Here is a 70,675-nt window from a genome sequence, read left to right as displayed (position 1 = left end):
TTGCGCTCGCTCTCTCTCTCTCTCTCTCTCTCCTAACCTTTCAAATACAATGAAAATTCATAAATAAGAAACAAAGAAGAGAACAAATCTCAGGTACATCTGTTAAAAAAAAAGAAAAATACAATGGTCAAATTAACTATTCAATGGTCCCTGGAAAGAATACATTAAAGTGATGAGCATAAACATGATGTAGATGGGCTGGTGTTGCGGCACAGCAGGTGACACCACCACCTGTCATGCCGGCATCCCATATGGGCGCTGATTCAAGTCCTGGCTGCTCTACTTCCTGTCAAGCTCCCTGCGAATGCACTGGAAAAGCAATGGAGCATGGCCTAAGTGCCTGGACTCCTGCACCCATGTGGGAGACAGGGATGAAGTTTTAGGCTCCAGGCTTTAGCTTGTCCCACCTTGGCTGTTTGGGCCATTTGCATCAGCAGATTCAAGATTCTCTGTCCCCCATCTCTCTTTGTAAATGTCTTTCAAATAAATCTTTTTAAAAAACTGATATGGAAACTCTATACCTGCTGTAAATTTAAGTGGAAAAAACAAAGGGAAGCAGATTGTTAACGTATTTTGTGATGACCATTTAACAAGTGCAAAAAGAAGAAGAAAAAACACTCAAAGCCTCACAGTAATTGAATTAAAGTATTAAGTTACAAAAATGTCACTTTTTCTGTTAACAAAAAATTTATAGTTCCTATTATTTTAAAAGTGAAAAAGAGGGGCTGGTGCTGTAGCATAGTAGGTTAAGCCTCCACCTGCAGTGCCGGCTCCTATATGGGCACTGGTTCGAGTCCTGGCTGCTCCACTTCCCATCCAGTTTCTGCTATGGCCTGGGAAAGCAGTAGAAGATGGTCCAAGTGCTTGGGCCCCTGCACCCAAGTGGGAGACCTGGAGGAAGCTCCTGGCTTCAGATCAGCACAGATCCAGCCATTACAGTCATTTGGGGAGTGAACCAGTAGCTGGAAGACCTTTCTCTCTTTCTCTCTCTGTAGCTCTACCTCTGTAAAAATATATAAAATCTTTAAAAAATGAAAAAGAAATGCTTCTATTCAGTGATTTTGAAATAAATGAATGTGGAGAGTTATTCTCTGGCCACTTCCTCCGGCAGTGCTGAAATGCCCAGATTGGGTTCAGCCTGGTGAGGTGTTGGATTTCCCAAGCGTCAAGTGCGTTGCTTGCCTCCCTGTGTCTGTTTATGCCTGGGACCTTTGTCATCTCGTTGGGCATAGGCTGGAGCAGGACCAGTGGGGAGAGCCAGGTAGGACCCCAGGATTGTGGGCCAGGTGGCTTGTACTGCTTCCCAGTGCCCAGTTTCTTCATCTATAAAATGCACAATGTAATATCCAGCTTTCATGGGGGCTTACATGAGTTGATTTAGAAGAGTACCACTGCATATCGCCATGGCTTAGGTCTCGGAACTCCTGCCAGATTAGAGTGTATCCTACTTGTGTTGCCTACATCCATTCCATAAACACAGTAGGATTTCAAGAAATATTTCTGCTGCAATCATCAGATTACCCAGGACAGAGTCTAAAGTTCTCAAAAACCTAAGGGAGTCCCTGAGAGCTCTGCTAGACAAGGAGAGACGCTGGGAATTCAAGGACATGAGCAGCCCGGGAGCAGGCAGAGGCAGCGTGCGGCTGCCCTAGAATCATAGCTCCCAAGTCTCGCCCAGCTCAGGCTGGGAAACCAGGAGCGGTTGGAGATGTGACACTGACTCTGGCTGCCCTGGGAACCAAGGGCAATTTGCAGCTCTTTTGTGAGAGGCAGCTGATTAGGAAGAAAGAGTTGTTTCATCAAAGGCCAAGGGGGCCTGGCCATTGGCTCGATTTCTAAAATGAACGCCCTGCCAGTGCCTCAGTATCCCTGTCTGGAACAGCCCAGCCTCCAACTGGTGGCCTCCAGCTCGTCCTAACCCATGGCTGCAGGAGTGTTTGCATTAGGGGTCATTTTGGAACGTCTGGTCCCTTTGTCTTATTCTCCCCCAATCTGTGATCTCCAGCACCAATGTCACACTCTTTGAAAACAGACTCGGTGAACTCAACTTCAAAGCTTGGCAACGGCAGGCTCCGTGCAGAAGTGCTGGAGGCAACAATGGCTGGAGCCAGGGCTGGGTAGGGGCTGCCCAGTGGGCACTGGCAAGTATTGTGTTCAAAGTCACTGCTGCAGTCCCCGGGGAACAATGCGTTTGGCACCCCAACAAACTCTGCTGTCATCGCAAGGCTGCTGTTGCTGGAGGGGCCAAGCTCAGGACCCTGAGTGTGAAAAATTCCACAATAGTAAATAAAAATGACACTCTCTTTTCCTTTATATAAAAGTTACATTTAGTTATTTATTTTGTACGTAATTTTATTTGAGAGGGAAATAGAAAGCGAGAGAGAGAGAGAGAGAGAGAGAAGAGAGAGCAAGTGAGAGAGTGAGAGAGAGATCTAGAGAGAGAGAGACAGAGAGAGAGAGAGAGAGAGAGAGAGAGACTCTATCCACTGGTTCACTCCCTGAATGTCCACAATGGTTGGGGCTGGGTTGGATTGAGCCAGGGACAAAGCCAGGAACTGGGAATTTGACTCAGGTCTCTTATGTGGCTGGTGAGAACCCAATTACTTGAGTCATCACGGCTGTCTCGCAGAGTCTGCTTTAGTGGGAAGCTGGAGTCAGGTACTAGAGCTGGGACTTAGTCCAGGAATTCCTGTATGAGATGCAGTCATCTTAAATTCTAGGATAAAATGCTTCCTCCCTCCCTCCCCTCTCCCCCCTCCTTTCCTTCCTTCCTTTTCTTTCTCTCTCTCTTTCTTCTTTCTAAAACATAATCTACAAGAAAGAAAGCAAAAGCCTTCCAATAATTCCAGCCTCCTGATCTCACCACCATGAACTTTTGGGATGCGTGTCTTTCTCTTCTCCATTCTATTAAACTGAGCTGCAATCAGTACAGAAAAATCTTCCTGTCTTTTGCTTGTTTTAGCTTTATAATAAGCATAAGGCTCCTATATCATCTTCCACCTACTGCTTTAATGAACATGACCTCTAGGTTATGTGCCATAACAAATGAGAGCATTTTTCTTTCTTTTTACTTGGTGGGGGGGAAGAATGATGTGTCATCAATAATATTGGAAAGAATATTCCTAAACTATAAAGAATTTTATTAGATGCATATTTTTGTTTCTTTTATTTTTGTTTTTGCATTTTAATAATGCTACACTTATTTATATTTTCTAAGATAGAAACTTTATTATTTTTTTAAAGATCTATCTTATTTATTTGAAAGACAGAGTTACAGAGAGAGAGAGAGAGAGAGAGAGAGAGAGATGAGAGATGAGAGTCATCTTCCATCCTCTGGTTCACTCCCCAAATGGTTGCAATGACTGGGCTGGTCCAGGTCAAAGCCAGGAGCCAGGAGCTTCTTCCAGGTCTCCCACGTGGGTGCAAGGGCCCAAGCACTTGGGCCATCCTTCACCGCTTTCCCAGGTAGCAGGGAGCTGGATCGGAAGGGGAACAGCTGGGGCTTTAATCAGTGCACATATGGGATGCTGGCACTGCAGGTGGCAGCTTAACCCCCTACATCACAAAGCTGGCCCCAAGATAGAGACTGTAAATTCATCGTCTCTAGACTTGTACAAGTATTGTTTTCAGTGCGGGACAGATCTTCTCTCCTAATATTTTATCTTGACAATTCTCAACCCTACAGACAGCTGAAAGTATTTTTAAAAAAGATTTATTTATTTGCTTGAAAGGCAGAGTTACAGAGAGACAGAGGCAGAGAGACAGGTCTTCTATCCACTGGTTCACTCCCCAGATGGCTGCAATGGCCGGAGCTGGGCAGATCCAAAGCCAGGACCCAGGAGCTTCTTCTGGGTCTCCCACATGGGTGCAGGGGCCCAAGGACTTGGGCCATCTTCTACGGCTTTGCCAGGCCATAGCAGAGAGCTGGATCGGAAGTGGAGCAGCCAGGTCTTGAACTGGCACCCATATGGGATGCCGGCACTGCAGGTAGCGGCTTTACCAGCTGTGCCACAGTGCTGGCCCCATCTGAAAGTATTTTATAATGTACACCCATAAGCACAAACCTATGTCTTTGACATGTAGAGCAGACTCGTGCTCCTTGGGATCGCAAACATGGCAATTTATTATAATATTTTGTAGCCCCTGGTATTTTTCAAAATGTCTTCAGGTCTAGTTTCTGGCTTTGTCTTTGAGATACGCCATTGGAGACCATAGACGTGATTTGTATATTTATCAGTGAGGACACGCATGATCAGAGCGGCGGGAGACCTGCTGCTCACACTGCCAGAGACGTGGCACCTCAGCAACCAGGTGAAGTCCTCAAGCTGAGCCATACTTCCCCCAGAAATGTCTCCCTTCTTCTTTCTCCGTAACAAGTCCCACTGTCTTGAGAGCCGACCGCCCCTGCCTCCCACTTCTCAGTTCATTGCAGTTTTCCCATAGACTTTCAGCTCCGTGACTCTAGGCCTGAGTGGTTTGCACCAAGCACAAGGGCAAGTGCACGTGGCGTAGCTGGTTCAGCCACCTCTTGTGCACACGAAGACAAGCTACAGAAAGAACTCTTTTCTAAAGACACTACTTCATCTTTAGAAAAGTAGGACTAATAAGGACAGCAATTAGACCTCCCAAGTAAGTCTAAGAAGGTGTTGAGTTATTTCTCCGGAGAAAGAATCCAGGATGGGGGCCAGCACTGTGGCGCAGTGGGTTAATGCCCTGACTAGAAGCGGTGGCATCCCATATGGGCGCTGGTTTGAGACCCGGCTGCTCCACTTCTGATTCAGCTCTCTGCTATTGCCTGGGAAAGCAGTAGAAGATGGCCCAAGTGTTTGGGCCCCTGCACCCATGTGGGAGACCTGGAAGAAACTCCTGACTCCTGGCTTTGAATCAGCTCAGCTCCGGCCACTGCAGCCAACTGGGGAGTGAACCAGCAGAAGGAAGACCTCTCTGTCTCTCTCTCTGTCTCTGTCTCTCTCTCTGTCTCTTTCTCTGTCTCTCTCTCTGTCTCTTTCTCTGTCTCTGTCTCTGTCTCTCTCTCTCTCTGTGGAACTCTGACTTTCAAATAAATAAATAAATCTTTAAAAAAAAAAAAAAGAATCCAGGTCCGGCGCCGCGGCTCAATAGGCTAATCCTCCGCCTGCAGTGCCGGCACACCGGGTTCTAGTCCCGCTTGGGGCACCGGATTCTGTCCCGGTTGCCCCTCTTCCAGGCCAGCTCTCTGCTGTGGCCCTGGAGTGCAGTGGAGGAAGGCCCAAGTGCTTGGGCCCTGCACCCCACGGGAGACCAGGAGAAGCACCTGGCTCCTGGCTTCGGATCAGCGCAGTGCGCCGGCCACAGCGCGCCAGCCGTGGCAGCCATTGGAGGGTGAACCAACGGCAAAAGGAAGACCTTTCTCTCTGTCTCTCTCTCTCTCTCTATCCACTCTGTAAAAAAAAAAAAAAAAGAATCCAGGATGGATCCGGATGGCATCAGAGCCATGGCTCTGGAGGGCTGGGGAGGAGATTGAGGTTTATCCTGGGAATGTAACTACCAGCGCCACCCTCAAGTCCCAATGCCTGGGACCACCAAGGGCAGAGCAGCTCACAGGACAGTGTGAGTTTCAGCCTTGGTGGCGGTTTCTCCGGAGCCGGCCTGGGGACACAGGGTGCAGGGCTGGGGCATGCAGAGTGGGGGCCTGATGCTGGGAAGAGCTCTGGTGTTGGAGGAAGGAGTCTCCATCAATCCCACACCTGCAGTTGCCCGGTTCCTTTCCGTTCTTCTTCCATAAGAGCAAGAAACAATCTCCATCCGTGCTCCAGTAACTGCCTGCAATGGCATCCTCACTCTTACAGATGAGAGACTGAGTCTCCACGGCATGTTTTAAAAGACTTAATTGATTAATTAATGTATTTGAAAGACAGAGTGATGGGGCTTTTATGATGGCCCAGCAGGTTAAGCCACTGCTTGTGAAGCACTGGTTCGAGTCCCGGCTGCTCCACTTCAGATCCAGCTCCCCATTAATGTGGCTGGGAAAGCAGTAGAAGATGGCCCAAGTCCCTGGGCGCCTGCATCCACATGGGAGACCCAAATGGAGTTCCAGGCTCCTGGTTTCAGCTTGGCCAAGTTCTGGCTGTTGCAGCCACTTGGTGAATGAACTGGTGAGTGGATGATATCTCTCCCTTTCTCTCTGTCTCTCTCTTTCAAATAAATAAATAAGTTTCTGTGTGGGGGTCTTTTTTTTTTTGAAAGGCAGAGTGACAGAGAAATGGGTCAGAGCCCCAGGGTCCCCAGAATCAAGCTCTGGGGACGGCTGTGCTCAGGGTGTGAGGCTTCTGCAGGAAGCACCCTCGGCATGGTGCACCACAGGCATTCTCAGCTCTCGTTCCTTCTTTCTCCTTCAGCTCCCAGAAGAGCAGCTGTTCCACTCCTGGAGAGCTGCAGGGAGACTCCCCTACCGGGGCCATCTGCTTGTGCCTTGCCCTTTGGAAAAATCAATGAATTTGATTTTTGGGCACTTGGTTCCTTAAGCTTGAAACTACTCTTTGGAATATCATGGGTGAACGAAGTTCATCCTCCCAGCCCTCATTGATTTCCCTGAGTTTGGCCAGATGTTGTCACCATGTTCCCATCACCAGTCCGGGACATTCTGTAGTAAGAAAATAGCACCCAGGAGCTTGTGTGAGCTGCAGCGCGTGGTTTTTGATGGGACAGTGCTTACAGAAGTGACTGCTTCGAGAGAGAGACAGGGACAGAGACAGAGACAGATCTTCCACCTGCTGGTTCACTCCCCAAAGGGTGACAACAGCCAGGTCTGGGTAGGCCAAAGCTGGGAGCCAGGAACTCCATTCGGGTCTCTCACGTGGGTGGCAAGTGCCCAGGTACTTGGGCCATCATCCATCGCTTTCCTAGGTGCACTAGCAGAATCAGAAGCTGAGCAGCCAGGACTCGAACCAGGGGCTCTGAGGTAGGATACCGGTGTCCTAAGTGGTGGATTAACCTGCTTGTACTCTAACACTGGCCCCTAATTATTTTATTTTTTCCCTGACAAATAGTAAGCCCACAGATCGATGGGGTTCAGTGCGATGTTTGAACACATGAATAGCTGATGATTGAGTAGATCCGCCCCCTGATTTACTGCTTCTTCCTGGGAAGCACATTAAGACTCCCTCCTCTTGTTACTCTGAATTGGGTAGCCAATGATCGCTAACTCTCATCATGCTGACACAGACACTGGAACCTCTTCCTCCTGCCTGGCTGGACTTTGGTGCCCACTGGCCCTCCCTGCCCCCTCTACTGGTAACCCCCACCCTACCCCTTCCCTCCAGGAATTTGCCTTGTTTGGATTGCACATATAATGGAGATCCTACAATACCTGCCTTTCTGGGCCTGGCTCACTCATTTAACACAGTGTCTCTGAAGTTTCTTTATGATGTCAAAAATACAGAATTTCTTTTTTTTTTAAAGATTTATTTATTGATTTGAAAGGCAGAGTTACAGACAGATTTATCTTCTATCTACTTTTTTGCTCCTCAAGTGGCCACAACAGTCAGGATTGGGTGTCCCATATGGGTGGCAGGGGTCCAAGCACTTGGGCCATCTTCCACTGCTTTCCCAGGCACGTTAGCAGGGAGTTGGATTGGCAGTGGCTCAGCCAGGACTCCAAATGGCGCTCATATGTGACGCCGGTGCTGTAGGTGGCAGCTTGACCCACTGTACCACAACACCAGCCCCAGGAACTGGTTTGATTTCCTTTGCTTATACACCCAGGGGTTGGATTCAGGAACATAGGGTGGTTCTGTTAATAGGGTTTTCAAGGAACCTCTGTATGATTTTCCCTAATGCCTGTATTAATATATATTCCTACCAGCGGTGTTCATGAATCCCTTTTCTCCACATCTTCACCAACATTTGCTGTCTTTAACCTTTTTGATAATAACCATTTGAACAGGTGTGAGGTGCTACCTTGTTGTTGTTTTTTTTTTTTTTTAATTTTTTTTTTTGACAGGCAGAGTGGACAGTGAGAGAGAGAGACAGAGAGAAAGGTCTTCCTTTACCGTTGGTTCACCCTCCAATGGCCGCCGTGGCCAGCGCACCGCGCTGATCCGATGGCAGGAACCAGGTGCTTCCTCCTGGTCTCCCATGGGGTGCAGGGCCCAAACACTTGGGCCATCCTCCACTGCACTCCCGGGCCACAGCAGAGAGCTGGCCTGGAAGGGGGTCAACCAGGACAGAATCTGGCGCCCTGACCGGGACTAGAACCCAGTATGCCGGCGCCGCAAGGCAGAGGATTAGCCTAATGAGCAGCGGCGCCGGCCCTTCTTGCTGTTTTAATTTGCATTTCCCTGATGAATAGAGAAGTTGAGCTCTTTTTTTTTGGTATATCTGTTGAACAGAGGCTTTTTCTTTTTACTGATTTATTTGAGAGGCATAAGGTAAGAGAGAGAGAGACAGAGAGATCTCCCATCTGCTGGTTCACTTCCCAAATGCCTTGCACCAGTTGGGATTGGACCAGAGAGAAGCCAGGAGCCAGCAACTCAATTCAGATCTTTCACATGGGTGGTGGGGAGCCAGCTCCCTGAGCCATCAACACTGCTTCCCAGCAGAGAACTGAAATCCAGAGCGGAGCCAGAACTTGAACTCACCCCCTCTGATGTGGGACAAGAGAGCCCCCAAGCTGAGTGGTGACCATGGCACCAAACTTGTCCTTTCCTTTCTTTGAAGGCATGTAATTTTTTTTTTTTTTTTAGAAACAAATAGAAGTCCTATTCCAGAACCCGTTAGCCCAGTGGAAATTCAATCACGACCCTGCCATAACTTGCAACTTCGCAACTAGTGACTTCCTGTCTGGGAATGCTGGAAGAGCTCCGTGCGTGGGATCTGTTACAGAAGCCGTGCTGGTGCAGAGTCCTTTTGGGGCTGGCGGGCTAGGAGTGGGGCCTCGTGCCTCAGATGGTCCCTAGGGATGGACCTAAAATGCTACAGACTCAGGGGGACTTTGTCCAGAACACAGGTTTTGCAGGCCTACAAAAGTCCACTAGTTCCCAGGGGAAAGTTCCAGTGTTCATGGCAAACAATCTGGGCTTCTCAAGGGCCAGTCTGGCTCTCTCTCTCCATCCAGTAGCCTCAACTCCATTGTAATCATGCCATTATTTCTGAGGTCCAGACCTGCTGATGGGACATCAGATGACCGTGGTTCGTCATTGAGGATCACAGCAAATGACACCTTGCCCTCCGAGGACTCTCGGGCAGAAGGGACTAAAACCAGATAGTCCCGGGCAAGGGTGAAGGGAATGCACTTTTATTGCGCGCCCCCTAAATCCAGGTGCTTTAAGCAGATGGTCTAATAGATAAGTTAATCCCAGGCAACACCCATGGGAGCGCTGTCATTTCGCAAAGAAAGGGAGCTTTAGGGAGGTAGAAGAAGTTACCCAAGACCTCAGGACCAGAGCAGAAAAGCAAGCAGATACGGGGCCAAAGTCCACGAGCTTTCCACGTAGGAAGCACTAGCAGTAAAACGCAGAATGCCAACGACTTAGGCTTGCTGGTGAGCTGGGAGGGAGGTGGCAGCTACTTACCTGGGGCTCAGAATATCTGCATAGGAGTGTGTGTGGGGGGGCACTACGGAACCCCAGCCACACCCCGAATAATTGCTGGTGAGCTGGGAGGGAGGTGGCAGCTACTTACCTGGGGCAAGGGAGTGTGTAGGGGGGCACTACAGAACCCCAGCCACACCCCGAATAATCTAGAACCTCAGCAGAGGGTTGGCCCCCTTCTCCCGGCCCCACCCCTGCCACATGACCGCGCGTGCACCTTCAGCAGCGCCTGTGGCCGGGAACTTCCGCTCTCTCTTGAGGATGGTGGTCCTCACCCAGCCATGGATGGATGTGGGGCTGACTTTTCACCCCCAACCTGCACCCAGGAATGGCCAGATGGCATCCAGGCTGCGGCAGTGCCTCTGGCTGACTAATCTTCCCCAGGTACAAGAGTAAATATAGGGCTTGGGGACACCATATGTCCCTGACTCATAGTGCTCGCTGGGATCACCCTCGTCCCACTTAGCATATGTTCTCCTGGTCAAAGGCGGAGGTAGGTTAATGCAGGAGAGAAAGCATGTCTTAAAGTTGAAGGCAGGGGCATGCAAAGCATCAGAAGAGTGTGCCTCTGGGCGGTCCTGTCCTAAGTGACATTTGATGTTTTTAAAAAATTTTTTTTCTTAAAGATTTGTTTATTTGTTTGAGAGACAGAGTTAAAGAGAGAGAGAGAGAGAGAGAGAGAGAGAGAGAGAGAGAGAGGTCTTCCATCTGCTGGTTCACTCTCCAAATGGCCGCAACCGCCGAAGCTGGGTCGATCTGAAGCCAGGAGTCAGCAGCTTATTCTGGGTCTCCCACATGGGTGCAGGGGCCCAAGTACTTGGGTCATCTTTTGCTGCTTTCCCAGGCACATAAGCAGGGAACTGGATCTGAAGTGGAGCAGCCAGGCCTCGAACCGGCACCCATGTGGAATGCCAGCGCCACAGGTGGAAGCTTAGCCTGCTACGCCACAGCACTGGACCTGACATTTGTTTTGAAAGTCTGCTGTTTTCCCAGACTATCCCCATTTATTCACTCCTTTTTGTAGCCAGCATGGGGCTGGCCACTCCAGGTGCTCGGGACTATGAATTGAATTTAGAAGGTATGTTCCTCATTTTCTTTTCTTTGTTCAGTGGTCTGGAGGTTGGTAGACAGATGAGAATGAAGCAGTCCCTGGTGTGGATCAAGGGGTCACCTGTTGGAATTGGTCAGTAGCATCCCCATAGGATGCCCAAATATTTCTTCTGCCCCCTTGAGAACTCTACAACAGGAGAACCCGAAGGGGAAGGTGTTAAGCAGCTGTTCTGGGGTGAGGATGCTGAGATGGCTTTGGGGATGGACATTTAGCCCTCCTTGAGAAGATAATGGTGTCAGAGTTAAGTTAAAATTAGCCCCACATCCCATATGGGAGCCGGTTTGAGTCCCAGCTGCTCCACTTCTGATCCAGCTCTCTGCTATGGCCTGAGAAAGCAGCAGAAGACGGCCCAAGTGCTAGGGTCCCTGCACCCACCTGGGAGACCTGAAAGAAGCTCCTGGCTCCTGGATTCAGATTGGCGCAGCTCTGGCCATTGTGGCCATTTGGGGAGTGAACCAGCGGATGGAAGACCTCTCTCTCTCTGTCTCTCTCTTTCTGTATGTGTAACTCTGCCTTTCAAATAAAATAAATAAAATTTAAAAAAGAAGATAATGTTGTAGGAGGGTTCTAGCTCCTTTGATCATTGGTTAACCCAGGTAATGGGAGCGTGGGTTAGGTAAGTCCAGAGTCTTAAGTTTAGGATCACAGAAGTATTGAGCTAGAGGAGTTAAGCCCATCTATACCACTCCTTTCCTGGCTGCAATGACCAGTGACCAAATCCAGTGGGGTCTCTGGCATTTCTGAGTCACTCTGAGACACATGTCGCAAGATCCGGGGGTGGACCAACCACATCTCATGCTGAGGTCTGAGATCATCACCTTCACACAGCAACCAGATAGAGGGAGGTTAAGAATGACCCAGAGCTGGGTCTGCTGTGAAAGGCAACCCGGTGCCCTATCCCATCTAACCTTGAGGGCTGTGAGAAGTGGGTCTTATCACCACCTAATAGATAAGGCCGTTAGGATCGGGTAGCCGAAATGATCCATCCGAGGGCACAGTGTTAACCACGGGGAGGTGGAATTTGAACTTAGCCCAGGATCTAAGCCATTTCCAAGGCTCTACTCATAGTCTTGAGAAGATAATTCTCAGATATGGAGACTTTTACGGATATGGAGGGAAGGGTGAGCATTTACTGTGTTTGCTTACCATATTAGCAAACTTCCTGTCCTGGGACCCCAGCTGATAGGTGGAGCTGGACAGAGATGTCCCCAGAGGAAGCACGGTGGGCTTACCTCCACTCAACCCTCCATTTCCAGACAACCTGTCCTACGGTTGCCACAAAGGGTGAAGGATTTTCCTAGCTTTCTTTATTCTTTGTTTTTCCTATACTCATGTCCCTGGTGCTTTGCTCCTAATGCAAACATTCCTACTCAAATTCAAGAATGCTTACAACGATGGTCCATAATGGGATTTATTCTTTCCTCCTTTTAAAAAGCTGAACTCACCCACTGGAACAATAGAATTGGATTGCATTTAAGAAATGAAATCTTAGGAAAACGATTCTCACAGAAGAGGCAGGAATAAAATCCTATGGTTTCTTACCCATCAGAGTGGGATTTTACTGAGGAAGGAGCAAATTACTGCTATTGGGCAGAGGCGGGTGGGCACATATGAGCTCTGTGACAAACGGTGGTATCTCCACTGCATAGAAAATTTGGAAAAGAAACTACTTTGAAAAGGCTGATGCTAATATTAGCTAAACATGTTAGAGGTCCCACATCACTGTCTCCTGCTTGTCTTCCCACTGCAACGTCACATAGGAATTATCTATTGCTAATATCAGCATCTCCATGTGCAGATCCATCCCAACAGGCATCTTTGTCACATGTCCTCTTGGCTTTTGCCTTTCCACTCACATGCACACTGTTCCAGCTTCCTAATGGCAGCACCAACCTTTGTGCCTGGGGCTGTCCCAGGTCTCCAGCATCAGAAGAAAATCAGAAGTCTGTGAGGTCGGTGTAGTGGCACAGTGGGTTAAGCCACCACCCACAACACTGGCATCTCACATCAGAGCCCTAGTTTGAGTCCCGGCTGCTCTGCTTCCCACTCACCTCCCTGCTAATGCACCTGGAAAAGCAGCGGAAAATGACTCTAATGTTTGGGTCCCTGCCACCCACATGGGAGACCTGTATAGAGCTCCAAGTTCCTTGCATCAGCCTGGCCCAGGCCTGGCCATCTATTATGAACCAGTGGGTGGACGCTCTCGATCTCTCTCTCTCTCTCACTGTCACTCTATCATTCAAATAATTAAGGTCAGTGCCTTTCTGAGAGTCGGTGAATAAAATAGCCCGGCACCCTCTGTCCTTGGCAGAGCAGTTTCAATGAGCAATGCGTTCTTATCTTCCAGAGAGCCCCAGCAGGCCTGGTCCCAAAGTGGCCATCGTGGTGACCTACAAAGGCTACATTCCAAATCAATTACTTACAAGTGGATTCTTCAGGCTCTGTCCACTTTGGGCCCCAGTAACAAAATATTATAGTATATATGGTATATAGTATATATAATACTATAGTATTATATTAGTATTATATAGCATTATGTTAGACTGTGTAATTGACAATGAGTAGAAACTTATTTGACCATTTTAGGGTCTGGGAAGTCCAGGATGAAGGTGCTGGCCTCTGGCTAATGTCCTGTCGCATCCTCACATGGGCAGAAGGGCAAAGAGAGAGCAGGAGAGAGAGGAGGGGGCCGAGCTCATCGTTTTGTGAGGAGCTCACTGCCACACTCAGGAACCTGTCCCAGGACAACCGTGTTCATCTGTTCTTGACCCAGACACCTCCCATGCTGTCCTTTCTCCCAACACCACTGCACTGGGGATCAAGTTTGCAACACATGGACTTCACGGGACACATCCAAACCATCATACCTGGTTTTCCAGGTGTGTTTCTGGAGGAATGCAAACTGGCACCCTCCAACCTCTGCATGCCTGAAGGGTAGAAGACTTAGCAAGCCCTCTCAGATTCTGACTTCTAGTTTCCCGAGTTGAGCTCAAAATCATGGTGAGATAGTAATGATACTTAATAGAGAGTTGAACCTTTCTACCAACACTTTCATATGCATTTTATTTTATTTTTCTACAAGATTTATTTATTTGAAAAGCAGAACAGCACACAAAGAGAAAGAGATGATTGATAGATAGATAGATAGACAGACAGATAGATGATAGAGATCTTCCATCTGCTAGTTGCCTCCCAAAATGGCCACAATAGCCAGGTCTGGGTCAGGCTGAAGCCAGGAGCCAGGACTCCATCTGGGTCTCCCACTGGGTAGCAGAGACCCTATTGCTTGGACCATTTTCTGCTGCCTTCCCAGGAGAACTAGCATGAAGCCATATCTCAAGTGGAGCATCCAGGATTTGCACCAGTGTTCAGATACAGGATGCCAACATCGCAAGAGGAAGCTTAACCTTCGGGGGTACACCACAGGCCAATATGTGCTTTTTATGAAAATAGTTTGAAGGTTGCTATTCCTGGAAATAGAGAGAACTAGCAAAATGGAGATGCGGGGTCCTTTCATTAAACTCCAATGTGGAGGGCAGCAGATGGGAGGTAGAACATGACTATGATTATGAGCCCTGGAAGTGACACTGGAGAAGGAGGAAGGTCAAGTTCCAAAGCGAGGTGGAGTAGGGTTTTGCAGTTACCTAACTTTCCTTTCCCACACATCCTTGGAGAGAGTAAGGGTTTGCCCCATCCCCTTGGCCAGGAGTCAATCCCCCCAACCTGCTGTTGGCACAGGACCAGTGGGCTGAGGGCGGCAGAGGTGACACCAAGAGGCAGTACCCTCCTCCCAGCTCTATCTTTGGCTGGGTGGGGATGGTTTTATTGGAGGCAGCTGTGCAGAGAGAGTTGGGCCACAGGAATGTTCCAGCACCTCTTGGTCACCTGGTGCAGGGGGTGGGCTGCTGTGGGACAGGTCTGGCTGACGGTGAGCACAGATGCCCTGACCTGACTCCAGTCCCCTCCCTACTCCTCACGCCAAAGCTGGGGAAGCCTGGGTGTTGGCCTTGGCTCCTCTTCCCAGCGACAGGTGCACAGCCAAGGCTGCAGATGTACCCAAGTGCATGTGAGATCATGAGGAAATGAAGAGGCTGCAAACCAGCCCAATACTTGGGTCATTGTCAGCAGAGAACAGAACAAGGCTTGGTCAGACTGGGTGTGAGTGAAGAGAAGCTTAATAAATATCCCCAGAAATCCACAGAAGGAGCACCCAGCCACAGGGGAACTGTGATTGATGAGACATAGAGCACAAGTGAGGGACAGGGTAGCAGGAAGGATACAGGGAAAGAACAAGGCAGGAAAGAAAGAACAGGAAGAACAGGAGCCTCAGGAGAGCCAGGGAGAGGAAGAGTTGGGAAACAGAAAAATCAAGTTGAGAATATGTCACTCCCTCTCTCTCTCTCTCTCTCTTTCTCTCTATCATTCTCTCTCTACCTCTCTCTCTCAAATAAATAGATAAATTAAAAAGGGGGGTGGCTGGTGCTGTGACATAGTAGGTTAAGCCTCTGCCTGTGGCACCGGCATCCCATATGGGCGTTGGTTCAAGACCTGGCTGCTCCACTTCCGATCCAGCTCTCTGCTATGGCCTGGGAAAGCAGTACAAGATGGCCCAAGAGCTTGGGCCCATGCACCTGTGTGGGAGACCCAGGAGAAGCTCCTGGCTCTTGGCTTCTGATTATTTCAGCTTCGGCCATTGCGGCCAGTTGGGGAGTGAACCAGCAGATGAAAGACCTCTCTCCCTGTCTCTCTGTCTCTGTCTGTAACTCTGCCTCTCAAATAAGTAAATAAATCTCAAAAAGAGAAGAATGTATCCTTTCCATGTGACTCCCAGAGAAGCAGATAAACAAATTGGAAATAAAAAAATATGCAGCTTCAGAGTTCAAGCTATCATAGACAAGACATCATAGTAAACGTCATACTTCTTTAAAATAAATGCTGTTTGATCAATGAGACAATACTTAATAATAATTTGGAATATTTGAGAAACAATTACTGCCCAAGTGTCATTTAGTGCCATGTGGGCGATATGGTGGCCAAGAGCATGTGTTGCTCTTGAGCACTTGAAATGAGGATAATGCGGGGCCGGCGCTGTGGTGTAGTGAGTAAAGCTGCCGCCTGCAGTGCTGGCATCCCATATGGACGCCAGTACGAGTCCTGGTTGTTCCACTTCCACTCCAGTTATCTGCTATGGCCTGGGAAAGCAGTGGAAGATGGCCCAAGACCTTGGGCCCATGCACCCTTGTGGGAAGACCTGGAGGAAGCTCCTGGCTCCTGGCTCCTGGCTTCGGATTGGCGCAGCTCTGGCCGTTGTAGCCAATTGAGGAGTGAACTACCTAATGGAAGACCTTTCTCTGCCTTTCTCTGCCTCTCCTTCTCTCTCTGTTTAACTCTGACTTTCCAATAAAACAATTAAATCTTTAAAAAAATGAGGATAATGCAAGTGAATTTAAAATTTTGTTTAATTTTGGCTAATTTAAATTTAAAAATTAATTCTTGATTCAGATATTAAGAAACTTTTTAATATGTTTGGGACAAGCTGGGTCTGTGAATTTACTGTTGCTTTTAAGATTTCAAAGGCAGCATTACAGAGAGAGAAACAGAGACAGAGACAGAGAGAAAGAGAGTGATATCTTCTATCTGCTGGTTCACTCACCAAATGGCTGCAACAGCTGGGGCTCAAGCCAGAAGCTTCGAACACAGTCCTGTTCTCCCATAGGGGTGACAGAAGCCCAAGTACTTGGACCATCTTCCTCTGCTTTCCCAGGCACATTAGCAGGGAGCTGCATTGGAAATGGAACAGCCGGGACTTGAACCATTGTCCATAAGGGATGCTGGCATTGCAAGTGGTGGCTTAACCCACTGTGTCATTCCAAATTTCTTATATGTGATATAGGTAAAAGACTATAAAATACTTCATGAGTACTTTGTATTTCTTATACCATGAAATTACACTACCTTTTTTTTTATTAAATATCTTATAAAATTAATTTTACATGTGCAATTTATTTTTAAATATGACCACTAGAAAATGTCAAGTTATGAATGTGGCTGGCATTGTATTTTTGTTGAAGAGGACTGATCCCAGAGATGTCCTCAAGGTTAACAACCACAAGCAGAGAATACTCATTTTAAGTTCTTGTAAACCAAATGCACCTCTCACAAATGCCAATCAATCACTATGTCCATGTTGTACTCTCTGATTGCAATGATATACAGTTATAAATCTGTAATAACAATCAAATGTTAAACATTCCCTGGATCCATAAAAATTATAATGTATGCCACATGGTTATTGGGGTGAAGAGGAAAGTGGAAGAGATTTTACAAAATACATAGAACTGAACAAGTGGGGCCGTAGCTGTGGCAAAGTAGGTTAAGCGTCCGCCTGCAGCACTCGCGTCCCATGTGGGTGCCAGTTCGAGTCCTGGATGTTCCACTTCTGATTCAGCTCCCTGCTGATGGTCGGGAAAGCAACAGAAGGTGGTCCAAGTGCTTGGGCCCCTGCACCCACCTGGAGACCCAGAAGAACCTCTTAGCTCCTGTCTTAGGATTGGCCCAACCCTGGCTGGGTTGCGGCCGTTTGGAAAGTGAAACAGCAGATGGAAGACTTCTCTCTTCTTCTGCCTCTCTCTCTGTATCTCTGCCTCTCAAACAAATAAATAAATCTTTAAAAAAATAAACAAGCAGAAAGGCCTTGAGTGGGCACACTGTCTCATGACATAACTTTATTCTTATTTCAGTTCTTCACATTTCCAGGGGTAAAAAGTTCCTTTAAATGGGATAAAAGAATTAGGGGTGAACGTCTCAGCCTATACTTTCCCCACTTACTGAATTTCAAAAATGTGGTGGAACAGAGTTTAACACTCTACCCATTTGTTACCTGTTACTCCTGTTCTGTGAATTCTTTTCCTTATTTTTTTAGATTTATTTTTAAAATTTATTTGAAAGGAAGTTACAGAGGGAGAGAGACAAAGGGACAGAGACAGAGACCTTCCATCTGCTGGTTCACGCCCCCAAATGGCCACAACAGCCAGAATTGGGCCAGGCTGAAGCCGGAAGCCAGGAGCTTTCTCCAGGTCTCCAACACGGGTAACAGCGGCCTAAGCACTTAGGCCATCCTCCTCTGCTTTCCCAAGGTGCATTAGCAGGGAACTGGATTGGAAGTGGAGCAGCCAGGACTCAAACCAGCACCCATAATGGATACCAGGGTCCCAGACAGAGGCCTAACCAGTTACGCCACAGAGCCAGTCCCTGTTCTCCAATCTCTAAACAAAGAAATCTCTAAAGGGAAGAACTAGCTTTGGCTTCCTTGAACTGAAGCTGCTGGACTCGACAAACAACTGATGGTCAGGAGACACACGGAGGCCTGGAGCCATTTTCCTAGGTTCCAAAGGGGTGTGTGTGTGTGTGTGTGTGTGTGTGTAAGAGAGAGAATGGAAAAATGTCAGTTTTTTGGTTCCTTGTCTTCTTCTATTGATGTAGTCAAAAAGGCTAGTTTTATGGCCAGCGCCGCGGTTCAATAGGCTAATCCTCCGCCTGCGACGCTGGCACACTGGGTTCTAGTCCCGGTCGGGGCGCTGGATTCTGTCCCGGTTGCCCCTCTTCCAGGCCAGCTCTCTGCTGTGGCCAGGGAGTGCAGTGGAGGATGGCCCAAGTCCTTGGGCCCTGCATCAGCATGGGAGACCAGGAGGAAGCACCTGGCTCCTGGCTTCAGATCAGCGCGGTGTGCTGGCCGCAGCGTGCCAGCCGCAGTGGCCATTGGGGGTGAACCAACGGTAAAGGAAGACCTTTCTCTCTGTCTCTCTCTCTCTCACTGTCCACTCTGCCTGTAAAAAAAAGGCTAGTTTTAGGGCTTTTATCCTGGGCACAGCTTCTTAATTTTATAGCTGGTGATGGTCTAATTCAGGCTGGGGAAGCTGCCCCAAGTCAATACAGCATTTACGCAGTGGGCAGGCGGTAGCCACGCACCACCTATAAAACCAAATGAATCCATCAGAACTCTCGGAAATGCCCCAACGCATCAAACCATTGCTGGTTCCTAACAGACCCAGGAGACGGCCGTGCCTCCGTGCCTCCCACCCTGCACCACCGAGGGGCCGGTTCCTTCTGCATTGCCCACAACACCCTCTCCCTTTGTCTGCAAACACAGAGTCGGCGGAGCCGGAGCAGCAGGGACCGGCCTCAACAGCTGACAGGCCAGTTGCGTTTCCATTGGTTGCAGGGCCTGGGTTGAGCTCTATTTTCTTCTGTACATAAAGATAAGAAGCCAAGGGCCCCCTTCCGAAAGCAAACACATTTAATTGGAACCACCGCCTCCCCATGATTCAGCGGATGGAATTTACGACGGTGTTTACCCTTTCCCGCAAATGTGGCAAATGCATCTGTCCCAATAGGAACCAGAAGTCTAGGAAACACACACCCACGGCAGCTGCGTGAGGGTGGGCAGTGCAACTCCGGAGGGAAGGGAGAATCCACAAGGGTCCAGATCGCTTGAGGGGAAGCCACCTCTGCTTTGCACAAAGTGAGTCTTGGCAGGGCCAACTTCTGCACGACCCCCTCTCCATGGGCGGGAATCAGAGCCAACTGCAAGAATGCTTGTGCTGGACAGCTGGGGCACATTGAAAGCAGAAAAAACAGCCTTAATCTTTGCAGAAAACCAACAGAGATAAGCAACGGCTTTAACTGGGCTGGAATCAGCCAATGTGCTCCCCAAATGCCCTTGTGACCATTATCCCGGCTGTGACCGCCGAATGGCACTGCTCAAGTATGCTGGCAATGTTTAACAAACCATCTGTCTCGTACCTGTTCCGTGGAAAAGCCTCTGTCCAGACCATGGCCCCATCCAGCCCGTCTGCTGTCTGCTCACCCGCAAGGGAAAGCCACCGCCTGCCTCCTGTTATTTCATACCTCATCCTCCGGCAGAGCCGCTCTGCCTGTGCACATTTGGAGAAAGGGCACATGGGTCTTGGGTCTGCCCTCCAACAGTTTCACAGAGCGCCACGTCTGTCAAAGCCTTCCTTGCTTATGGTGTTTGGTTTTCTGCCTGCTCCTCTTCTCGTAAGGGGAATTTCAATATTCGTTCAAATGCTATAACTACTGGTGATGCTGTTCTTCCTGGATCAGCTGTTCCTAACTGAGAAGCCTCCCTCTCTCTCTCTTTTTTAAAAGACTTATTTATTTATTTATTTGAAAGAAAGAGTGACAGAGAGGCAGAGAGAGAGAGAGAGGGAGTTTTCATCTGCTGGAGCCATGCCAATCCAGGCCAAAGTCAGGAGCCAGGAGCTTCTTCCAGGTCTTGCATGTGGGTGCAGGGGCCCAAGGACTTGGGCCATCTTCTACTGCTTTGCCAGGCCACAACAGAGAGCTGGATTGGAAGTGTACCAGCTGGGGCTCAAATGCCATCATCCCATATGGACACTGGTTCCAGTCCCGGCTGCTCCACTTCTGATCCAGCTCCCTGCTGATGGCCTGGGAAAGCAGCAGAAGATGGCCCGAGTGCTTGGGCCTCTGCACCCATGTGGGAGACCCTGAAGAAATGCCTGGCTTCTGGCTTTAACCTGGCCCAGCTCTGGCCACTGTGGCCATTTCGGGGAGTGAATCAATAGGTGGAAGATCTCTCTCTCTCTCTTTCTCTAACTCTGACTTTCAAATAAGTAAAACAAATCTTTAAATAAACATAGAAGAGTCGAGATTTGAGAAATGATGAAACCAATATGTAGTTTTCTTTTTGTAAAAAGGAAAAAAAAACCTGTTTGCTTAATAAATCAAAATTCTCAATTAAGGATTCATTTCTCCTGTTCTTCCAGGTTCAGTGAGGTTCCTTCAGGCTCAGGGGTGAGACGCCCTGGTCTTCTCTCTACGGCTGTTATAGCAGGAATGGAGTTGGCCCATCTCAGACTCCCTTCCCAATGGCTAGCACAGGTATCTGCTTAGCCACTGACGCTGTCCTTGAAACACACTCTTAAATCCCTGACCGGCAGACAGGAGACCCGAGACTGACGCCAGCCCTGCCTGTTGTGTTATCTCCTGCAATGCTGGGGCTCTTGGGACACAGATTTCTTTATCTCTCCAAGGGGACTTGGGTTTGACCAGAGCCAAAGACCAGGTTGGATGTGTGGGAGTCTCAACTACGTGCAGAGTTGAAAACAGCTCTGTGCTTACAGCTCTTTCCTGTTTCTGAGTCTGTGGCCTAGTTCCCTGACGCCCTCCCTCAGGCCCACCCCTACTGCGGGAGCCCAGGTTGGGTGGTGTCTTCCCCTGGTCATCACCATGGATGCCTCCTCAATGTCATTATGACTTCACGGTAGAAGGACCTCATGGAAGGAATGCACAGCCCCTTCCTAGCTCTTCAGAGGAATCGTGGGACCAGAATCATCACTTAAATGGCACACCAGAATGTAACAAACTGTTTTCCTTAAATCCAACAGGTCTTTGAAGCCAGGAAGTAGAGCAAAGATGGGGGTGGGGAAACCAGTTCAGATTTCAACATTCTGAATTTCCAGGCACAGAGAAACAATTCGAGGAATGTTCTAGAAGATGGATGGTCCCCATCGGGGACTCCAGAAAAGAGAAATTTCTTTATGTTTTTCATCGTCCCCTGTAATTTCTTTCTTTTTTTAAAAGATTTATTTATTTGGTTGAGAGGCAGAGTTACAGAGAGAGGGAGAGACAGAGAAAGGGAACATCCATCCGCTAGCTCACTCCCCAAATGGCCACAACGGCCACAGCTGAGCAATCCCAAACCAGGAGCTAGAACCTTCTTCCAGGTCTCCCACATGGGTGCAGGGACCCAAGCACTTGGGCCGTCTTCTACTGCTTTCCCAGGCCATAGCAGAGAGCTGGATAGGAAGTGCAGCTGCCGGGACTTGAACCGGTGCCCATATGGGATGCTGGCACTGCAGGTGGAGGCTTAACCTACTATGCCACAGTGCTGGACCCTCCCCCTGCAATTTCAATTTCAATTTTGGCATAATGATATGCATTGTAAGGTAATCTATTAAATGTATGTTGCATGAATGCTGTGTGCATGTATTCTTGTGTGTGTGTGTGTGTGTGTGTGTGTGTGTGTGTGTCAAGTGCAGTATTCATGAATATATCCAGCCATTTGGATTGCTACCACCTTTGGGCTACTGGGAACAATGCCTCCATGGACATGCTTTGTACAGAGTCTCTGTTTTCAGTTCTTTTGAGTACACACCTGGGAGAGGAAATCCTGGGTCGAGGGGTTATGTGATGTGAAATTTTTTGAGGATTCGCCAATTTAGTCTCCTACAAACAGCGTGCAGGGGTTCTGTTTACCTCCAGCCCTCCAAAACTTGAATTCTCCAGATCGAGTTATAGCCATCACATTGCATGTGATGTGGGACATGTGGTGGTTTCGAATGGCGTTTTCCAGGAGCCAGCTTTGTTCTCGTTGCCTGCCTGCACGCAGGCCAGACGCTGAAGAGAGAGACGTGGAGACGTCTCTCCAGGCAGAGGGAGTGAAGACCTGAAATCCAGGGAGTGGAGACCCAGGGCATTGAGGAGACAGAGGAAAGGGCACGTTTTGAGGCGGAAGGCCCATGGGCTGAGGCACAGAAGTATGTTCTGGGTACACAGGCAAAAACGGTACAACCTGGGCAGGCAGGTGTGGAGTCCAGCTGCTCGCTCGGGAGCAGGTGGAAAACGGGCTTAGGACTTGGAGTTTCAGGATCTTGGAGTCCAGACAATCTGGGCAGGTGCACAAATAAATAAATCTAGGAGCAACTCATGCTCCCAAGTCCAGAACCTTCCATCCTGTGAATGGGGTTCACATGGGATCGGTGGTAGCTTAAAGCCACCTGCTGACCTTAAAAACAAAAAAAAAAAAACAAAAAAAAAAAACAAAAAACACTTTCATGCCCACTCAGGTTCATTAAACCCAGCCAGATATGCAGGGAGCCCCGGTATCAACAGTGGAATGGCCCCACCCCCCTACCCCTGCCATGCATGATTCAAATGGGCAGGCCAGGATGAGAAAGGTAGAATTGTGGATTTAACTGCATAGGTGCTAAAAGTTGATTTTATTCGATTCTTTTTGATATACAAGAAATTCAAGAGCACTCTCGGAGTTTGCATGAAACAAAGTCGCAAGGCGAGGAGACCACCTGTCGCCTCGTGGGCTCTTTGGCTGCTGCAGATGGCACAACCCGTGCCCCACTGGGACTGCGTTCCCAGAGCGGTGGCCGGGGGCTGGCAGCCAGGGCCTGGCTGCATCTCCTGGTCCTCGGCTCCGTGGTCGGCCCCGCGAGGGCTGCACTCAGTAAATGTTTGCAGGGTGAGTGAATGGAGGCAGGAAGGCATGAATTCATGAAAGGCAGCCCAAGACACGGTCCCTGCCCTCTAGGAACTTACAAAGGGGCGGCTGAATAGACATTACAATGACAATGATCGCGGGGCAGTAATATTCCCGCAACGGTGACCTTGTGTGTCCCTGTTGTGTCCGTGCAGCCCGGGAAACCGCGGGGAGGGAGGGGGAGGAGGGCTTTTGAAAGCTCTGTCTGGTAGCTATGGCCTCTCTTATCTTTATTAATGCACTGCGCTGTCACACTGCCCCCTAAACAGGAGCAGAGCGAAAGCCAAGAAGGCAGGCACCCAGCCGTACCTGGAGCCCACCTGGGTGCTCAGAGAAGAGAGATCAGTGAGAGCAGAGAACACCGGCCGCTGACGTTGGGCTGAATCTGCTGGTTGTTTGCCGGCTTGACCAAAGTTCCCCCAGCTCTCTGCCTACGGATGCATTCGGTGAGTTGATAAGCCCAGAGCGCCTTGTCAATCAGAGCTTTCTCCTCTGAGATGGCAGGGGGAAAGAACTGGGGCTCTTGGGTCGCGCTGTCTCTCCGGCTTTAGGTTAACCATGGGGCTTTGCTCAGCTGCAAAGCAGGGAGCAGTTCCTGCTCTGCTTTCCTCGCCTGTGAGTTGTACAGAACGCAATGACAGGTACCTTATCCAAAGAACCACAGATGTTTCAGATTTCGGATTTTTTTTTTGGCCTTTGAAATATATACGCATATACACAGTGAAATACTCTGGGGATGGGACCGAAGTCATTTACACTTCATATGCACCTCTTATGTGTAGTCTGAAGGTCATTCTAGATACTACTGTTGAAGCACCTGCATTTTGACTGCAACCTGAGGTCAGGTGTGGCATTTATAACTGCTGGCATCATGCTGCTCAGACAGTTTCTGATTTCGGAGCATTTGGGGATCAGGGGAGCTGAACCTGTGTTTTTAGGGACTTACAGGGACGTTAGCCTCCTGGTACGCTCAGGATGGAAGCTCCACAGGTTGCTGTCCCAGGGCCAGCGCGCAGGCCAGGTGCATTGACTCAGAGGGCGGAACTGCAGGCCCCACGCTGCCTTTCACATGCTGGGAAGAAAGTAGACAGCCCAGCGGCCAGCAGCCTGCACCTGCACAATGACACCAAGGAGCTCTCGGTCCATGTCCATGGTCAGTGGCCATTCACTGCTGCTGCTCCTTCGTTTTCCTCTCTGTTGCTCCCATGCACGCCTGTCTCCAGCTAAGGAAGAAAATGGCCTTTCCTTTCATGGCTCATTTTGTTTTTTTTTTTTGCCAATCCAGATCCAATGTGTTTGGATAGCCTTAGATGGTCAGCGAGCAGGTGATGAAACTGGGATGTGGACATTGGCCCCTGCCTGCCAGCTAGGTCCCTTGCATTGGACAGCATTGCCCAAATGTTTACTCTGAATCTGTCAGCAACATGCTCCGGGCAGTTCACGTGTGCTGGGGAGAACTGGAGTGGCCAGGAGGGGCCCAGCGTCCGCCAGCTGGTCTCCACGCCATGGAAAGATCTGGATCTTATTTAATCTTTACAATTTTTTTTTTACCATCAATAAATATGTAGGTGTGTGTGTGTGTGTGTGTGTATGTGTGGCTAGTCAGATCCTAGTGTTCTTTGAGTTTAGAAGTGAATTTGAGAACTCAGCTCATTCCTGAGCTGCTTAAGGAAAGGAACAAATGGGTCGGTTAAGCTGCCACTTGCGATGCCAATGCTGGCATCCAATGTGGATGTTTGTGGTTCAAGTCCTGGCTGTTCTGCTTCTGATCCAGCACCCTGTCAACGCACCTGGGAAGACAGCAGAAGATGGCCAAGTACTTGGGTCTCTGCCTCACATGTGGGAGACCTAGATGGAGTTCCCGGCTCCTGGTTTTGGTCTGACCCAGCCCTGGCTGTTTCAGTCATTTGGGGAGTCAACCTGTAGATAGAAGATCTCTCTCTCTCCCTCCCTCTTACCCTCCCTCTCTCTCTCTCTTCAAATAAAAAAATAAGTGTTAAAAATAGAAATCTTGAAGTGAGGAGAGAATACATAGCACTAACCTTGGCTCTGTTGATACCTTGGTCCATGACTTAGTAATTCTTGTCTTAGAATCACAGTTTTTTGGGGCCAGTGCTGTGGCATAGCGGATGCCTGCAGTGTTGGCATCCCATATGGGCACCAGTTCAAGTCCTAGCTGCTCCACTTCTGATCCAGCTCTCTGCTGTGGCCTTGGAAATCAGTAGAAGATGGCCCAAGTCTTTGGGCCCCTGCACCCGCATGGGAGACCTGGAAGAAACTCCTGGCTCCTGGCTTCAGATCTGTACAGCTCTGGCTATTGTGGCCATTTGGGGAGTGAACCAGCCGATGGAAGACCTCTCTCTCTCTCTCTCTCTCTCTCTCTCTCTCTGTCACTGCCTCTCCTTTTTTCTCTGTGTAACTCTGACTTGCAAATAAACAAATAAATCTTTTAAAAAAGAATCGCATTTTTCTCATCTGTCAAATGGGGAGAGGGATTATTTCTGTGGTTGTCAAACTGCTCTTTCATTCTGTTTCCTTTTAGCCAATTGGCCTTCTCTTCAAATGTCCTAGTTCTTGGTTTAAATGTATGCCATAAAGTCAGAGAGAACAGGACAGTGACTTCAGATTAGCATCTAAATATAGCTTTCATTAATGACAGTTGCAAATCACACCAGTTTCAGCATACAATTTTTAAGAACTGTATTTTTTAAAAAAGATTTATTGATTTATTTGAAAGGCAGAGTTACAGAGAGAAGTAGAGGCAGAGAGAGGTCTTCCATCTGCTGGTTCACTCCCCAGATAGCTGCAATGGCTGGAGCTGCACCCATCTGAAGTCAGGAGCCAGGAGCTTCTTCCAGGTCTGCCACACAGGTGCAGGGGCCCAAGGATTTGGTCCACCTTCCACTGCTTTCCCAGGCCATAGCAGAGAGCTGAATCTGAAGTGGAGCAGCAGAGACTCGAACTGGCGCCCATATGGGATGCCAGCACTGCAGGCGATGGCTTTATCTGCTACTCCACAGCCCTGTCAGAAAAACCGTGTTGATTGCACTATCTGGAAAATATTTTGGTTCACAGAACTAAGCAAGTGATGCCTTCTTTTTTTTAAATAAAGATTTATTTTATTTATTTGAAAGAGTTACAGAGAGAGGTAGAGACAGAGAGAGAGGTCCTCCATTCGTTGGTTCACTTGGAGCTAAGCCAATCCAAAGCTAGGAGCCAGGAGCTTCTCCCGGGTCTCCCACGTGGGTGCAGGGGCCTAAGGACCTCCACTGCTTTCCCAGGCCACAGATGGGAAGAGGAGCAGCTGGGACTAGAACCTGCACCCATATGGGATGCTGGCGCTTCAGGCCAGGGCTTTAATCCGCTGCACCACAGTGCCGGCCTCATGGTGCCTTCTTAAAATCAGCCCCTGTACAACCTGAGTGTCCTTCTTGGTGACTAAGAAGGCAGTGACATCAGCTGCATTCAGAGGCTGGTGCCAAAATGTGCACATTGTGGGGTCCCTAGAGGGCTTACACTTCCTGCACTATGCATCTATTCATAATGCCAGTTTCGAAATTGATTTTAGAATATAAAAGAAAATTCAAGCAAATGCTTTCTGACCCCTGAAACTCATGATAGGGAAGCAAGCACAACAGAAAGTTGTAATCCTCCGAGCTGTCCTCAGTAGCTTGTGGAAACAGAATACTTTCCTTGATCTAAATCATTTATGTTCACAGGAAATATGAAGCTTTAAGACAGCAAATGCTTTTTTTTTTTTTTTTTTTTTTGGACAGGCAGAGTGGACAGTGAGAGAGAGACAGAGAGAAAGGTCTTCCTTTTGCCGTTGGTTCACCCTCCAATGGCCGCCGAGGCCGGCGCACCGCGCTGATCCAATGGCAGGAGCCAGGTGCTTATCTTGGTCTCCCATGGGGTGCAGAGCCCAAGCATTTGGGCCATCCTCCACTGCACTCCCGGGCCATTGCAGAGAGCTGGCCTGGAAGAGGGGCAACCGGGACAGAATCCGGTGCCCCGACCTGGACTAGAACCTGGTGTGCCGGCGCCGCTAGGCGGAGGATTAGCCTGTTGAGCCACGGCACCAGCGCCTATTGTTTTTTAATCCTGCCTTCTTCAGGGTCCTGCACCTGTGGGTACAAGGACCCAAGGACTTGGGCCATCCTCCACTGCTTTCCCAAGCCATAGCAGAGAGCTGGATCAGAAGTGGAGCAGCCGGGTCTTTAACTGGCATCCATACAGTATTCTGGCAATGCAGGTGGTGGCAGGAGCTGCTATGCCACAGTGCTGACCCCACTGCCCATTTCTTTTTATGGGAACATCTTGCTGTAGCAGCCATAGGATGCTTGCTTTGGGGGCACGTGCATATAGTGCAAACCCATCACCATGTGCTTGTGTTGAAAAACAGTGATTTTTTTTTTTTTACAATGCTGAAAGAGAAGTGGGAAGAGTTGCCTGTCCCAAGACGCAACAGAACAGCACTTGGTTCTCGAGATTTCTCAGGGATGATTTTGAGCAGAGCCCTTGGCACACTGTAGCTCACACTCAGGCTCCCGCAGGTGTCTCTAGGCTGCTTGGAGTCTCATTCATCCCCTCCCACGCCCCAGCTCGGCACATGCTTCCCTGCTTTCTGCTCGGCAGCCCCTGCAGAGACAGGTGCTCCATCTCTGTGTGTGGTTGGACCGCTGCGACCCCAGCACACTTCCAAGAAAGACGGCGCACTGAGCCTTGAGTTTTCAGGCACAGCTGAGAGCCTCAGCCCCTAGGGATGGCCGTGGACAGCCCTGCGGAGCAAGTCCTGCCCCTTCCCCATGACCTCCAAGCCCCTGACCATCTGAATCTGGCCATCGATGTTGGTCTCATCCTCCTGTGCTGTTCTGCAGGGCGGAGCAAGCCAAACCCTTTCCTTTCCACCAATACACCTGCTGTACCTGCCTGCCGTGCCTGGGCCTGGGACCACCTTCTTGCCTCTGGGCTGGGAGACTTCTGGATGCCCCAATCCCAGCGGAGCCGGGGTCTCGTTGATCTCAGCACCAATCCCACTGCACTGCAACAGAGAACTCGTTCCCACGAGTTCCTTCCCACAAGCCTCACTTTTGGGTCTCTCTGCCCAGCCGGCCACCATGCCACACAAGCACAGCACAAACGTTGGCTGTTAAATTCAATGGGAATTTCAAAGGCTGCCTTAGGCTCCCAGCTTCCTTACCCACCCCCCCAACATCACCATGCAACAGAGGAAAAGAAGGCCTTCTTTGTTCTCCAGGGGACAAGTTTTTAAAAAATCTTGCTCAGCCTGTCCCCTATAAAAGGCTTATCTTCCGCTGGTAGGAGACGTTTTAATTCCTTCCTGTTTGCTGATCACTGTTCCTTAAGGCCTCTCCACGCTGGCCCTTCCCGGTGAGCCGGGTAATGTCCCTGTCCCCTGTCCCAGGGAGTGTTGGAGCCCATCTGTCACCTGACACACTAGCATTACAGGCACAGCAGGGTGGCGTGCTGGCTGCCAGACTCAGCGACCTGTGGCTCCCAGCTCCTGAGTGAGAGAGTAGATCCCCTTTCCTCTCCTCTCCCCTCCTCTCCCCTCTCTACCTTTCCCCTCCCCTCCCCTCCTCTCCTCTCCTCTCCCTGTTCCTCTCTTCCCCTCCCCTCTCCTCCTGTCCTCTCCTCTCCCCTACCCCCTCCCCTCCTGTCCTCTCCTCTCCCCTTCCCCTTCCCCTCCTCTCCTCTCCCTGCCCTCCTCCCCCCTTCCTCCCCTTCCCCTCCTCTCCCCACCTCTGCTCTACCCACCTCTTCCTTACCCTCCTCTCCCCTCCCCTCCTCTCCTCTCCTCTCCTCTCCTCTCACCAACCCAGCTCCCTGTCTCCACTTCCCGACTCCTCTTTCTACATTGCTCTTTGTCCAGCTCTCTGCCCAGCCCCTTGGGTGTAGAGGAGGTTTACGACAATCACTGCTCTAGAATGTCGCCACATCGCTCGACACTGACAGAGAATCCCATGGATGTCAGAGACTGTGAACCCCAATTCGGGGTCCCCACCTTGGGCTTCAGCCACCAACTATGTTTTGTCCCAGTTGACCAAGCCAAAGCTTCCAGGAAATAAAGCGCTAAGCAAGGCATGTCTCGGCCAGCCTTGTGAAAGGATTTCTGCCTTTTAAACACTTTAGTGCCAAATAACTCCAAGGGAAGCTCTCTAGTATACAAGTATGCAGGAGAATGGAATCATCTTTCGGGCCACCCAGGGTCTCCCATGACATGGTTTACCCTCCTCCATGTCTCAGTCCTGGGGGAGAAGCGTGAAGAATGACTCCTGGGTGTTGCATTGGACAGGAAGCAGGGCACCAGTGACTGATACAGGACACAGGATTTGTGGTCAGAATTGGAGCTTTTGGAGCCGGTGTTTTGTCGTGACAAGTAAACCTGCCACCCATGATGTCACCATCCCATGTGGGCGCCAGTTCGTGTCTGGGCTGCTTCCTATTCCTCTCCCTGCTAATGGCCTGGGAAAAGAGGTAGAAGATGGCCTACATGCCTGGGCTCCTGCAACCCATGTGGGAGACCCAGATGAAGCTCCTGACTTCAGACTGGCTCAGTGCTGGCTGCCGTGGCCATCTGGGGAGTGGAGCAGTGGATGGAAGACTTCTCTCTCTCTCTCTCTCTCAAATCTGAATTTGAGAGAAACGAATAAACCTAAAACGAACAAACAAAAAATTGGACTTTTGCCATTGGGGGTGCAGCTGGAACAGTGAGGATCACCCTTCAGGCAAGGAACTCATTGAAAGTGACAGCTTGGAGTCGGTGCCTGGAGATGGTCAAAGGCAACTTCTTTCTTTTTAAAACAATTTCATTTATTTGTTTGAAAGGCAGAGAGACTGAGAGAAAGAAACAGACAGGGGCCAGCACTGTGGCTTAGCAGGTAAAGGCATCGCCTGCTGTGTCGGCATCCCATATGGGCGCTGGTTTGAGTCCCGGCTGCTCCAGTTCCAATCCAGCTCTCTGCTATGGCCTGGGAAAGCAGTAGAAGATGGCCTGAATCTTTGGGCTCCTGCACCCGCGTGGGAGACCCAGAAGAAGCTCCTGGCTCCTGGCTTTGGATCGGCACAGCTCCAGTCATTGTGGCCAATTGGGGAGTGAACCAGCAGATGGAAGACCTCTCTCTCTCTCCTTCTCTCTCTGTGTAACTCTTTTTGACTTTCAAATAAAATAAATAAATCTTTTAAAAAAGAAGAAAAAAAGAAATAGAAACAGACAGATAGGGAGAGCAAGAGAGATTTTTTTTGAAATAGTTTAGTGATGTTTCTTTTTTTTCAAATCTTTTTTAAAGATTTATTTATTTATTTACTTGAAATAGTTTAGTGATGTTTTAGTGATTACTTTTGAAATAGTTTAGTGATGTTTCTTTTTTTTTAAATCTTTTTTAAAGATTTATTTATTTATTTACTTGAAAGTGAGAGTGGAGCATCAGGGACTTGAACCGGTGCCCATATGGGATGCTGGCACTAAAGGCAGCAGCTTTACCCTTTATGCCACAGTGCCAGCCCCGAGAGAGATCCTCTAACTCCAATTTCCTTTCCCAAATGCTCGCAACAGACAAGGGTTGAGCTAGACTGAAGCCAGAGAGCCTGGAACCCGGGTCTCCCACATAGGTGGCAGGGACTCAACTACTTGCGCCATCACCTGCTGTCCCCTAAGGTAAGTGTTAGCAAGAAAATGGAATGGGAAGTGGAGGAGGGACTTGAACAAAGGAACTCCATCCAATCTATGATGCAGCCTTCCTAAGCATAGCTCAACAGCAGAGTCACATGTTAGCTCCTGGTGATTCCTATGACAAGACAAACCAGTGGCTACAGGGTTTCCTGGTGAAAAACCTGCGGCTTCATCTCAGAACGACAGGTCCCGAACCATCTTGCTCCTCTACTCCCCACCTCCTGCTGACTTTAGCTCTGGGGCTGAAAACACATGACTGTGATATTGTCTGTATTTTTTTTTTCAAAGCACCGGTTGCAAATTGACCGAGGATAGCATCCATGCATGGGAACGAAAGCTTGCGCTGGGCTCAGTTAATTTTCTTGAGTAAATGTCAAACCCAAGCTGAGATCTGTGTGAGTCTGCATCCTAGCTTTCCGGGCAGATGGATCATGGATGGATAGCCTGGAGGCCCCGGGTCCGTGCAGTGGGTAGTGATGGAGAGAAGCAGCAAGGACTCCAAAGAGAGTGGAGGAGAAGGCTGTGCAGCCGGGAGGTGAATGGCATCTCATCCTTCATGGATGGGATAAGAAAACTTGGCCGAATGGCCTGGGGCTTCTCACCGTTGTCACCTCTATGCCTTCTCAGTCTCTTTGTATTCCTCATGTTCTGGATGGTGGTGGTAGGGGGAGTGGTATCCTGTGCCCTCTGGCTCCACTGCCCTCTCCATTCATAGAGGAAACATCTTCACACACAGGCTTGAGAGACAGGCAGGGCTTCTGTGGATAGCTGCAGGGATAGGACAAAGCTGATCAAGTAAGGGAACCCAAGCTACAAAGGAAGAGTCCCGAAAAGACTTTCTCTTGGTTTCCCTCCTGGGCAAACATGGTCTTCACAGGCACCAGGTTCCCCACGTGGAGGGAAAGCAAAGGATACCCATGCTGGGTGAATGAGGAATTCACAAAGGAGGCTGCAGGACTTGGCCACCATCAGAAATGCACCTGCCAAGAGCCCCTGTTGTGGAGCAGCTGGTTCAAGTCCTGGCTGCTCCACTCCTAATCCAGCTCCCTGCAAATGCACCTGGGAGTGCAGCAGGTGATGGCCCAAGTGCTTGGGCCCCTAGTACCCACAAGGGAGATCCAGATGGAGTTCCAGGCTCCTGGCTTCAGCCTGGCCCAGCCCCAGCCGTGGCAGCCATTTGGGGAGTGAACCAGCAGATGGAAAATTTCTCTCTCTCTGTCTTCTCCTCTCTTTCTGTAACTCTTCATTTCAAATTAATATATCTGAAAAGGAAAGAAATACACCTTCAACTTGACTTTCTCCTGTGTCTTCCTGGTGGAAATTTTTGGCAATGGGAGAACCTGGAGATGGGTTGTGGAGGGTGGGTATTGGTTCTAGGGGTAGCTCCAGGTGCCTTTGTCTGCAGGGGAGATGTGTTCTTAAAAGCATCCAACAGCTGTTGGTGGTGGGGTGTCCTTGGTACCTTTTGTGAAAAGGAAAGTAAAATGCTTTGTCTTTGAAAGCGGCATTGGCCAAGCACCTGCTGAGCACACAGAGGACTCGGAGGCCCCGGTGGAGGTGGGGGACCAAGAGGTCTGTAAACAAGACCTGAAGCAGGTGTGCCCCAAGCGGCCCTTGTCCCTGCCCGTATCACCCGCCTTTTAAATGAGGACAAAGAGGCCACGTGAGAAAGGCAGCTGCTGTAGTCAAGAGGGTGAGGTGCCGTGAACTTGCTCTCAAGATGGACAAGCTTGCAGAGCGTCACCGTTGCAGCTTCCTGCAGCTTGGAGGAGGGCAGTGTGGTGAGGGGGCCCTCTTGTGCATAGGCAGGTGTTTCCTGCAGACCCCAGCAGTTCATGACCAGCGCCATTTGCCTAGACAATTGTGACTCATGCCAGGGCGCTAGCTCACCCCATCTCAAATACTCTTTGGTAAGAGGCTCTTCTGCTGGGTCATGCCTGGGACACTCGATTAGCTGGTGGGAGTTCAACCTCCCTGCCTTAGGTCAGATGAGAAAAAGCACCTCACAGGGGCTTTCCGTTTTCCAAAAGGTACATCACTTGGGACCCCGTGTGTTTGGCTTTTCATGGCAGCCCCTTATCAATAGCCATCCTGAGCACTCCAATGCTTAGAGACAGACTCGGAGTGTAAACATGTGGAACGGCTGCCAGGACTTGGATCTCCCTCCACTCACCGCACGCCGTGGCTCTTGTCACTGTTCACATCTCTCCCTGCCTCCGTTTCTTCAGCAAAGGGAGGTGATCACCACACATGTTCCATAGCGTTTTGTGAGTGTGAAGAATTAAATGGGGGGGGGTTGCAGAACAGGGCTTGGCACTGAATAAGATCTCAGTATGTATCAGTGATGTGAAATAATGTAGCTCAATCAATATTTAGTACCATGAGTACTTGCCTCTCACTTCCCTGGTCAACTTTCCAAAGACGCTGGGGTCTCTGTTTTCCCTCCCACCCCTTCTTGCATAAACCTGTGTTTATGACATTTACTGCAATTATCTGACTCTGAGGTTACTAGCTGTGGCCAGAAGTCTTCAAGAAAGCATCCTTGTAGGGAGTCACTCCCACCAGCATCTTGGGAAGGCATTAAGCACCACTTCTGTGACATGGGACCCAGGTCCTTTGGTTCCTCCTCCCTTTGTTCCTGGTCTCTGCTCCCTGATCTATAGTGGGGGCTGTCACAGGACATGCATTCACACCCTCGCCTTGAAGAATTGGGAATGAAGACACCCAGTCACCTAGTGATGGGTCTCTATCATGGGCAGGTTGAGGGCATTTGGCAAACCTTGGTCTTTAGAATGAGCCAGTTACAATGCCCCTTGTCTTAATTCAGGACATGGGGCAGTCTATGAGCTTGGGCCACCAAACATTCTCATCACTGGAGACAGAGATGAGCACTCTGTGTCTTGCGTGTTGGAAGAGCCTCGCCTCTTGCACGAGGTCTCACGATGACCTTGAAGGAGGAAGCTGACACAACCGCAGCAAAGAGGCAAAACTCGATGCCGGTGCCAATGTTTTAAAAAATGTGCCGTACTTCCAAAGTAAAAGGTCTCAAAGTTTCTCTTGGGTAGAAGAGAAGCTTTTGCCCATGATGGCTCAGGGATTAGGGTCACAAAGCAGGGAGGGCAGGTGAGTACGGGGAGAAGGGAAAACTTATTTTTAGTGATTTCTCCCAGCACTATAACACAAAAACTGTCAGCCACAGAGAAAAGCTGGCTGAATTTTTCAGCAAATTCCAACACACCCACCATATTATTGTGCCTCTTCCCATCCATCATTTTTTTGATGCAATTCCAAGCAAATTGTACACATCCGGGCCTGTCACCCTTGCATGCTATTGCATGCATTGTATTATAAACTATGGTTCAATATTTATTTGCAGGGATTTTTGTAGGCAAAATTTCCATACTGAAACATGAACTGATGTTTCCTTTGCCATGGTGCAGAGTTCTCACAATGTGGACATCTGTGTAACTCACCTCCCAGTCAACACAGAACCTTTCTGTCCCCATCCTATCTGGCTTCTTTCCTTCTTGAGGCTGCCACTGTCTTCCTCATAGACAAGTTTCCCCTATTTTTTTTTTACTTTATATAATGGAATCATACCTGGTTTCTTGCACTCAACCACAGGTCTTGTGATTCTTATTGTTGGTGTCCAAAGTTCATTCTTTTTTATTGCACAGTAGTATTCCACGTATGGATGTACTGCAGTTTATCTCTACCTTGTGATGGACAACTGGGCTGTGTCCAGTTTGATAGTTTTGGAATTTTTTATTTATTTGAGAGTGACAGGCACAGAGAAATCCTCCATCCGCTAGTTGACTCCCTAAATGCTCACAACAGCTAGGGCTGGGCCAGGCTGAAGCCAAGAACCTGCAACTCAATCCTGGCGGCAGGGTCCCAAGTACTTGTGCCATCACTTGCTGCCTCCTGGGGTGTGAATAGCAAGAAGCTGAAATGAGAAGCAGAACTGGGACTTGAGCCCAGGCACTCCAATATGGAATGCAGGGGTCCCAAGCAATGGCACAATAGCTTCACCAAATACCCATCCCAGGGTAGTGTTGTTACAAATGCATTCATATTTTTAGGTTTCATCTTTTTTAAAAAATATTTATTTATTTATTTGAAAGGCAGAGTTACAGAGAGGCAGAGGCAGAGAGACACACACAGAGAGAGGCATTCCATCTGCTGGTTCACTCCCCAGTTGACCGCAATGGCTGGAACTGTGCCGAAATGAAGCCAGGAGCCAGGAGCAGCTTCCAGGTCTGCCACGTGGGTGCAGAAGCCCAAGGACTTGGGCCATCTTCTACTGCTTTCCCAGGCCACAGCAGAGAGCCGGATTAGAAGTGGAGCAGCTGGGACTTGAACCGGTGCTCATATGGGATGCCGGTGCTGCAGGCAGAGAATTAACCACTGTGCCATGGTGCTGGCCCCCAGTCCCTTCATCTTAAGGATACTGAATGGTTGATAAACACCCCTGAAATCCATCACAGGTGAACTTTTAAATTTGGATGTGTCATGGGATTATCCATATTGTATGTCCTTTTAAAAGCTGCATTCATATACTTATTTGAAAGGCAGAGTGACAGAGGAGAAGGACAGAAAGCGACAGATCTTCCACACACTAGTTCACTCCCCAAATGTCCACAACAGACAGAGGCTGAGCCAAGCCAAAGCCAGGAACTGAGAACTCCATCCTGGTCTCCCACATGGGTGGCAGGAACCCAAGCACTTGGACCATCTTCCACTGCCTTCCCAAGAGCATTTGCAGGAAGCTGGATTGGAAGTGGAGCAGCAGAGACTTCCCTCAGCACTCCTATATGGCTTAATCTGCTGAGCCACAGCGTTGGCCCCCAGACTCCAGGTCTTCCGCCTCAGACATTACAGGCAGAAAAGGACAGGGAAGGAACTATTATCCTCAAATTGATAACTGAAAGAGAAAATCCATGCCTCCCCCATAAGTTCTTTGAAACCCATGCATAGGATTTTCATAATACATATTTTCATGACTGTCTGAAGACACTTTGTACACATAGATTCCAAAATGTATTCCACCAAACTAGACTTACCTTTTCATCTATCCCCCCGCCCCCCGAACATGTTGAGGTACGCTCATCCATTAACAAAAGGCAACAAGCATTTCTTTGTGCTTTTAAAAAGCCACTTCTTGGTTCTTCGCTCCATCATGATCACACCCCCCAGCTCACCCCACAGAGCTCTGCCGGCTGATGGGGAGACAGGTTGGCAGTGGGACCTCCCAGAGCCGCCGATGGCTTTCGTATGCATTAAAGGCAGAGTCATCGGACACCTGCAGCCTCTGGATTCGTGGAGCCCGTCTCTCCATGCTGGAGTATGCTTAGATTGCACATAGAAGGTACCAGAAAGAACTGAATCAAGAAACAACAGCCTTTTCTGCTTGTCTGTAGGTTTCCATGATCAGGACTCTGCATAGCAGATGCAATGATCTCGTCCACCTTCAAGGGGTGGGTATCTTGCTTCTTCCCTTCACTTCCTCTTGGGTGGCTGGCGCAGCAGGTGCTTTGCCAGCATCCTGCAGCCCATCAGAGGTCACCTGCAGACAACCCTCCCGCCCAGCCCCACACGCTGAGTATCTCTTTGGAGGGTGTGCTGACACACTGGGGGAGTGAGTTGACAGATCCAGCAGACATCTCAACCATGGAGGACACAGAACACAGGTGATTGCTTCCCCTTTAGTGGGAGAGTCCTGGAATGAGCTCTGCTCAGGCTCCCAGGGGGTTCCCTATGGTGCTGAGCCCCAGTCACCCACAGCAGTGCCCTGGCCATGAACACACCTTCAGTAGGGGTTCTCTCTTCCCTGTCTCATGTCTCCTCCTTCTCATGTCTCTTGGGATCTTTGGCAATTTCACATAGGGGCTATATTTGGTAAATCCTAAATATATACCACTCTTTCAGGAAATGAAATGATGCACTGCCCACTACCCATTTCCCCCTCTTGATTCAACCCACCTTAATAATTAGAAGAAAATGTCAAAGTGAATTCATATCAATACGTTGCTATCAATATATCCATTTGGACTGCATGATCTGCCCCAGATGGCCATTTCATTGGTTGTTATTCTAATGAGTAATTCTGATAATTTTGTCTCAAAAATAACAAAATAATTTTCTTAGAGTTATTTTTATTTTATTTGAAAGGCAGAGAGAGAGAGAGAGAGAGAGAAGGAGAGACAGACAGAGCGAGAGAGAGAGAGAGAGCGACAGAGAGGTCTTCCACCTGCTGGTTCACTCCCCAAATGGCTGCAATAGTTGGGGGTGGGCCAAGCCAAAGCCAGGAGCCAGGAGCTTCTTCTGAGTCTCCCACATGGGTGCAGAGGCGCAAGGACTTGGGCCATCTTCTGCTGCTTTCCCAGGCCATAACAGAGAGCTGGATCGGAAGTGGAGCAGCTGGGATGCTGCTCAGATGTAGACCCACAAGGGAGGCTGAAACTGCAGGCAGCGGCTTAACCTGGTACGCAACAACACTGGGTCCCAAAAGAATGAATGATTTTTACAATATAGCTCTGTGCTTTGAGAACACTGAAGTATATTTTGTTGAACATGTGCTTAGACAATAGTTTTGCCTCCTCCAAAGCCAGAGGGCCCATGGTGGAGAATCTAGGATGAACTGTTTTATTCTAGAGGCAGCTCTAAGCTTACAGGCAGTTCCGTGGCCAATGAGCCTATGATCAAACGAAATATACCGGTTACAAAACTTGCTCATGTCACCTGCAGGAAGACCATTTTAAAAAGTAAAAGCTAGTGGGGCCAGCTCTGTGGCATAGTGGGTAAAGCAGCTGCCTGCAGTGCCGGCATCCCATATGGGCGCCGGTTCCAGTCCTGGCTGCTCCACTTCCGATCCAGCTCTGTGCTATGGCCTGGGAAAGCAATAGAAGATGGCCCAGGTCCTTGGATCCTTGAACCCATGTGGAAGACCCAGAAGAAACTCCTGTCTCCTGGCTTCGGATCGGCACAACTCCGGTCGTTGTGGTCATCTGGGGAGTGAACCAGTGGGTGGAAGATCTCTCTCTCTCTGTCTGCCTCTCCTTCTCTCTCTGTGTGACTCTTCGTCCAAATAAATAAATAAATACTAAAAAAAGAAACAGTAAAAGCTAGGGACAGCACAGAGCTACTCATCATGTTTAAACTGATAATACTATTTGAATCCGAATCCACATCCTCGTTTTTGGCATTCTGAAATCACTCGCTTTTTCTTCCTCTAGAATGCTAGGTTCAGATCCAGAGCAAAGCTGTCTCTGGCTGGATGGTTGAAGCATCACTTCATGCAGTGTTCTTCAAGTGCTGTGGTCATTTGCAGTCCATGTTCTTGACTGTTTCTCGTCAGGCGAAAGCGTGTGAGCCCCATCTTTATTCCTTCTAGAGCCAACTGCTCTGTAGTGCCTAATAGGTGCCCAGGAAACTTGCGGAAGGATGAGCAATTCTCTGCAGAATGATAGCAGCCCGCCTGCAAGGCACAGAAAGTGGCAGGCGATAGCCAGTGAGTCAGCCCTCGCACCCTGCTCACACAGCCTAGCACTTCTGGCTTCTAATTGTGTCTTGTGTCAGCCCGAAGACGATGAAACAAGCTAACTTTCACTTCCTCATCTGTTTAAAAAAAAAGAAGGCAATAAAATCTGACATCACCCACTATGCCCTGAATGTTGTAAAGATCTATTGGATAAAGGCTCCAAAGATGATTTGACTCAGGCAAAAGGGAGACAGAGGAACACATGATATATGATGCTGTTTGTGTAACGTTTTTCTGTGGGTGCCTTTGTCTTTTAAGATTATTTGTTGATTGCTTTGAAAGGTAAAGTGACACAGAGAAAGGGAGATCTTCTGTCCTCTGATTCCTTTCCCAAACATCTGCAACAGCTGGAGCTGGGCCAGGTGGAAGCCAGGAGCCCAGAACTCCATCCAGGTCTCCCACATGGATGGCAGGAAGCCCAGCATGAGACCCTCATCTGTTGCCTTCCAGGTGCTGAAGTAGGTAGCTGGTTGGGAAACAGAGGCAGGACTTGCTCGATCCCAGGCACTCTGACCCGGGATGCAGGTGTCCCAAGAAGCAGCTGCACCCCCTGCCTGCTCCTTGACCATGCCTCTGTGTGTGATCAATCGCTATCAGCCAAATGTCCATGCGCTCGATTCCTACAGAGAAGACTCATTCTTTTTTTTTTAATTTTTTAATTTTTAATTTTTTAATTTTTATTTTTTAACTTTTATTTAATGAATATAAATTTCCAAAGTACAGCTTATAGATTACAATGGCTTCCCCCCCATAACGTCCCTCCCACCCGCAACCCTCCCCTTTCCCACTCCCTCTCCCCTTCCATTCACATCAAGATTCATTTTCGATTCTCTTTATATACAGAAGATCAGTTTAGCATACATTAAGTAAAGATTTCAACAGTTTGCTCCCACACAGAAACATAAAGTGAAAAATACTGTTTGAGTACTAGTTATAACATTAAATCTCAATGTACAGCACACTAAGGCCAAAGATCCTACATGAGGAGTAAGTGCACAGTGACTCCTGTTGTTGACTTAACAAATTGACACTCTTGTTTATGGCATCAGTAATCACCCTAGGCTCTTGTCATGAGCTGCCAAGGCTATGGAAGCCCCCTGAGTTCACTGACTCTGATCATATTTAGACAAGGCCATGGTCAAAGTGGAAGTTCTCTCCTCCCTTCAGAGAAAGGTACCTCCTTCTTTGATGACCTGTTCTTTCCACTGGGATCTCACTTGCAGAGATCTTTCATTTAGGTTTTTTTTTCCCCCCCAGAGTAGAGAAGACTCATTCTTTAAGGGACCCAAACTTGGAAATCCCTACGCCTTGAAAAGCTGGTTTCAAAGACATCTTCTATGGGCTTCTTCTCCACTGCTCATGGAGGACAATGGGCCGTTTCCAACTTACACCTTGACAGCTGTTTCGGTTTCCCAGGAGATTGGCCATGAGATGGTAGCATTTCTATCCTCATGGCATGTAGCATCAGGTTGGGGGGTTTGGCTGCCTGGTTCCCAGGAAGGTAGGGACAGGAAGGCTGTGATGTGTGTGTACTTACTGTAAGTCAGCCATGTTGACACACGAGCTACTTACTGTTGGAGTTTTCCATTTGGGAAAAAAAAAAAAAAGCAGTCAGGGACACTTGGATTTCAAGCAGTGGGCTGGAAATCTCAGAATACACTTAGCAGTGGCTCTCTAAGCTAAGTGTTGGGTGGGGGAGGAGACTCTGTTGTCCTTATAGCAAAATGATCCAGCCCTGGTCTACACGGAAACAAACAACATTCAGGTTAACTTTTTTTTTCCCCTTTTCTGGTTACAGTGGAAGGAGGATGTTGGGCTGCCATCATCACACAGTTCCCAGCCCTGCTGGGGCCGCCATCGACCAGGTGATATGCAGAAACACGCAGCCGGGCAGGTGGACGGTACTCAAGCTGAAAAATGCCCCACGGGGTGGGGTGCACCTTGGGATGCGGGCAGGGAGGGGGTTAGCGGGGAGGTGGGGCAGGAAGCATTCAGGTGTGAGGGCGGCGTCCAGGTTGGGGCTCTGTGGGCGCTGCTGCCAGGGAGCCTGAGCCCAGCCGTGCTCCTTAGTACCTGGCTAGGACTGCAGCCGGCCCATGGCAAATACAGGCTATCAAAGCCTTGTCAGCACTGCTGAAAGGGACAAAGAAAAGGCGCATTAATGATTAACTCTGCTAAAAGCTCCAGCTTTTGTATTCCCATGGTGCCTGGCCTATCTGGCTGCCATGTGACCGGCCCGGGCCATTTTCTCGCAGATTGGGGAAAGCTAGTGAGCAAACACAGGTGGTTCCAAGCCGGGCAGCGCTGTCAGGGACAACCAGAGGCAGCAGGAGCTATGCCTGCTGAAATTAGCTGCTGTGTTTGCCCCCAGGTTTGCTTCCTGGCTGCACTCTCTAAGACGAATGTCATCCTGCACTCATTTCCAGGCATTCACAGGCGGGGCTCAAAAGGTAGGGGTTGGGGGTGGGGGACCCCAAGCCAAAACCGGCAAAGGGGGCCCCCATGAGCATCGCCTTCTTTGAACTCAGCAATAACGTTTGGTGCTCCCCCGCCCCACCCCCACCATGCAAAGGCCGGGTAAACTAATTAAAACCTCTCAGGTCTTTAACGCCCTCCAAGAGCAAATTTATTCTGCTCAAAGGGAATTATCATCGTGATCCTGACCAAATACGCAAGCCACAGCCGTGACATCACAAGCCTGCCAGAGCGGGGACCACTCCTCCTGCACCCCCCACCCCCCAGGGGCTGGCACCCCATGTTATGGGGCCAGAAGGAGGTGCCATGAAAAGTCAGGCCTGGCTCCGGGACGCACCTGCCCAGACAGTGCAAGGAGCCGTGCCCGGCCCAGGCTGACCTCGCCTGCTCGTAGCTCAGAGTCCAGGTCCCTCTAGTGGCATTTTTTATTCCAGTGCATTTCTTCCTTGGCCTGCATCAGGCCGACTTTCTTTTTTCCTGTTCAAATATTTATATGTCTGTATTGTTGCACGCGGCTTCAACTGCTCACAATCACACCAGGAGCCATAAAGCATAGATTATCAGTGGGAGGCGATAAAGACTCTTTGAGTCCACGCCAGAAATGAATAGAAAATGAAATCAAGTTATAAAAAGGGGAGGGCAGAAAAGTCTGCAGAGAGTATATCGGTCTGCAGCTCTGCCAGCCATTAGCTTCCATAGCAAAGGCATTTCACCCGAACCAGTAGGGCGGCCCAGGACGGGACTGCCACTGTTTCGTATCTAAACACCGCATTCTGCTGGATTCCTTGCTAAACAGAAAGTAGGACGGCGCTGTGAGGTCTTTTTACTCCAATTCAGCTCCGAGACGGTGAGTGGCAGTTCAAACACAGCTGTGCTGTGGACGTGGGGGCGCTGCCCTCCTTTCCCCGCAGAATAAACTTGAGCGGCCTCAAACCCCAAATGTTCTGATGAGGTTGCTGTAATCCATCAATGCTGTTGGCTGGGGGGTCGTGGTGGTGTTTGCTTTGCGTACTACCCCATAGCTCCTCCACTTTTGATTTTCTTGACCTGAGACTCTCCCACTTGCAAGGGTGAATGGGTTAGCTCACCCCATGTGGATTTCCATGTCATTGTTAGCATATAACTAGTTGTCGTTTTGAGGAAAGTGGGCTGGTGGATACCTGTGTTTGCCTTAAAAAATTCTTCCAGATAGCACAAGAATCATAGTTAAATAAAAATTCTCTATGCATCATTTATTGCTTCCAAACCAGAAATAAACAATTTTTTTTGAAGATTTTTATTTATTTATTTGAGAGGCAGAGTTACAGACAGTGAGAAGACACAGAGAGAAAGGTCTTCCATCTGCTGTTTCCCTCCCCAAATGGCCACAATGGCTGGAGCTGCACCTATCCGAAGCCAGGAGCCAGGAGCTTCTTCTGGGTCTCCCATGTGCATGCAGGGGCCCAAGCACTTGGGCCATTTTCTACTGCTTTCCCAGGCCATGGCAGAGAGATGGATTGGAAGAGGGGCATCTGGGACTAGAACCGGCAACCATATGGAATACCAGCGCTGCAGGTGGAGGATTAACCCATGCCGGCCCCCAGAAAGAAACAATTATGACAAGAATGATTATCAAACTGTCATACAGGAATGTTCTTACATAGCTGAACTGTAAAACTCAGCTTTTAGTTTAACACCAATGGCTCCCCCTGCCCCACTTATTTAACAAAACCAAAAATTAATTTTCTGTGAATAAGTCTTTAGCTAGACTGATCAAAACAAAGAGAGAGAACTGGACATCACAGTTGACCACCAGAATCTCATCATCATTCATGGAACACTCTACCCAACAACAACAGAATACTCACCTTCAAGTGCCCACTAACTGTGACCCTATCCTGGGCCATAAAACAAATCTTAAGAAATGTATACGAATTGGAATCTCATAGAATGTGCTCTCAGATGACAAGGAAGTAACAGAAAATAACAATAACAGAAAGATAACAGGAAAATCTCCAGAGCTGGAAACTAGAAATAATATTCCCAAATAATACATAGATCAACAAAGAAGTCTCAAGTTAAAAACAGTCAACCTTATAGCAATGAAAATATAGTATGTCAGCATTTGTGGGACACAGCTGAAGCAGTGCTGAGAGGGAGATTTATAGCATTGAATGCATATCTTAAAGAATTAAGATCTCCAATGAATCATATAAGCTCTTACCTCAAGAATCTAGAAGAAGAAGAGCAAAAAGGTCAAAAACAAGCAGAAGAAAGAAACTAATAAATATGATAGTGGGAGACCTGGAAGAAGCTCCTGGTTCCTGGTTTCAGATGAGCCCCATTCTGTCCCTTGTGGCTATTTGGGGAGTGAACTTTCCCTCTGTGTCTCCCTCTCTCTGTCTGTACCTCTGCCTCTCAAATAAATAAGTAAATCTTCAAAAGATAATAGTAGAAATTAATGAAAGTCAGAATAGAAGCATCGATGAAACAATTAGTCTTTGAAAATATCAATAAAACTGACAAATCCCTAGAAAGACTGATAAAAAATAAGAGAGAAGACACCAACTATTAATATCAGGAACAGAGCAGCAGAAATCAACACAGATCAAAAGGACAAAAAAGAAATACTACAAACAATTGCAAACACATAAACTTGGCAAATGAACTGGACAAATTTTTTTTGAAAAACACAAACTGTCATAATTCACCCAATACATGGACGATCATTTGGATAGCCCTCTAACTGAAAGAGGCTGAATTGTTAATTTAATAACTACTCACAAAAAGAAATCTCTAATCCCAGACAGCTTCACTGGAGGATGCTAGCCAATATGTAGAAGCAATTAACAGCAATCTGCACAATTTTTTCCGGAATACAGAGAGGAAATAGTTCCCAACTTATTTTATGAAGGTACTATTACCTTGATATAAAAACCATGCAAAGACGGTTTAACAAGAGAATTAAGCCGGCGCTGTGGCTCACTAGGCTAATCCTCTGCCTTGCGGCGCCGGCACACCGGGTTCTAGTCCCGGTTGGGGCGCTGGATTCTGTACCGGTTGCCCCTCTTCCAGGCCAGCTCTCTGCTGTGGCCAGGGAGTGCAGTGGAGGATGGCTCAAGTGCCTGGGCCCTGCACCTGCATGGGAGACCAGGAGAAGCACCTGGCTCCTGGCTTCGGATCAGCGCGACGTGCCGGCCACAGCGCACCAGCCGTGGCGGCCATTGGAGGGTGAACCAACGGCAAAAGGAAAACCTTTCTCTCTGTCTCTCTCTCTCACTGTCCACTCTGCCTGTCAAAAAAAAAAAAAAAAAAAAAAAAAAAGAAAGAGAATTAAATACCTATATTCTTCATAATCACAGTAAAAAATTCTTAACAAAGTATTAGCAAACAGAATACAGTAATTCATTAAAGGTAACATACCATGATGAAATGGGATTTATTGCCAAGATGTGATATGGGTTTAATATTAAAGATCAGCCAATACAATTCACCATCTTAACAAGGCTAAAGGAGAACAGTCACATGATCATGTCAATCAACACAGCAAAAGCGCATGACAAAATTTAATACCATCAATGATAAAAGCTCTCAGAAAAATAGGAATGAAGACATCCTCAACCTGATAAAGACTATTTATAGAAACTACACCACTTAGCACTATACTTAATGATGAGAAACTAAACACTTTCCCCTAAAATTGAGAACAAGATTTCCCTACTTATTTTTTAAGATTTATTTATTTATTTGAAAGTCAGAGTTACACACAGAGAGAAGGAGAGGCGGGGGGGGGGGGGGAGAGGTCTTCCATCTGCTGGTTCACTCCCCAAATGGCCACAATGGCCAGAGCTGCGCTGATCCAAAGCCAGGAACTAGGAGCTTCTTCCGGGTCTCCCACGTGGGTGCAGGGGCCCAAGGACTTGGGCCATCTTCTACTGCTTTCCCAGGCCATAGCAGAGAGCTGGATCTGGATCGGAAGTGGAGCAGCCGGGTTTAAACTGGCGCCCATATGGGATGCTGGACAAAGCAGGTGGCGGTTTTACCTGCTATGGCACAGCACTGGCCCCTCACTACTTTTTTTAAAGTTGATTTGTTTACTTATTGGAGAAGCAAAGAGAGAAAAAGAGGCAGAGAGAAACAGACAGAGGGAGAGAGAGAGAGTACCCCCAATCTGCTGATTCACTCACCAAAAACCCATAATAGCCAGGGTTGGACTGAGACCAAAGCTCAAAGTCAGAAACCCAATCTGAGTCCCCCACTTGGGTGGCAGGAACCCAACCACTTGGAGCCATCACTGCTGCCTCCTCCTAGGGTCTGCCTTAACAGAAAGCTGAAGTTAGTAGCAAGAGCTGGGGATGGAACCCAGGTAATTCTGATATGGGACACAGGTGTCTTAACCACTAGGCTAGACAGAAATTCCCCATTTTTTTTCACTCTTAGTTAACATAGTTAAAATAATTAATTAGAACTCATAAGTGTGTTCAGCAGTGCAATATATATATATATATATGATAAACAACCGAAACTAATTATATATCTCCATAGAACACACAGGTACTGGGGCTGGAGCTGTGTTGTAACAGGTGATGCCGCAGCCTGCAGTGCCAGCATCCCATATGGGCGCCAGTTCGAGTCCCAGATGCTCCACTTCTGATCCAGCTCTCTGCTATGGCCTCGGAAAGCAGTAGAAGATGGCCCAAGTTCTTGGGCCCCTGCACCCATGTGGGAGACCTGGAAGAAGCTGCTGGCTCCTGGCTTCGGATCAGCACAGCTCTGACCGTTGCGGCCAATTGAGGAGTGAACCAGCGATTGGAAGACCTCTCTCTATCTCTCTCTGCCTCTGGCTCCCTGTAACTCTGCCTTCAAATAAATAACTAAATCTTAAAACACACACACACACACGGACACCAAAATTAAAAAATGATAAGACTTAGAGTTGCTAAAAAATTGCTTAGGATTAAATCGAACAAAACACATCCAGAACTTTTATGTTAACAGCTGTATAATGCTGCTGAAAGAAATCAGTGAGGAACTAAATAAAAAGAGGACACATACTGTCTCTATGGATTGGGAGACTCCACAGAGCAAAGATGTTAATTCTCCCCCAGCTCACAGGCTCCATTTTGGGGAACTAGGCAGGAAGATTCAGTGAGAAGCATTGAGCTAGAATATTTTCTCAAGAGCTCTGTGCAGCCCTGCATTGTAGCTCTATTCCCCTTCTCTGTCAATCCAAGTATGCTCACTTTCCCATGATGCACCAATGCCTTATCCAGGACCAGGAAGGAGGAGAGACCATGATGGCCTCTGGAAGTTAAGCTCCACGTGGCTCCACCATGAAACCTCCAGAAAGTCTCACGTGCACTAAACTCCACTCTGCTTGTATATTCAGTGAGGAAGCCGCCCCTATCTCACAAAAGACGCTGATATCGTGGAAGCAGCCCTTCTTCTGCTGTTGGTTATGGGCCACACAGGTGGCTCCTCCTCTCGCTTCCTCCCATGGTCTCTCACAGAGAATGCTCTGGCCCATTCATGACCGATGTCTCTCCATGTGGGGTGGCCCCCCCACACGCCTGAGTGTGTATTCACTATCTCTCTTTTAGATAAACCCTGCTGTCACTTGGGCACTGTACCTATGCCTTGGTTTTGAATTCCTATCACTGTGCGGGCAAGAACTTGAAAAAGAAATTAACAGGTTGAATGTAATTCCTATTGAAACCGTATAAAGTTTGAGACACTATAAATAAGCAAGATTATTCTAAAAATTTATATGAAAAGGCAAAGGGACTAAGATAGTTCAAGCAATTTTGGAAAAGAAGAACAAAGTAGGGGGAATCATTGTATTGGATTTCAAGATTCTGAAGAGCTGGAAAAGTCGTAGGCACACAGACTGATGGATCAGACTAGGGAGTGTGGAAGAAGACCTGTACAAATATAACCTCAAATTTTTTGTTGTGGTTGCAAAGGTCATTCAATGGAGGGGAAATAACCTTTTCAACAAATGAGTGGACATTCATGGGCAAAATATGAACCTTGACCTAAGTCCCAAATCCTAGACAAAAATTAACTCAAAATGGATCATGGGCTTACGTGTAAAATGTAATGCCAGAAAACCTCTAGAAGAAAACATAAGATAAAATATCAGGGATTTAAGACTGGGCAGACTTCTTAGACTTGACACCAAAGGCAGGACCCACAAAGGGAAAAAAAAGTTACAAACCAGACTTGAGGAAAATCAAAAGCTTTTGCTCGGTGAAACACCCTGTGAATAGGAGGAACAGAAAAGTACAAACTGGGAGAATATGTTAGTAAACCACTTACCCAAATAGGACTAGCATGGTAGGTAGAATAAATAAAGATGCTTCCAAATGCAGCAAAGAAGTCTAAATAATCGTATTAGAAAATAGGTGTGATGGCATACACAAATGGCAAAGAAGCAGATGAAAAGGTCTTTGGAGAGGAGGGAAATTCTTACCCATTAAGGAAATGCAAATTAAAACCATGACAAATAGTATTGCTGCTCAAGGCTGGTAAGGATGCAGAGAAACCAAATCCCTCATAGCTGCTTGGTGGAAAGGTAAAAATGCTACAGCCTTTCCGGAAAACAATTTGGCAGTTTCTTTAAAAGTGAAGATGCCAGGCCGGCGCCGCGGCTCACTAGGCTAATCCCCCGCCTAGCGGCGCCGGCACACCGGGTTCTAGTCCCGGTCGGGGCGCCGGATTCTGTCCCGGTTGCCCCTCTTCCAGGCCAGCCCTCTGCTGTGGCCAGGGAGTGCAGTGGAGGATGGCCCAGGTGCTTGGGCCCTGCACCCCATGGGAGACCAGGAAAAGCACCTGGCTCCTGGCTCCTGCCATCGGATCAGCGCGGTGCGCCGGCCGCAGCGCGCCGGCCGCGGCGGCCATTGGAGGGTGAACCAACGGCAAAGGAAGACCTTTCTCTCTGTCTCTCTCTCTCACTGTCCACTCTGCCTGTCAAAAAAAAAAAAAAAAAAAAAAAAAAAAAAAAAAAAAAAAAAGATGCCAGGCTGGTGGTGTGGCTCAGCAGGTTAAACCGCTGCTTTCAATGCTAACATCCCATATGGTCACCAGTTCGAGTCCCTGTTGCTCCACTTCGGATCCAGCTTCCAGCTAATGCACCTGGGTGGGCAACAGATGATGACCCAAGTACTCCTGCCACCCACATGGGAGACTCTGATGATGTTTCAGGCTCTTGGCTTCAGCCTGGTCAAGCCTTGGCTATTGAAGTCATTTGAGGAAGTAAATAGTGGATTGAAGATCTCTCTCTGTCTCTCCCCCTCTATTGCCCTGGATAAAGAAATAAGTAAATAAGTATATATACACAAATGTTTTAAAAATAAAGATGCTACCACTGCATATCCCAGCAATTGCATGCCTGCTTCTTTTCCTTTCAAGGAACAAAGACCTGAGTTCACACAAAAATCTGTGCACTATATATATGTGTGTGTGTGTGTGTGTGTGTATTTGGCAATCTTATTAATAACAGCCCTAAATTGCAACAACATAAGCATCTTTCAAAGACAAAACTGTTTCTGTAAAACAGAGTGCATCCATACTCTGGAACACCTCTCAGTGAGAATATTCATACTAGAGATACCTCCCATGAACTCCAGAAAATTTCACTGAATGGAAAGTTCAAGCTTCAAAGACTGTATATTGTTGGATTTCATTTACAATGGTAGAAATGGAGGAGAGTAATGGTTTTGCAAAGGGTGAAGGAGAGGGTAGTGTGGGAAGGAATTTGATGGTGTTGCCACCTTCTAACTCCCTATGCACCCCACTACCTCCCTGCACATCCCATAACTCCCTGCACACCCCACTAACTCCTTATGCATCCCACCCAGGACTGTACATTTTGCTCTGCAGTGACTCTGGCTCCTTGGCTACATGAGGATGGGCATCCCCCATTACTCTGGAGAAAGCGTCCCCCAGCTTCTCACAGTTCACAGCCACAGCAGCTCCCCCGGGCTCTCCTGAGCCCCACAGTGGTTTGTGTTCCCAGGGGGAGCCCGCTCCTCTTTGTGAAAGTGTAAGGAGGGAAGTGATAGGTTGTGAATCAATACAGCCGCTGAGAAATGTTTATCTTGAGCAGAGAGCAAATAAAAGCAGGCTAGCGAGCCCTTTATTGCCTGTGGCGTGGTCAGATCCAACTTCAGCAGCTGGAGTCGGCAGCCACGTCTGGCAACCACTGTTTTTGATGGAGTGCTGAAGACGGGCGGGAAGACTTGTGAAGCCTCGTACTTGCTATGTATTTACTCTAAATTGTTTCCTGAGTATGTGCATTTTTTTTCTTTCCAAAGCCATCAGAGCAGCTTTGGAAAACTGTGTGAAGGCAACTCCTGAGCACCTACATATGTGGGGGGGGGGGGAGGATGAGAGAGAGGGAGAGAGAGAGAGAGAGAGAGAGAGAGAGAGAGAGATTTAAGATTTCTGCAAGATTCTCCAGGAAAACTCTCCTGTGTCTCTCCAGCAGTGGCTCTCACACTTACATCTCAACCTTGCTTCAGGTGCTGTTGAAAACACAGACTGTTGGATGTTGCTCTGAGAATTTCTGCTTCAGTTAAGTCTGGGTTGGGACGCTAGAATTTTGGGCCATCTACGACACCTTCCCAACTAGGATGCTCATACTCCTGGCCCAGAGACCCTACTGCTGCCTTTTTAAGACAGGGCTGCTCTCCCAGCCTTATCCAGCTGAACAGAGATTTACATCAACGGTTCAGGTGATGTTTTGAGAACGAGCATCTTAAATCTCCAGGATTTTTTTTTCCTGAGCTGAGCAGAATTTCCAGGAGTGCACAAAAAGATGAAAGAACTGACCCAACCTTTGTCTGAAACTGGAGCAGCCACGTACAGTCTGAGACCCACAGGGATACACTTGGGGCAGAGGGGTACGAGCATAAGGAGTATGAGCATAAGGCTTGGCCATCCGGAGGTATATTACAGGTCACAGCGCTGTGAGTCTCTTTAGAATATGCCCTTTGCGGCTGGCAGCCCATATCAAGGTGCTGTTTTGAGTCTTGGCTGCTCTGCTTCATATCTAGCTCCTTGCTAATTCACCTGGGGAAGCAGCAGAAGATGGCCCAAGTGCTTAGGTCTCTGCCACTCATGTGGGAGAATCAGATGGGGTTCTAGGCTCCTGACTTGGGCCTAGCCCAGCCCGGGTCATTGGTGCCATTTGGAGAGCAAACCAATGCCTTTCTAAAAATAAAGTAAATCTTTAAATAGAATATTTCTTTTGAGGATCCCCTTAACTTTCAGGAAGCCAGCATGCAGAATTGTCAGAAAGTGTCCTTGGATCAGTAGCTGTGGAGGGTCAGAGGGAGTGTTGGACATACGCGACACCCTGCAAAGCAGAGCCAAGGAGCCCCAGCCCACCCCAGGGGCCCTCTGTGGGGGGGGATGACCCTTCAGTGCTGTCCCAGGGAGGGCTACAAAGTTGCCTTTTATGTCCCCAAGTGGGTAAGTTCTTGGATGTGGGGCTCCCTGGAAGAGAAGACACGATCTTCCCTGAGGCTCTCTCTGCTCCTGGGGCAGATCCAGTGATCCATTACAGAATCCAGTCCTGCCAAAGAGATCTGATGTCGGCGCAGATTGAGGTCACATGTCTCAAAGGCCTTCATTCAACATTATAGGTGATCGCAGATTTAATTCCTACCCTGAGTACAAATGGAGAGAGCTGTAAGAAATTCCTTTGACTCAAATAAAGACACACAAATAAGCCTTACTGAAATTAGTCACATTAGGAATGACCATAAATGCTCATGAAAGAGACTTGATTCCCTGAGATCCATTCACCACTTGCCCTCTATAGTCAGCAGTATGTTGTTCACATGAAAGACTACATTTCCCAGCCTTCCTTGGGGGATGGGTGTGGCCATAGGATCAGGGTCCAGCCAATGAGACATAACCGGAAGTGTTGAGTGGCAGCCTCGTGGACCTTTCCCTAAAAGACAATTGACCTATCCTCTTTTCTCTACAGGGCATGTGATGTTACCATCTTGGATCATAAAGACCAGAGCCTAGCTTAGAGTGAGCTATGGTGGTTGACTGGGGAACTACAACGAATCTATAGAGCAAATCCCGGATTCATGGGAACGAGAAATAAACTTTGTTCTTGTGTAAGTCACCACAATGGATCTCTATGCCTTGCAGTCAGACCTGATCCTAACTAACACAAAGGCATACGTATTTGACAATGTTGAGCATACATTTTTGTGCCTGTTTATTTGGGGAGCATGAGAATGGCTTTTTGGCAAACGCACAGAAGCCACACATAAAATTGCAAGAAATGTTGGCCGTTCTGATTGGCCAGCCTGAAGATTCATTTCTTTGTCCTTAGGCTTTGTGGTATCAATATGAAACACTTTTTATTTCTGTCTAACAACAAAATTCAGAGACATCAGTTTATCATCATTTATATGTTAATCGCATTTAGATAAATGACGCTGTGAACAAAGTACATCTCACAGTATGTGGAAAACATATGGGCGCTCATCTACAAGGGGTTGTTAATTTTACACTTCCCATCTGGAGCCCATGAAGGATCTGTTCTCGGAGACAGTAAAGAGCCAAGGTCACGCTAAACCATCACACTTGCAGTGAGGACAAAATCTTGAGATCAGGAGTTATCATGCCTATAGCAATTCTAGGAAGACCCAATACTGCCTCCTACTCACCAGAGCTGCGCCAACCCGGAGCCAGGAGCCAGGAGCTTCTTCTGCGCCTCCAATGCAGGTGGAGGGGCCCAAGGACTTGGGCCATCTTCTACTGCTTTCCCAGGCCATCAACAGAGAGCTGGACTGGAAGTGGAGCAGCTAGGACTCGAACTGGTGCCCACATGGGATGCGGGCACTGCAGGTGGAGGCTATACCCCCTACACCACAGTGCCAGCTCCAGCTCTCTGTTCTGGGAAAGCTGGTCTGGGATGCGACAGACCCCATTGGTTTTGAATGACAGCATACTTTGAATTTCAATATTTGTGTCCAACCAATCCTGATGGGTAATCAGTATGGTTGTAAAAGAAATGTTTGGAAAAGAAATGTAAAACATACACGTGTCAGTTTTTTAGACAACCTAAGAGGGAAAGCAGGTGGAATGGCAGAGAGGGGTAGCAGCCTTGCTGGATCTCAGAAGCTCAAGGGTTTGCCTTCAACAGCCCATACCTGTGCCTCATTTGCTACACAGCAGAAAAAGCCAGAAAGGCCTGGGAGTTGCCTGCAGCCGGCCCACTAATGGGGTGCCAGGGTACGAACCCCACCTGCTGTCGGACGTGGAGGAGCCTGAGGGATAGCTCGTGTTCTTGGGAGCCCTTCCTGACAACTCAGTCTTATTTTTATTTATCTATTTGAAAGTCAGAGTTGCACAGAGAGAGGAGAGGGGGAGAGAGAGAGAGAGAGAGAAAGAGAGAGAGAGAGAGAGAGAGAGAGAGAGAGAGAGAGAGAGAGGTCTTCCATCCGATGGTTTACTCCCCAGTTGGCCACAACAGCTGGAGCTGTGCCAATCCGAAGCCAGGAGCCAGGAGCTTCTTCTGGGTCTCCCACGCAGGTGCAGGGACCCAAGGACTTGGGCCATTTTCTACTGCTTTCCAGGCCATAGCAGAGAGCTGGATCAGAAGTGGAGCAGCCGGTCTCGAACCAATGCCCATATGGGATGCTGGTGCTTCAGGCCAGGGCATTAACCGTTGCACCACAGCACCAGCCCAGTCTCAGCCTTGCTGTCTCCTTCCCGTTACTCTCCCAGACAGCCTCACGGGCTGCCCCCGGAACGCCTCTTAGGAAAGCACTTGCTATGCATCCTTGTGTGGTATTGGGTGCCTGGGGAACACGACCAGTGACAAGAGTGTTCTGTGCCATTAACCAGCTCGCTTCTCTTGCTCTGTGTTCCCTGTCTGGACACTGCAGGCAGTAACTTCCTCACTTACGGCTCAGGGTGGGGGCTTGTCACGAAGTTGAAACAAGGACCACGTGCACTGCAGGTAGCCTGTGGCAGCGTCTGGCACAGCCTCAGAGCTCGATCCTTGCAGAGGTAGAGGGGGCACCCGGTTTCTCCATCTCTGTCTCAGCCCCTTTCCCTTTCCCTCCCAAGCACGGATTGCCAGCTGGGAACTTCTCTAGGACTGCGGCGTTGTGTTTTGCTCATGCCTCTCAATGGCTTGCAAATTCTTGCAAGGCCCAGTGTAACCAACCATTCCAACAGTCTGGGACTGTCCCGGTGTTAGTGCTGAAAGTCATTATGGCCTGGGGCTGGCGCTGTGGCACAGCGGTTAAAGCCGCTGCCGGCAGTCCCAGCATCTCATATGGGCGCTGGTTCAAGTCCCGGCTCTTCAACTTCTGATCCAGCTCTCTGCTATGACCTGTGAAAACAGTACAAGGTGGCCCAATTCCTTGGGCCCCTGCACCCACGTGGGAGACCTGGAAGAAGCTCCTGGCTCCTGGCTTCAGATCGGCACAGCTCTGGCCGTTACGGCCATCTGGGGAGTGACCCAGCAGATGGAAGACCTCTCTCTCTCTCTGCCTTTTCTTCTATCTCTGTGTAGCTCTGACTTTCAAATAAATAAATAAATCTTTTAAAAAAAAGTCATTATGTCCTGGGAAGATTGAGATCATTTTCATTCTATGTGTCTCCTGTTTATAATGACATCTTACCATTTAAGCATTGAGACTGGCATACAGTGAATTTCAATAAATACTTGACAAAGGATTGATAAGTGGACATGCATGACATGGCACGGCATGCTTTGTGGTCTTTCCTCTCTAGGGGAGTGTTCGTGGGGGCTGAGATTTGCAAAATAATGCCTCCCCCAAGATAGCCTACTCTGGAGCGTCTGTGCCCAGATTGTATGGCCTGGGGGATTAAGGTTGCTGGTGGAAGCAAGGTTGCTCACGACTTACCTTTAAATGGCAGATGACCTGGCTTATGGGATGGGCCCAGTGTAATCACAGGGAGCAGGCAGGGAGAGTCCAGGGGAAGCTGTGACTACAGAAGACACACAGGACCAGAAGGACTCAACTTTCTGCCCTCACAGCTCCAGGTGTGAAAGGAGAGGGCTGCCGGCTAGACAGCACAGGCAGCAGCCTTGAGATGAGAAGCACAGAGGTGGCTCCTCCCCCAGAGCCCCCAGAAGGTAAAGCGGCCCTGCCCACATCTGCATGGCAGCCCGGAGGCCTGTGTCAGAAGCATAAGATGACGAATTTGTGCTTTAAGCCGCTGAGTTTGAGCTGGTTTGCTACAGCTGCAGTAAAGGAGTCATACAGACACCTTCTAGAATCTTCTGAAAGCTACAGGGACTTCCTGCCAGGAAGAAACAAAGGCATCCAACCTAGGGACTTCCCGCACTGGGACCTCCAGGTGACAAACGGCTGCTCTGACATCAAAAGCCAGGTTCCAGATGGAAAGCAAGATGTGGCTCCCCCAAACACCGTGTACGTTGCTGGGCTTGGGGCACATGATTGCTGGGAATAGACCAAGTATCTGGGGTCACGGCCACGTGCCACCCTCATGGCTGAAGTTGAGCATGAGAGAGCTCCAGTGTATCCATCCCAAGCACTGTGCACGTTGCCTTATAGACCAAAGAGGTCTGTTTTGTCTCAGGGTTCTGGAGGTTTTGGGGTCTAAACAGCCCGGCACAGGATTTTGCGAGGACCCTCCCGAGCTGTACTGCTTCAAGGTGAGAGCATTTGCGAGTGTCTGCATCTGTGTGGTCCTTCTCCCATCTGCACCTCTGGCATCCCATATGGGCACTGGCTGGAGACCTGGCTGCTCTGCTTCTGATCTGAATCTCTGCTAATGCACCTGGGAAAGCAGCAGAAGACGGCCCAAGTGCTTGGGACCCTGCACTCTTGTGGGAGACCTGGAAGGAGCTTGTGGCTCCTGGCTTTGGATTGGCCTGGGGGTCTGGCCATTGTGGCCATTTGGGGAGTGAATCAGTGGATGGAAGACCTCTCTGTCTCTTTCTGTCTCTGCCTCTCTGTAACTCTGCCTTTCAAATAAATAAATAAATCACTAAAAAAAAAGCCACTGGATTTAATCATGGAGGTTGCCTTCTAATGACCTTATCCAATCAAGTCACTTTCTAAAGCCCTTGGAGTTTCTATGCTCTTAATACCCTTAACATTGACCTTTGGCGTTTGGACCCCTGCAGGAGCTCTGGGGGACAGATCGTATTGATACCATAGCAACTGGCCCTGAGGCTGGGGGATAGATTGTCATTCCCTGTATCACTTGGATCAGCTTCAGTTTCTCTCCTGTGTGCATACAGGGGCGGGCCTTTTCATTCAGAATTCCAAGTTTCCCTTTGGAAAATACACTGTGCTGGGGGCCCCATGGGGCTAACACGGATGGTGGTTTTTTCCACCATCTGATGCTCAGGGTCGGCTCTGGTGATGACCTGGCTAGCAGCAGGTCTGCATTCTGACCGACATGCACACAGGGGATGTTGACCCAGACTAGAGGGGGCCCCTAGATGTCTCCTTTTTAAATTTCAAAGATTTTGGCTGGCGCCGAGGCTCACTAGGCTAATCCTCCGCCTGCGGCGCCGGTACCCCAGGTTCTCGTCCCGGTTGCTCCTCTTCCAGTCCAGCTCTCTGCTGTGGCTCGGGAAGGCAGTGGAGGATGGCCCAAGTGCTTGGGCTCTGCAACTGCATAGGGGACCAGGAGGAAGCACCTGGCTTCTGGCTTTGGATTGGCACAGCGCGCCAGCCATAGCGGCCATTTAGGGGGTGAACCAATGGAAGGAAGACCTTTCTCTCTCTCTGTTTCTCTCTCTCTCTCTCTTTCTTTCTCTCTCTCACTAACTCTGCCTGTCAAAAAAAAAAAAAAAAGATTTATTTTATTTATTTGAAAGCCATAGTGACAGAGAAAAGGATGGGGTGGAAAGGAGGGGGAGAGAGAGAGAAAGCGAGAGCGAGAGCGAGAGAGAAAGAATCTTTCTTCTGCTGCTTCACTCTCCAAATGACTGCAACATCCAGGGCTGAGCCAGCCTGAAGCCGGGAGCCTGTAGCCCCATCTGGGTCTCCCACATGGGTGCAGGGACCCAAGTACTTGGGTCATCTTCTGCTGATTTCCCAGGTGCATTAGCAGGGAGTTAGATTGGAAGCAGAGCAACCAGAAGTGGAACAGGTACTCCCCTATGGGATGCCAGTGTCACAGGTGGTGGCTTAAGCTGCTGTGCCACAGTGCTGGCCCTGTCCCAGATGTGTTAGCATCACCCAGCATTCCAGGCACAGATGGGCATCGAAGCAGAGGCCCAGTGCAGGAAAGCACCCCAAATCTACATCATATCCTGTGACTACATTGTGTAAGCAACAAGACCAGTATTTAAAAAAAATTAAAGCAGCAGACTGCAGATGTCATTCCAAGGGGGTGCTGTGCTTTCCAGGGCCAGGTGTACAGATGGCTCATTTAGTTTTCCTTGGCCACTGTTGAAATCTGACTGTGGGTGCTGGTACCCATCTCTCTAATCTGTCTTCTCAAGCACTCAGATCTGAGCAACTTTCAGCTACTGGAAACAAAGGAAGACCCCCCCCCCCCATCACCATAGTCACTTTTCTTTTATTTTCTTTGTTTTAAGATTTATTTACTTATTTTGAAAGTCTGAGTCATAGAGACAGAGACAGAGACAGAGACAGAGGGAGAGGGGGAGAGAGAGAGAGAGAGAATCTTCTGTCTGCTGGTTCACTCCTCATATGGCCACAACAGCCTGGGCTAGGCCAGGCCGATGGAGCCAGGAGCTTCTTCTGAGTCTCCCACATGGGTGGCAGGGGCCCAAGGACTTTAGCCACCTTCTGCTGCTTTCCCAGGTGCATTAGCAGGGAGCTGGATTGGTAGTAGAGCAGCCGAGACCTGAACTAGCACCTATAGGGGATGCCGGTGTCACAGGCAGCAGCTTAATCATATATGCCACAATGATTTTAGGCATTTTTGGAAGCATCATAAAATTTTAAACTTCACACCAAAAGGCAGTTTTTAGTAATACTCACTCTGGGGGCCGGCGCCATGGTGCACTAGGTTAATCCTCCGCCTGCGGCACCGGCATCCCATATGGGCGCCAGTTCTAGTCCCAGCTGCTCCTCTTCCGGTCCAGCTCACTGCTGTGGCCTGGGATAGCAGTAGAAGATGGCCCAGGTGCTTAGGAACCTGCACCCGCATGGGAGACCAGGAGGAAGCACCTGGCTCCTGGCTTCAGATTGGCGCAGCTCCGGCCATTGAGACCATTTGTAGAGTGAACCAACAGAAGAAGACCTTTCTCTCCATCTTGCTCTCTCACACTGTAACTCTGCCTGTCAAGTAAATAAATAAAATCTTAAAAAAAATAATATTCACTCTGTTTGAACAGAGAGTAGTTCCCCAGGGTTATTGCTTTGCAAGCATTAACACTCATTTCAAGGTAAAATTTCTGCCTGTTCATTTTAAAACAACAAATTATTATAAGCCTGAAATATAATAAATAAAATAGGCAAAGTTACTTTGTAAGTTGCTTAACAGCATAGAAAAAGTTAACAATGAGGTCATCATTTGTGGTAAAATGAAAGCAGATTGTGAAAGAGTCTATGGCAATTTTTAAGGCAAACACATAAAAGTCTGGAAATAAACATATCAAAGTGTTACTAGCAGTAACTCCCAAGTAGTAGTGTGATTTTTGTGTATTTTTTTCTGATATTTCAAGTATCTTCAGCAAATTTTTATCCTACACTACTTCGAAAGATTCACAGAAAGTGGAATTAAAAGATAAGCTTGTTTTTGTGCCCACACAAAAATTTTGAGGTCCATTCATACATGGGATATTTTTGTTTTCCTTTTTGAAAGTCAGAGTTACACAGAGAGAAGAGAGGCAGAGAGAGAGAGAGGTCTTCCATCTGCTGGTTCACTCCCCAGAGGGCTGCAAGCCAGGAGCTTCCTCCGGGTCTCTCATGTGGGTGCAGGGGCCCAGGGACTTAGGCCATCTTCTACTTCTTTCTAGGCCATAGCAGAGAGCTGGATTGGAAGTGGAGCAGCAGGGTCTTGAACCTGCGCCCATATGGGATGCCAGCACTGCAGCCGGTGGTTTTACCCACTATGCCACAGCACCAGCCCCTAGGGACATCGTTTCTAGAGCTTTTCCTGTCCCCAAATCTCCATGCAGCCATTTGTTTGTGGGCATGATCAGCAACGCAGGACATTTGGGGACCACATTTGATTGGCTCTAACTGTTCCAGTCTCTGGTTCTTGGCCAGACACACGCAGGGAGAAGAGGGCTAGTGGAATCCTAGGAGCAGGTGTGACAAAACACAGGTGAAATTTACACTGTGCCTCGGAAGAGCTGCTTCTCTGTAGCCCTTTCCCAGGGCAATAGGTGAGGAAAGCCAGGCAGGTGCAGAGGCAGCCATAACTTTTTCCCGAGGGCAGCTCCAGCCTGACCCCACCAGGACACTGGAGCTTAAGCCCTTTTGCCCACCCCCAACCTTCCTACGACAAGGTTCTTGTGCTTTTACACCCTCCCACTGCCAATCACAGGCTCAAGCCTGCAGGAGGAGGGCCAAAAGATTCTGGTACCTGAAGCAGAGACTTGACGCTACCATTCCTTCTCGGAATGAACATATGGACCCTCTACGATGCCTCTCTCACGACCTTCTCCCCGCACACTGTCCATCTTCAAGGTTCTCAAAGCAACACTGACTCCCAGCCCCTTGTCTCTTTAACTGTAAACTATGAGCCAGTATTCAAACAAGGGGGTGTGTTCATCTCATGTTGAGAAATAATTTGGCTTGTTTCAGTGGTGTCCTGGGCTTGAAAAATGGACACCCCCTACTCCCTGCCCCAAACAGAAGCATCAGGAAGTTAAAACTACAGCTTAGAATGGCTGATTGGACTGATGTGAATTCATGGGTGGGGAGGGGTGGGGGAAGATGTGTGATCAATTAGTGATGTCTGCCAGGTGTGACTTCAGATGGGAAGACAGATGAGATCAATTACTTATGTCTGCTAGGGTCCTGGGACAGGGGCGTGGTCCCCTGGTCCAGGCAATTTCAGCATTGCATTGCTCCGTGATCAGAGGCCATTGGACAAATTTCCTTCATAGTCTACATCTTCAGTGCAGCTCCTTGGTCAGAAAGACACTTCCTTTTCTTTGTTTCTTTCTTTTTTTTCTTAAAGATCTTCCTGTCTCCCCTCTCTATCTCCTTTTCTCACTCTTTCCCCTCTCTCCCAACCCCCACCCCCCATTTTATCTCACTTCGGCGCTTCTGGGTTTTTATTCTATAAACACTTTGCTGTCTTTGTGACATGCACTCATTCGGGACATGTTTACAGTCGTTAATGACATCTCCCTGAGAAATAATGAGAACGCCGGTAAAGGTTGTCTCCCCGCCCCACGTGCTGGGCGGCCGCACGCCGGGCCTGCGAGATGAGCACCGGGGTCTGGCAGGGGGAAAATTGACTTAATTTCTTTTCACGGCATGAAATGGAGTGTCTGGGTGATCTGACCTAAATGCATGGCCTAAAAACCAATTAATTCTGAATTGTGAATTTGTGCGCGCATCAAGCTGTGTGTGGAATCCCCGATGAGGCCGCATACCTGGATTCTTTGCAAAATGGGGAGACTTTTTGCTATAAATATGCCTAATAGGCCATGGTTGAAGTGCAGTGGCGATAGCCTTGCACTTCAGCAAGGAGACCTGGGAGCACCTCCCACGACCTGGCGATGGGAATCCAAGCCCTCTTCAGAGCTGCACAGCCTCTCCTCTCTCTCTCTCTCTCTCTCTCTCTCTCTCTCTCTTGGTTTGGCCAAAGCAGCCTTGCAGGTCCCTTACGGCTGCCATCCAAGGGGACCTGCCTTTCCTGGTGCCACGGCTCTGAAATCAGGTTGTACGGTGCAGACGGCATGCAGTCGGACAGTGAGTTTGTGTAGGAGAGGTGCAGCCCTGGGGCTGACGCTGTGGCATGGTGGGTAAAGCCTCTGCCTGCAGTGCTGCCATCCCACATGGGCGCCAGCTCAAGTCGAGGCTGCTCCACTTCTGATCCAGCTCTCTGCTACAGCCTGGGAAAGCAGTGGAAGATGGCCCAAGTCCTTGGGCCCCTGCACCCATGTGGGAGATCTGGAAGAAGCTCCTGGCTTTGGATCAGTGCTCCCCAGCCATTGCAGCCAATTGGGGAGTGAACCAGCAGATGGAAGACACCTCCCCCGCGCTGTGTAACTTGGACTTTCAAATAAATAAATAAATCTTAAGAAAAAAAGAAGAAGTGCAGCCCTGCTTCGCTAACGGCCCCTGGTATTCCCGCCCCAAGCAATGACACATCCCCTTACCAATGTTAAATCCACTATCACTTCATTGCAAGCAGTTTACTGCACCTGATGTTCGTCGAGGCCCCTCTACATGCAGCAGTGACTTGTTTGTGGCGAACAAAACCGGGTCAGTCATGAGCACCTGCTGTAAGGATCACGTAAGGAAAAAAAAAAACTGGAAGGAAATAGAGGTACCTGCAACAAAAGGTTAAATTTGGGGGCTTGCAAGACAAGCACCCGGAGAAGGGAGCTGTGGGCGGGGGAGAGAGCGTGCATGGAGTGTGTGTTGTGGGTTTGTGGTGGAGTGCGTGTGTGTGTGTGTGTATGGTGTTTGCACATCTGTTGTGTGTTTGTAGGGAGATAGGGAGAGGATCAGAGAAGCTTAAGGGATGATGTAGCACCCAAGGAACAGGTAGGGTTTCTCCAGACTAGAAGGCGTCCCAGCACTGGCAGAGCCTAACCTGGCAGGGCACACTGCAGGAAAGGGGTGGGGGTGCCAGGGATGCTGGAGCAGGAGGTGGCAGACCACGTGAGGAGGACGGGCTAAGCTCCGAGAGGCTGGGGCTCCTCTCGCGAGAGGTGTAAGAGAGTTCGCGGGATTGGTAAGTAGGGCTGCGTGGCGTGCCCGCTGGGGTCCAGGTGGAGGAGGAGCAGAGGGTGGGGAAGGCGGTGACAGCGCTCCTGGTGCCTCAGCATTGAGCCGGGGTGTGGCGTCCCCAGCCTGGCATCTTCAGAAGTTTGTGGTTGGAGGGGTTTGGGGTTTGTGTGCTGCTGTGGGGTCTTTTCTCTAGCCAAGGAACTCCAGAGTTTTGGGGGAGTGAAGTCATCAGATGGCAGAGTAAGGAGACTTGGGGGAGGTGCCCAGCCACAGGGCTCCTCTTGAGTGTCTCCGGAGAGGAGGGTTTATGCACCTATAGCAGTGGCAAGCCAGAGACTCCCCCTTACTGCTTCCCTCGCTCCCCTGCTCTGCCCCTCCCTCCGGGGTCGGCTCTCAAATATCAAGCACCCTAGTCCATGTCTCAAACTCAGATTCTCGGAAACCCAAAGGTGATGCACTCCCAGCCACCCAGGAGTGCGTGGTGTGCAGGATAAAGTGGTCATGGTTAATCCTCTTGTCTGGGCAGCTTCTGACCAATGGAGGAACAGAACCGGTGGATGCATACGCCCCTCACCTGTCACTCAGACGGGCAGTTCTGAGCGCTGCAGGCCGGTGCGAGGACCTCACTCTCTCATAGTGCAGAGCTTCTAACTCCCGAGCTCAGGCTGTCCAGGATCGGGTAAACCAGACTCCAACTTCATTCATTCATCCACTTACTCATTCACTTAGTCCCTCAATCTACTACAAGCTCTTGCGTAGTTTTCTGCTGGGACTCCTGTGGGGAGCAACTCGGCCTAAGACTGTTACTGGAATTAAGACTTATTCTATGCATCTGCTCTCCCACAATATGGCGCTGGGAGAGGAGGAAATAGCTTCTACACAGCTGCCTCCAGTTCAACCAATAAACAGCAGGACCTGCTCCTGATTGGAGGAGAGCAGCGTACTCAGCGTGTGGGTAGCAGAGTTGGGATTGGTGGAAGAGGACTATAAAGGAGGAGAGAGACAACATGCACGAGGAACATCTATCTGAAGGAACACCTGTGCAGCCCCCGAGAGAGCGGGCCGGCGGTGTGCCGCTCCCCCGCGGAAGTGGGGAAAGCGGCAGGGGGAACCGCCCTTCCACGGAGGTGGAAGGGACGGTAGCCAACCCAGGAAGAACCAGCAGCAAACCCGGGGAGGGCCGAGCAGACAAAAGAACAGCGCAGGGTCTTGTGTCATTCCTCCACGAAGAGGGGGAGCAACATAATGGTGCCGTGACTCGGATAGGAAGCCTAGGCAGGGTTTAGTGTCGTTCCTCCATGAAGAGGGGGAGCGACAGACTCCCATTAAATTTTAAGTACCTTTTACCTTTAGACAGCTCTTTCTGTGATCTCTATATATTCTTCATATAATTTTCTAAATTCTCCTGTATTTGTGTCTACGACCTTCCCTATATTGCTGTAAAAAAAAGTCTGTATTGACACAGAACTGTGTGAAACCTGTATAATTCTCTTACTTGACAATACTTGTGCAACTTGAAGTAGTTCTTTGCATTAACTTGCTATGTTTGTATGCCCTCCCCTCTATATTTTATTTTATTTTATTTTATCTTTTTTTATTATTTATTTGAGAGGTAGAGTTACAGACAGTGAGAGGGAGAGATAGAGAGAGGTCTTCCTTCCATTCGTTCACTCCCCAGATGGCCACAACGGCCGGAGCTGCGCCGATCCAAAGCCAGGAGCCAGGAGCTTCTTCCAGGTCTCCCATGTGCAGGCAGGGTCCCAAGCACTTGGGCCATCTTCTACTGCTTTCCCAGGCCACAACAGAGAGCTGGACTGGAAGAGGAGCAGCTAGGACTAGAACTGGTGCCCATTCCCTCTATATTTTATAGCTTTATAAATGAGTGTCTTTGAAACCGGTAGTGGAAAAATGCACCTAAAATATGTTTTTTGAAAGATGTTATTTATTTGAGAGGTAGAGTTACAGACAGAGAAAAAAGAGAAAGAGAGAGAGAGAGAGAAATGTCTTCTGTCTGCTGGGTCACTCCCCAAATGGCTGCAACAGCCAGAGCTAAGCCACTCTGAAGCCAAGAGCCAGGAGCTTTCCTCCAGGTCTCCCAAGTGGATGCAGGGGCCCAAGGACTTGGGCCATCTTCTATTGCTTTCCCAGGTCATAGCAGAGAGCTGGATTGGAAGTGGAGCAGCCAGGACTCGAACTGGCATGTACATAGGATGTGGGCACTGGAGGCGGCAGCCTTACCCACTACACCACAGCGCTGGCCCCTCATTAACTTTTTGGATATCTTTTTGTGAACCCGAAAATCTTTTTTAGAAAAAGTTTTATTTACTTGAAATGCAGAGTTTCATATAGAGAGGGGAAGAGAGAGAAAGAGGGAGAGAGGGAGAGAGGGAGAGAGGGAGAGAGGGAGAGAGGGAGAGAGAGAGAGAGAGAGCGAGAGCCATCCACTGGTTGATTCCCCAAATAGTTGCAAAGAGTGGGTCTGGGCCAGGCTGAAGCCAGGAGCCAGGAGCTGCAGCCAGGCTCCCCACATGGTGGCAGGGGTGAAAGCACTAATGTGCGTTCCCAGATGCATCAGCTGGGAGCTGGATCGGAAGTGGAGCAGCCAAGAAATGGGATGTCAGCATTGCAGGTGGCGGCTTTACCTACTGTGCCACACTGGCACACTCACCAATCTGCAAATCTTTAATCTTTATCTAACTCTCTTTAAATGTAATTTATTTTTTCCAAACTGTGACTCTTACACTTCCTGGTAGGAACCATATCTCACTGGTTTCTTGGAGAAGGTGACGAAAAGGAGGCTCGTGCTGACGATGTGTCCCATCTGCTGGCGACAGGCCCGGACTCCCATCCCCAGCCTTCAAGCTCCTCCAACACATCTCGAAGGTCCCAGACCCGTGAAGTACCTGTGACTGCAGATGAAAGTCTGGGAGTGATAGCTGGAGTGTGAAGATGGCAGGCAGGAACTGTTTTTTTTTTTTTTTTTTTTTTTTTTTTTTTTTTACAGGCAGAGTTAGACAGTGAGAGAGAGAGAGAGAGAAAAAAAAAGGTCTTCCTTTTTCCGTTGGTTCACCCCCCAAGTGGCTGCTACAGCTGGCCCGCTGCACGGATCCAAAGCCAGGAACCAGGTGCTTCTTCCTGGTCTCCCATGCGGGTGCAGGGCCCAAGGACCTGGGCCCTCCTCCACTTCCTTCCCGGGCCACAGCAGAGAGCTGGACTGGAAGAGGAGCAACCGAGATAGAATCCAGCACCCCAACCGGCACTAGAATCTAGGGTGCCGGCACCACAGGCGGAGGATTAGCCTAGTGAGCCGCAGTGCCAGCCCGGAACTGTGGGTTTTATGAAGGTAATTGTTGCAGATGTGGCTGTTATGGCTGGATTGCATTCCCCCAAATCTATACCTTGAAGACTGAGCCTCCAGCAGCCCAGGATGTGACCTTATGTGGAAATTGGGTCATTGCTGCTGTAGTTAGCTAGGTCGAGGTCATGCTGGATGGGGCAGGCTCCTTGTTCAATATGGCTGCACACAAGGAAGGCGTCCTGTGTACCGGAAAGCAGAGAGCCAGCAAAGCATTACAACCACAAGCCAGAGAACTCCAAAGCTGGTCAGAAACCACCAGATGTGAGGGCAGAGGCACGGAGTGAAGTCCGCGTCCCTCACCTCAGAGGGACTTGGTCCTAGCCAGGCTTAGATCATATTTCAGTCTCCAAAATGGCCAGATGTTACATTTACATTTAGTCCGTTGGTTTACACCTCATGGTTATCTTGCAAAAATGCCTTCAAAAGTGCAAATTCTAAAAATCTCGGGGATCATATTTTTTTAATGTATCTTAAGCATGAAGGTTTCACCCTTCTTTTAAAACAGGGCAGCAGAACGGCCACGAGTCCAACTGCCTTCTGCAAACATTCCGTGTGGCCTCTGGCCCTGGAGAGGCAGGTGCAAGAGTGCAAGGACAGGGGCTGGGGGCAGGACAAGATGGGGAGGGGACACTGGGCAGCCGCCTCTGCTTCTTCTGACCTTTGCTCACTGATCCCTCTCCTGCCCCCCACCCCTGCAACCATCAAGTTGTAAACCACTTCTCTGCAGCCCACAAATGAGAGGAGACGTGGGTGAGTCCCAGGTCCCAGGGACACTGTGATTGCCCTTGAACGGGGCACTGGCAGAGAAGGGTAAGCAGAAAGAACTCACGCATGCGGTAGAACTGAGCGGTGGGATTTCAGCTGTGGTGGGACGGCTTTGTCTTCTTTGCTGCTGTTGAAATCCCAGAGATGAACTGTCATTTGCAAGTGACACACTCAACTCAAGTCTCTTTATCCCTACCTGACCCATGCTACAATTACCCAAGCCCCAAGGTTAAGCTAGGTCAACACCAACTGGGCTCTCACTCTCAGGTACCAGGCAAATGCTGCTGCTTTTTCTGTCTTCTTTTTTTTTTTTTTTTTTTTTTTTTTTTGGGTCTCACTGACCTCTCTCTGCCTCCTCCTGGCTCTCTGGGAAAAGCATGTCAGAGCATTGCTGACTTTACCCGTGAAGCCTCCACCAATAAATTCCTACCTCCAAAGATGAAAGACATTTATGTACAACATACAAAAAAGAAAATGTCTTGCTTACATCAGAGTCTTGCTGTTTGTATAGCTTAACCAAACAGAGAATACTGTTTGAAAAACAAGGGCTAACACAGACATTTCTTGTTTTCTAAAACGAGACTCAATGACTCAAAAAATGTTGCCTGCTTTGTTGGTTTTCAATGCTTTTATCTCATTCTGATTTATGGGCAGCCCTTGAATAGAGACAGACCTCTGCTTAACCACCTGTAGGCAGGTGTATCCCTTTGAGCACAATCCCCAGGAGCTGGAACCATCCATCACCTGCGCCTACTCAGAGCCGGCGGGTTCAGCATCTTTTATCTCCGTGACCCTGGCAGCCAGTCTGCTTCATCATAAACACTCTATTCTGTGTGACCCTGAACAGAAGAAAAAATAGAAAATCTGATGGAAGAGAAACAGGATTTGGATTCAGGGGGAAAATGAAGGAAACAAATGTGTACTCAGCATCTTTTTTATTTTTTAGATTCTTGGAAAAATTAGGTGTGACCTTGGACAGGTTACCAAAAAAATCCCTCTTTCAAAATCAATCATCTGCAAAAGTGGGTACATTAAATAAAATCTGGTTACCTTGTAGAATGCCAACTTCCATTTAAGAAGTAGTTGTGACTTTAAAAATTGATCAAGGGGCCAGCGCTGTGGTGTAGCAGGTAAAGCCACTGCCTGTAGTGCCGGCATCTCATATGGGTGCTGGTTCAAGTCCCAGCTTTTCCACTTCTGATCCAGCTCTCTGCTATGGCCTGGGGAAGCAGTAGAAGATGGCCCAAGTGCTTGGGCCCCTGCACCCACGTGGGAGACCTGGAAGAAGCTCCTGGCTCCTGGCTTCAGACTGGTGCAGCTCCTGCTGTTGCAGCCATCTGGGGAGTGATCCAGCAGATGGAAATTCTCTATCTTTCTGCATCTCCTTCTCTGTGTAACTCTGACTTTCAAATAAATAAACATTTTTTAAAAAGTTGATCAAATTGCACATGATTTATGTTTTGAAGTATTCTTTTCAAATTCTTCCAGTATACTGCTTAGAAGGTGCTGTGCTGGACAAATGAATACATGCGTGAGCAGATTCACGAAAATGGGGTCACGATGAACGAGACTCTGTGAGAACCCCGGGAGGTGAAACTGTGAACACTGCCAGGTTCCTTTTCCTGACTGAGAAAGGTGGCTTTCTGTCATTTGTCTGCTTTCCTTTAAAATCAGGGAACCATCTGTACTGCTTTACATATTATTTATTTATTGAAAATCTAATTTATTCATCAAAGAGGCAGAGAGTCAGAGAGAGAGAGAGAGAGAGAGAGGAGTTCCTATCCACTGGTTCACTTCCAAAATACCCACAATGGCAGAGGCTGGGCCAGGCCAAAGACTAGAGTAGGGAACTCAATCCAAATCTCCCACATAGGGGGAAAGAATTCAGCTAAACTGAGCCAGAGTTAGGGGTTAGAGCTAGGGATTGAAACCAGGTACTTCTCCTTCTTCTTCTTTTTTTTTAAAAGATTCACTTATTTATTTGAAAGGCCACATTACAAAGAGGGATGGGAGAGAGAGAGAGAGAAATCTCCCATCTGCTGATTCACTTCCCAAATGACCACAATGCCAGGGCCAGGTCAGGTCAAAGCCAGGAGCCTGGAGCTTCATCCAGATCTCCCATGTGTGTGTAGGAGCCCACGCACTTGGCCATCTTCCTCTGCTTTCCCAGGCACATTAGCAGGAAGCTGGATAGGAAGTGGAACAGCCGATGCTCAAACCAGGGCTCATATGGGATGGCGGCTTCACAGGCAACAGTCTAACCCAGTATACCACAGCACCGGCTCCAAACTTGGGTACTTCCATATGAGATACGGCCATCTTAACAAACGTCTTAACTGCTAGAATAAACACCTTCCCCTACATATAATGTAAATGGCTTCTAAACATGCATATCATGTTGATAAGAAGTATTCGGGTCTTTGCTGAGAATTAAAGCAACCAACCACTCTAAAGATGCTATGTATTATCTGGTGCAAGAAGAGTTTCATGATGTCCTATAGAAACTACAAGGAATATGGCACCCACGTGATAGCAATGTATTGAGTTTCCAGCTCCCAGCTCCAGCCCCAGCCCAGTCCCAGCCATTGAAGGTATTTGGGGGGAGTGAACAAACTTTATCTGTCTACGTCTCTCTCTCTCTATCACTTTGCCTCTCAAATAGATCAAAATAAAAAAAAATACTCAGAGTATTTTACATGCACCACACTCTTTGAGATGGATATTTAAAAATGGAGAAAATATAAAACATTTGTTTTAAATTCACCTTGAAGTACTAAACCCATTAAAAGTCACCATTACTAACACACTCTTATATAAATATATAATTTTCTAAAATATATTTTCCTAAATATATTTTACTAAACAAATATGTTTTCCTAAACAAAATATATTTTCCTAAACAAGAACAGTTAGGGAGAGGAACAGCATTTTATTTTTTATGTATTTGTGGATTTCTTTTATGTCTGGCTTTTAAAAGACAGCTGGATCCTCCTACCTGCCTCTGCAGTCCACCTGTTATGTTACTTTGGTTGAAGTATAGGAAGAAAAGCTAGCTTCATAGAGATCGCTGTTGGAAAAAGGCAAGGGTTTGGCAATAGTCTTTTCAGGTCATTGTGAATGTTCTCTTTTGATGCTACAGCAAAGCCCAGCAAGAAGAGAGTCCCTGTAATATGTCTTCCAGAAAAGTTGTCATCCATGGGTACTTCAAAAACTTTGTGGAAAAGAGAAGCTTATTTTGGTGAAAAATGGTTTGACATGCATGCATGTTTTTTTCATTATTACATTCCCATAGGCTTTTTGAATACCTTTCCCTGATTCCTGATCTCAACTTCCAGGGTTTTTTCAGATCTACAGGGGACTTCAAAAACTTCTGGAAAAAAAAAAATGGAATTAAAAGTTAGGATTATTGAGAGAAGCATTCGGTATAGCTTTTAAGGTCCCTTCCACTGGGACAGCCACACCCCACATTGAATGGAGTGCCTGGGTTCAAGTCCCAGCTGTGCTCCCAACTCCAGCTTTCCAGGAACGTGCACCCTGGGAGGCAGCAGGTGGTGGCTCAAGTGACTGGGTTCCTGCCACCCATGTGGGAGACTCTGATTGAGTTCCTTGATCATGGCTTCAATCCAGCCCAACTCCAGGTGTTGCAGGGATTTGAGGAGTGACCCAGTGAGTGAAAAGTCTCTCTCTCTCTCTCTCTCTCTTTATGTTCCTTTCAAATAAATAAAAAACTAAAAGAAAATAAGATGCATTTTGTAAAAAGACAATTGAAATCCAAGCAGTTTTTCATAATATAAATTTCCATGAACTTTTTGAAGACTCCTTGTATGTATGGAGCTCAGAAAATTTTGCACCAAAATAAACTTATTTTTTGATTTGATTTTTATTTCTTTATTTTTTTAAGATCTTATTTATTTGAGAGATGGAGTTACAGAAAGAGAAAGAGAGAGAGAGAGAGAGAGAGAGAGAGAGAGAGAGATCTTCCATCTGCTGGTTCACTCCCCAGATGGCCGCAATGGCCAGAGCTGAGCTGATCCGAAGCCAGGAGTCAGGAGCTTCTTCTGAGTCTCTCACCTGGGTGCAGGGGCCCAAGCGCTTAGGCCATCTTCTACTGCTTTCCCAGGCCATCAGCAAGGAGCTGGATAGGAAGTGGAGCAGCCAGGACTCAAACCGGCACCCACATGGGGTGCCAATGCCACAGGCAGAGGCTTAGCGCACTAAGCCACAGTGCCGGCCCCTTGATTTCATTTTTCCATGAACTTTGAAGCACTCTGGTATATAACCCCTCCCGCCGCATTAAATGCCTTTGAAGAGCAAGAGTAACCTGAGCCGCTACTTTCTAGCCTGAAGATCCTGTCTTCAAGGTTTGCTTGCTGTCTCCCTTGGCCTCTGTGAGAGCCAGCAAAAGGCCACACCAAGCTTGCATTCTGCTAAGTGCTCAACTGACTAACACGAGAGCTGTGGAGTCAGACAGGGGAGAGCCCAGGCTTCGGTAGGTAGCCTTGTCACCTCGCTTACCCAATACTCTGGCCAATGTCAGGGCAAAGTCCTTTTGAACTCGATCCAGTGACTGCACCATTTTCTGTAACAACCCCCACCGCCACCCCAATTCTGAAAGAACGCATAACTGCTCTGAACAGACAGAGTGGAGAATCAAGCCCCTGCTCTGTGGAAGAAAAGTCTCAGCTGGGCCAGTACACAGGGCATATAAAGCATGCCCAGGCTACCCTCTGCATAGATCCAACTACACAGGTCGGGCAGTGGCTTGACCATCATGTTCTGGACAGCTGATCTCTGAGCTCCTACGCGGGGAGTTCCTTCACAGCAGTCTCTAGCCAGTGCCTGACCCTCACTTCACACAATGGCACCGTCCTATACGCCCATTCCCTTCCTGGGCATTTCCTCTCCCTCGCTACTGTTCCCCAAGCCTTGCGACTGTGGACAGATGCACGGATCCTCGGAAGCTTTGAGCTCAATGACCAGCCCTGCTATTGAGAGTTCCCCGATGCAGCCTTGTGAAGCTAGTGGAAGAGCCAGTTATTGTCAGTCCATTCACCCCACTCCCGAATGCCAGCGTCTCTTTGCACATGTGCGTGTGCCCAGGCAGACGCGTGGATCTTGGCGCACTCAGCATCCCGCTGGCGTGATTTGACCTTTTGGTCTCTGTGGGAAACTCTTGACAGTCACTGCATTGAATGAGTTTATTTATTTAAAAGACTTTATTTGAGGGGCAGAGTCACAAAGAGAGAGAGAGGCAGAGAGAGAGAGAGAGAGAGAGAGGTCTTCCATCCACTGGGTCACTCCCCAATTGGCCGCAATGGCCAGATCTGAGCCAATCCCAAGTCAGGAGCCAGGAGCTTCTTCCAGGTCTCTCATGTGGGTGCAGGGGCCCAAGGACTTGGGCCATCTTCTGCTGCTTTCCCAGCACATTAGCAGGGCACTGGATTGGAAGAGGAGCAGCTGGGAAATGGACTGGAGCCCGAATGGGATGCTGGAGGCTTAGCCTATTATGCTGCAGTGCTGGTCCCCCATGGAGAGGTTTTTTCCCCAGCTAGAGTGTCTGCCTCTTGGACATTCAGCGGAGACCTCAGCGTGCGGTGTCCGACACTCTAGAGCTAAACAGCTATCGAGGATCATATTTCTTTCCCTCCCGAGATCCTAGAAGCCATCCCCCAGTTGTTATCATGGAGTGTTTTTGTCTTGCCCTGGTTTGTTTCCAGGTAACGGATCTCCCTGTTCACATGGTTTCAGCTCCCAGAGAACACGCTGGCTCTGATCAGTAGATGGACCTCCCGGTAGAGAAGCTCTCTGTAAATGACTAATGAATCCGTCAATGGCTTATCAGCTCTTTGCTACCATTCAGCTATTGCAGATGTGCAAGGGACACGGTTGCCTTCAAATGCAATGAACACAAGTCCATTTACTTTGGATTCAGGCCAAGAAATGAATCTGACATCGTTTGCAGGTACAGTCACTTCAAGTTCAGACCACTGCAGATCTATTT

The 70,675-nt window shown here is 48.6% G+C and overlaps 1 long non-coding RNA gene across 3 annotated transcripts; it reads left to right on the top strand.

Moving 5' to 3' along the window:
• The first annotated feature begins 19,110 nt into the window (after window positions 1-19,110).
• LOC103348244 (uncharacterized) lies at window positions 19,111-45,569 on the top strand. Of its 3 annotated transcripts, none has more exons than XR_011379763.1 (4): window positions 19,111-19,201; window positions 23,263-23,439; window positions 40,025-40,091; window positions 45,226-45,569. It is a non-coding gene; the product is annotated as an uncharacterized lncRNA (long non-coding RNA). The 3 variants fall into 3 exon arrangements; XR_011379762.1 differs by lacking the exon at window positions 19,111-19,201 and adding an exon at window positions 20,734-21,077; XR_011379761.1 differs by lacking the exon at window positions 19,111-19,201 and adding an exon at window positions 21,093-22,975.
• The last annotated feature ends 25,106 nt before the right edge of the window (window positions 45,570-70,675 follow it).

Source organism: Oryctolagus cuniculus, chromosome 11 (genome assembly GCF_964237555.1).
Source record: "Oryctolagus cuniculus chromosome 11, mOryCun1.1, whole genome shotgun sequence".
NCBI classification, from domain to species: Eukaryota; Metazoa; Chordata; class Mammalia; order Lagomorpha; family Leporidae; genus Oryctolagus; species Oryctolagus cuniculus.
The sequence above is the reverse complement of the archived record's forward strand: the minus strand, read 5'-3'. Positions and strand labels throughout refer to the sequence as shown.